This window comes from Mizuhopecten yessoensis, unplaced genomic scaffold, assembly GCF_002113885.1.
Source record: "Mizuhopecten yessoensis strain PY_sf001 unplaced genomic scaffold, ASM211388v2 scaffold431, whole genome shotgun sequence".
NCBI lineage: Eukaryota > Metazoa > Mollusca > Bivalvia > Pectinida > Pectinidae > Mizuhopecten > Mizuhopecten yessoensis.
In genome coordinates this window covers 1,275,343-1,347,431 of record NW_018403543.1, presented here as the reverse complement: position 1 = coordinate 1,347,431, position 72,089 = coordinate 1,275,343, and the positions used below count along the sequence as shown (strand labels likewise).

At 37.5% G+C, this 72,089-nt stretch overlaps 3 protein-coding genes across 4 annotated transcripts in view; 1 reads left to right on the top strand and 2 right to left on the bottom strand.

The window, feature by feature from the left end:
- Window positions 1–45,748: 45,748 nt before the first annotated feature.
- Window positions 45,749–53,838, bottom strand: LOC110448645 (protein SREK1IP1-like). The gene is made up of 5 exons (XM_021495014.1): window positions 53,750–53,838; window positions 53,327–53,395; window positions 52,158–52,289; window positions 47,956–48,022; window positions 45,749–46,830 (listed from the first exon to the last, which is right to left on the bottom strand). Exons 1-5 carry the CDS (start codon window positions 53,763–53,765, stop codon window positions 46,497–46,499), a joined length of 618 nt encoding a protein of 205 aa, XP_021350689.1. The 5' UTR covers window positions 53,766–53,838; the 3' UTR covers window positions 45,749–46,496.
- Window positions 53,839–54,019: 181 nt separating this feature from the next.
- On the top strand, window positions 54,020–67,550 carry LOC110449127 (peptidyl-prolyl cis-trans isomerase CWC27 homolog). The gene is made up of 11 exons (XM_021495769.1): window positions 54,020–54,149; window positions 56,110–56,319; window positions 56,678–56,821; window positions 57,318–57,416; window positions 57,573–57,670; window positions 58,323–58,392; window positions 58,883–59,008; window positions 59,858–59,997; window positions 60,666–60,769; window positions 64,728–64,953; window positions 65,797–67,550. The coding sequence occupies exons 1-11, from the start codon at window positions 54,108–54,110 to the stop codon at window positions 65,954–65,956; spliced, it is 1,419 nt and encodes a 472-aa protein (XP_021351444.1). The 5' UTR covers window positions 54,020–54,107; the 3' UTR covers window positions 65,957–67,550.
- A 1,638-nt stretch (window positions 67,551–69,188) lies between these two features.
- The window catches only part of LOC110448633 (ankyrin repeat domain-containing protein 66-like), a 13,956-nt gene continuing 11,055 nt past the window's right edge, over window positions 69,189–72,089 (bottom strand). For both annotated transcript variants that reach the window (XM_021495003.1, XM_021494994.1), the window contains 2 exons: window positions 71,206–71,434; window positions 69,189–69,745 (listed from right to left, as the gene is read on the bottom strand). In XM_021495003.1, the coding sequence (XP_021350678.1) occupies window positions 69,706–69,745; window positions 71,206–71,434 (269 nt within the window). In that variant the 3' untranslated portion in view covers window positions 69,189–69,705. The remainder of the gene's footprint in view (window positions 69,746–71,205; window positions 71,435–72,089) is intronic.

Below are 72,089 nucleotides of genomic sequence, written 5' to 3'. Positions count from 1 at the left end.
ACACACTGCTGCAGTTATGAATCATAAACATTAAACCATCTGGATTTTATTGAATGAACAACATATATAATTTAAAAACTTGATAGGAAAGAAAATGGGCCTTTCAGAAAGGAATTATAAAAGAAAATCGGCCTCGAAGAACTTTTAAACATAGAATATGTTACAAAAAAAAAGTTCCAACACCGAAATGAACAAACAACCACTGGATCGCTGTTTCTGAAGACAGACACACTGTCATTGGACAGCAATTACAATCATTCAAATGTGTTGTAGATTACCCATCAATAGTTTCATGGGGAAATCCTATTATAATTGACAGCCACCATGACTTTTGACAGATGACTCAAATCAAGGAAACAATTCTGTATAGTTTAATGAAAATATGGCATTAAGAATTATGGCCTCTTGAGTGAATTCAAACAAGGAATGTGGCTGTAAAATTAAACAATGTGTAAAGCTACCTTCATGTTTGACTGACAACGCCCACTACGGCAAACATAACTGTGAAAATGTATCCAGAAATACGGCCAATATAGTTATGACAAACAGTGTGCTAATGGAAATAGTTTTTTTTAGAAACAGTGATCTTGACTTTGACAAATGACGCCGACACCTGATCTTTATCAATGTATTTTCAAACGTAAGCAAAGCTGTTATAAGCTTCATGAAAATTATTCAGAAACTACAGCAGCAAAATATGATGACAAGGAGAGTAATGGTGAAATTTTCAGTAACAATGACACTGACCTGTGACCTATGACGCCGGGTTCATTCACACGATCAGTGACTTTGATATGTTACACCCCTGAACTTTGCGACCAGGCGGTTTGAAGATTGCCTCCATTTCGCTTCGTGCTCTTCCATCCGCCATGTAAATGTAGTACCTTTTGATGCTTTAAAAATGTTACAAGTGGTTGGCTTTACGAACATTAAGCTTCGATTTAAATCGAACAATACCAAATATTTAGAAGTGTTATAAATTATAGGTTAGGAGTATAGCTATGAACATGCCAGTGTGAAACAGTATATGTATATCAATTAGCAACCTTTTCATATCTAAGCATTACTACGCCGTAAGAGTCTCGTTGTCTTTAAAGCATTCAACAATTTTATTAAAATGCAGTAGAAAACAACATGAGACCGTTTTATCATGTTTATTTTTCTGTCGTTAACTAGTTTAAAAGAGAAGCGTTTTCATTTTTTTTACAAATCGAAAGATAACTTATGGGAGAGAGCTTAGTAAATATTGTGCCATATCCCTTTGAATATTCAGTGTGCACAAAATATGTTTGAATGAAAGAAAATGATAATAATAATAGTTCGAGGTTCGTATATATCGCTTTATCACAACCTAGTGCATAGGTCGTCTCAAAGCGGTTCACAAATTATTATCCGTGGTTATAGGGCCTTTGCAACAAGCCAATATCTTTCTCAACTCCCTGGGGAGCATACAGACATTGCTGCCATTTCGGCGCTCACAGCTAGCATTCAACAATTCAAGCACTGCCCAGCCACGTACTCATTTACGGCTGAGTAGACTGGAACAAGTGGATTAAAGTATCCTGCTCAAAGATACAACACAGTGGCTTGCCGTGACGCGAACCCGCGACCATTTGGTCTCGAGCCCGGCGTTCTACCACTAGACTACCATGCAAAAGTTTAATAACTGTACAATTAGTGAGAAGGTTTAGCCAATCAAATTGATTGAGGCAGTGCAAAGGAGAGCAACGAATCATATACCTGGATTCCGGAATTTATCATAACCGGATCGACTGAGGAAACTCAAATCACCAACTCTGCGCTACAAAAGAATAGAACGGGACATGAGTGATGTGTTTAAAACAACAAACAATTATAACAATAATTGTGCAACGGATTGTGGTAAGATGTGGAACGATCAATCAAAAAAACAGGGAATAAGTGGACATATAATGACAATATTTCCACAACTTTCTAGATTAGATATCCGCAAGAACGTTTGGCCTCACGAATTGTAAGATTACGGAACAATCTATTGTAAAATGTGCAATGAGCACCAACTGTTAACATTTTTAAAAATAGACCGGATAAGCATTGGGAGAACCAGAAACTCCTGTGTAGTTATAGATCTAAGATGTGTTAAATATTTCATTGTTATGATGGAAAGCCCGTTAAAGAAGATCTTTAGAGATTCTGTATCGGTAAATAAACTTAACTTAACTTAAATCAGACGCTACCTCAACTACCTCAGTAGAAACAGTGTCTGTGTGTGAACGTTCGTCAGTGCACTGACATGCTCTCGTTTTTAAATGTGTGCGTGTGAATATCTCTGCTAAGCGTCTGTCAGTGTGAACATAAGGTAGATATACATTCTGTACAGCTGAATATGTCAGTCAGTAGGACATGATGTTGTAAGACATAAAAAAAAGTTTGTGTGAGAATTTGTGTCTATCAGTGAGCAAATAATTTAGACATAAAAAGTGTGTGTGTGAAATGTGTCTGTCATTAAACACATAATTTAGATATAAAATGTTTGCATGTGAACACGTGTGTGTGTTTGTCAGGTAGGACAGGACAGGGACAACACGCTGTAGATAAAATCTAAGGAGAAATGCATTTAATGTCTATTGCTGAATAAATAATGTAAATACTCACAATCTTAGACAGACGAAGCGTCGACACATGCCTGTTTCCAGATACAATTTAGAGAAGTTCAATGCGCAAGTTATAAACACAAAAAACCTTTTTTTAGAAAAAGAAAATATTGTTTTCTTATGTAAAAAGGGTAGCAAAAACGGAAAGAATATAGCAAGTGGTGCCTTAAAGCAAAGTAAACATTTCAGAACGTAGACTGTGTGAATCAGTTTCCGGTTTCAGAAATCTTTCTGTTCCAGAGTTAACAGCAATGAGCGCCTTTAGAAAACGCCATTGACGGGCATTAGATATATGATATCCAAATAAAATAAATGTATTCAATCGCGGAATTTAGCTTAAGGATAAGGTTAGGAAAATAAATCGCTTTTCAATTTGTAAGTACGGAGAAGTCTGATGAAGGCATAACTAAGAAAATTCGATTCCATCGACAAAGGAAGTCCTGCAGTAAATTGGATGATATCGTTTGATCAGATGACAATCTATATGACAATTCAGGGAGAATCTTTATGTCCAGTGAGTTTCGGACAATCCAACCCAAATGTAATCTTTGCAACACGAAGGTCACAACTGATTAAACCTCCCACCGGACTATACCGAGGCCAGAAGGCAAATCGAACCAGTATTTGTGTTTCCCCTAAGACTTTCCCTTGTGATATTGAGTCACAACTCTTTGTTCAAAGCTTTTCTGAGAAGACGCTTGATATGTGCACTAAATACGGTACTCGGCTAAAGGCGTCTGTTTAATTCTATCATTATGAAGTTAACCCTGTTGGCAATTATAACAAGATAGATTTGTTTGAAGCTTCAAAAATAATCTGTCTAAACTATTGCCAAAATGTTCGATAGCTCTTCTCAACAAACTTTAGAGATTTTTACGTTTTGCATTGTAAAATTTTTAAAAAAAACCGTCACGAGTTGTGTAGCTTTCTACTGGCACATCTTATTCATTAATAAATAAAAAAAAATGTATATGCTAATTGTATCAGTTGTATGTCTATGTACTGTAAACCGCTTTAGAGTGGCTTATGTTAGCTAGATAGTGCGCTATATCAAATGTTAATGTTAATTAATTATTAATGAGTGAACGACATCGTTGTTTAAACAACAAAGTTTGCTACGTGTGAATTCATTTGTTTGTTGTGAAATGTTTGCTAGTTGAAATGAAACTACATAAACAGGGATATAGAACATTATATTCAAATATATTTCTATGATTCGAATATTTTGGTATTGTTCGATTTAAAACAAAATGTATATCTTACATGAGAGGAGCACGCATTCAACAGGCGCCAATCTTAAAATCACTATGAATTAAGTTCAGGATTGTAGCAAATCAAAGTGATTGAAAGTGTGCTTTGCTAAGGTTTAAATCTATTCAGCAGCTAAGGTTATATAGAGATCGTGGGCACGAAGTTGGAGCAATTCAGGGCTATTTTTAAATGCCACAAAACTAGGAAAGCCGCATCTGGAAACAGTGACGCAAGCATTCCCACTCAGTCACATTTCTCTTACATCGGGCCGACCAATTCTTACCGCCACCATTTAACACTAACGTCAAGACGATGACTGAAGGTATTTCGACTGAATGAGAAACACTCGGTTTAAGCAACTATAGGCAATCATAATCCAATCTCATTATGATCTTCTCTATAAATTTGTCATAAATAAAAATAGAAACTAGAGAATACCCAACAATGCCTTCATTCGAACTTAAAATCGCAGCGATAAACGTAGGACAAAATAGAAAAACAAGAAACGTTTAACATAGATACGCTCGATAAAATACAAGGAGAATAATACAAGAAATTTGTCCGGAAGAGTAAAAGTTTTCTGCTTCATCGACAACATCTGCCATGAAAATCTAGGTCAAATCCAAGGAATGTTACGTACTCAAAGCGAGAACTGGGGCAGTCACAACAAAACAGGGCACACTTATTAGCATCATAAAAAAACATTGACATACAAATCACCAAAACAGTATATTTCCCAATGAGTTCATGATGGCGACAATAAGACTTGTACATGGTCTCATCATCAAACTGTACCTGGCAAAACCCCGCACCCAGAACATGTGTTATGAAAAGGTTCTTCGAGAAAAAAAAACTAGATAGTTTCAGCACTACGCAAAAAAAAACTCATATTCAATCTGTAAACATCTATGCTGTACATGTAAGATCATGAAAGAAGGTATGGTTTGAAATTGGACTCCATATGGTAAAATTGAAAAGATCCACTGTACATGTAGAAGATTAAGTAGATAGGTAAATCAAACGACGCAGGGCGGTTTAATTCCGGATATTTGGTCCATTTTTATCAAACATGAGTAATTTATTATTATATACAGAGCTACATTCAATGCGCAGACTTTCCGACCAAGAACCTGTGTAAGCTATTAATAAAAGGTATAATTCAGACACAAGAACTCCTACTATTGGCAGAAAGACTGAGGTTTATGCTCAAAACTCATAATTATATACATAATGAGTCATATATAATGTTGAAAACACAAGAAATTGACAAAGCGACAGCGTTATTTATAAGCAAAATGATAACTTCGGCTCCAATAATCAGTTTGATATATATGTATGCCGTGTAGGAACCATTTCCTGATCCTATGCATTACTTCATTACGTACTTCCGTGGTACATTAATATTGAGAAATACATTCTTGTCAAACATAGCGGATTCTTATGATATTCGGCCATATGTAGATTTGGAGACAGTAATTTGACTAAGTTTACGAGAAAATGCGTACATCTACTTTTTTTAGAAGGAAAGCAGTGCAGTTTAGTGTAAAATGTATGAAATACTACGTCGAGGTGATACCGAACAGTCATAATTTTCCTCACCTCACAGATATAGATGCGATTTTCACAAACATGCTGATTTTTTTTAATATTTTGTGCTTTCATTTTGAGGTAATCAAGATACTGATGAGGCTGAGAAAGATGAGGAGGATAAAAGCATGCACTAACGAATCTACAGATATCTTAGATATATACATTCTTTAAATTTACTTGCCTAAAGATTTGTATTCATTGAAAGTTCTCATAGACAAGATGTTTAATAGTTCATTATCCGACATATTTAATTTGGTATAATAACACCGAAAATTCCTGAATTTTATATCGGAAATCAATAAGTAGAGCTATTATTCCATGAATATGACCAATTACATGTTTCAGATTTTTTTTTCCACGCACTTTGTATTTGTAAATGAAGATATATATATTTGTTTCCAGACATTCTCAAACCTCACTGGCGACAGTGTTGCAGTATAAGTATGTGATAGACGGCTAACAGCGCCACCCAGGTCAACCATCTGTGCTCAATAACCCGACATAGACAGCATAACTCCAAAGAAATTGTGATGTACATTCGTTTAAAAGCGAATTTAAGTAAAATATAAACCGATTGTCTTGTACATTGTGATTCCCAGTCGGGTCTTTATCGGTCATGCGTACATCACAACGAGGAAGACTCACATATCAAATCAGACGGGCGGTGTTTTTTTTGTTACATTTAAGGCGATTTTCTGTACATGTATGTAATTTTCGAAATTAAAACACTCATTATAAAGTTTTTTTCATTTTTCATTAAAAAAAAACGCTATCAGAAAAAAATACATTATCATGTGTTTCTTTTTCAAAAATCATTTTTTTCTTTTAGATAATTGAGATTATTTGTTTCAGTAAAGTACAGAATTCTGCTAGAGAAACTAAATTTACAATATGGTTATATATTTGTATACTGGTTTGCTTGAGCCGATCAACTAGTGGTGCTTGCCTGTACCTGGCCACAATATGTACTTCTATGTTTAAGTATCGTTGAAAAGGCAGTTGTTTTCGCCATTGATATCGGCTTATGATGCGGTTCTAATCGAGTGATATCATTTATTACGCTCACAAAAGTTAATCTACTTGAGCTAGTCATTGTTTTGCATATATATTTTATTTCCTGGTAGTTTATATAGATGCTGCTGATTGGTCGTAGAGCTTGGATTCCTATACACTGCCTTCTTTTTTAAGGGATGTTGTGTCGATTAGCCTTTGGGTGAGGAAGACATTCTGTATGTTTTACTTAGAAGTGTCTTTGTGGCAGTTTTTGGCCAACTCCACTTAGGCTAGCTGACGATTTTTTTGTTTACATTTTGTGGTAGTTGCTCCTTCGTTTGTAACATTGCAACTGCTCTATGTTTGAATTTCTTTAAAGAAATATGATTTTTATTTCCCGAGTCATTAAAGTGGCTCTATTGGAATAAATTCAAATGTCACCATTTTGGTGGCCATTTTCATTCATTTGGTTGTTCGTGTTGTTTCTTGTTATGAGTATAGAAGCATGACGATTATTTCTAAATACGAGTACCATTATTTACATATGGCGGTAAAGCTATCGCAGGCTCAAAGTATTTGACATCTGTTAAAATTGACATTTTGGACAGCATCATTCATAGCGAGCAAACAAGTATATGCTACAGTGTATTTGTATTCAATTATATAAACCAATATCTCGTTGATTTGTAAAACTTTTATTAGAACAATATGTTGCCGATTGACATTCAAATATCAAACGTTCCTTAACTACGAAAGTTGATGATGACGATCGCGACCAGTCGTTAACGATCAGTGCAAAATCAATCTTCATCACTTTAATGTTTGTCGTATATAGTTTCCTGACAAATACGGTAAAACACCTGAGTGACGATGACTACGAGAGTAAGAGCTATTTAATTCCACAGTCTACCCGATCTAAACAGAAAATGACATTTTATCGCGGGTATATTGACATATACGGCGATTGCCGTTTAGCCATTATAACACTTGATAAAGGTCAGAAGCTAAACCCTGGCGAATATTTTCTGTTATTATCCCCCTGATCTCCTTACGTAACAGAAGGGTAGCTCAAGGTCAGCAGTAAATATTTTGATGTGGTGGTTTCAGAAGAGGTGAAAATTATTTTTAGCGAGGCTTCAGAGACTAACATACATGTATTAGACCTATATGTAAAATACATCAACGTAAGCATCCATTACAATCAGGCGAGGATCCGGAGGTTGTCGAACGGAGTGGTTCACGTATTCCCAACGATAGGAAAATAAACTGAAACGGAGGTGGTGCGCCTGGTTTCTGAAGGTGTGGGGATAATCTGTTTCACAGTTGTAATGAAGGTTTCTTCAATTCTTAACTTATTTAAAGAAAGGGACGGCGCTCCAAAAAAAAAAAGAACTGAATGTTTAAACTTATTCACTTACATTTCTAAAAACCGAATTTTGGATGAGTGTCTATAAGGCCTTTTTTTGGCCCCAGTATATTCGGATTTTGCACACCTTAATTTGTTCAAAGATGTCCTATTGTAATACAAGTGCAAAAACTAAGATAAAGGTTTGACCAAAAGTGAGTTTTTGGGGGTACCAAAAGGGGTAGGACAAATCACAAATATATTTGCTGTTTTCAAAATGAGCTTATAAACCAAAAAAGTTCCATTTCTGTTTTTAAAAACACGTGTAAACTAAACAGGCATATATAAAAGAATGAAGAAAGACAGAAATCAAATCTTCACTTAAAGATCGTTTAATTATAAAAAAAAACACCACAGAGGATTAAGTCAGGGGTGCGTTTAGGTCATTTTCAAATGAAAGGTGGGTTTTTTTCAATAATTTCCGTTCTAATTTATTTTTTGAGTTGAAATTTACAACTCATTTGAGTACACTGCTTAAAATGCATATTTACTACACACTATCCTTTTGTTTTATACTGAATTATGACTTCTTGGTACATCTCAGACTTGGCAATTTCAAATACCTCTCCATCTTGAGTGAATTAAAAGGTGCAGGACGCCCTTTATATGCTATAAGTATATGATAGTAATGGTTAATATTGTATATCATATATATATATATATATATATATATATATATATAGTAGATAATAAATAAATAAGTCCTTGCGGACGATCTGAAAAATTTGTATATATATATATATATATAGTTTGTGTTCAGCACCTGTGGCTGAAGTGAGTTCAAGGTCCTGATTTGTTATTTTATTTATCAAAGTTAACTTACAATTAAAAAATGGCATTTGTCATCACAACTACAGTGAGTTTTTGAATGGTGAGTTTAAACTATGAAGATTGATATGCTGGTAATTTTTAGTCTCCTAGCTTCAAGGAAAGTATCTGTTTTATAAAGTTTACCCGTTACATAGGAAGTAACGGATAGTTATAAACAGCAAGACCTTTGAGTCGATGGTAATTAGGACTGGTGTTCTCCAGGGATCAATATTAGGTCCATCGCTGTTTTTGATTTTTGTAACATAGTTGACGATGTTAACGCTATAATAAAACTATTTGCTGACGACACTTCCCTTTATGCCATAGTCGATACTCCGTCTCAATGTGCAGATTTGTTGAATGACAGTTTAAGGAAAATATATGCATGGTCTGAAAAGTGGTTGGTTAAATGTAACCCTGAAAAAAACTGAATCTCTTTTGATTAGTAGGAAAAATTTTAATCCCTTGGGAATATTTAGCTCGAAGCTGCAAGAATTACAACGGGTGGTACTAAACTAACAAGCCATGCTAAGCTTTATGAGGAAACTGGTTGGGACAGTTTACAGTACCGACGCAACGTAAAGAAAATAGTTCAGATACATAAAATGATTGGCATAACTCCCCCGTACCTTTCACATCTACTCACTCAACGCAGAATCGACGCTCACCAATATAACACACGTGTTGCTGATAACTTCAGCAATGTATTTTGCAAAACTAACGTCTACAAGAAATCGTTTCTTCCTTCTTCTATTGACCTGTGGAATTCACTACCCCCAGATATTAAAAATGAACCCCTTAATAAGTAATCTGAAAAACTACCTACACAGACACTCCCTTACATTTCCCCCTTATTGTAATGATGGAAAACGCCTCGACCAGGTTCATCACGCTAGACTGAGGATGAACAGCAGCTCCTTAAATGCCCACCTATTTAGTCGTTATCTTGTCGATAGTCCTTATTGCTCATGTAGACAGGCACATGAGACTACTGATCACTTTCTTCTGTCTTGTCCTTATTATACAAATATAAGAAATGATTGCTTTATAAATTTACCTGAAAATTACACTCTTGACATGGTCTGTACGGAGATCCAAATTTATCTATTGATCAGAACGAAAGCGTTTTCCGTTATCCAACATTTAACTTACATTGCTGTCACATGAATCCCAGTGAGTCACAAATCCTCTTTGTCATGATTTAAAACCTTTTTTTACCCAAGTTGGGTTCACTTATCTTATAGTATGCGATTGTATGTAACAACTACAGTGTCGTATCACTAAGTCACGATGAAAAACATTTCCCTCCTTTTTACATTTGAGACGCAGATACATGTGATTTGACCTAGATTTACATGTACGTTGATGGAAGCATGGGACGCTTACCCTTCCGGAATACCTGGTCTTCCTCTTGTGTTACTTTGTTATTTTAAGGGTCAATTAAATTTAAATTTAAATTTTGTTTGTTCATAATAAGTCCTGCTTTTCCTCTATCAACATATTTCTTTTCTCTTGATTGAAACATGTAACACATATTCTAACAATATTGTTTTTTGTAATTGGTTTCGCGAAATTCTCTGTGTTAAATATTCATGCACTGAGATAATGGTCGGGTTCTGTACCAATACGGGAAAATACGGTCAACATCATTGTAAAGATGGAGAGACAAAAATAAGTAGCTCATTGAACTATCGAGATAGTTATTAATGTCAAGTTCATTAAATAACCTTACTCCGCATTTTCTCACACGGAAGTAATAATGTAAAATGGCTCATGAACACGACTCTCGCTCATCTATTATTCATTTGTCGTCCCAACTCCGAACTGTTTATAAAACAAGAGGCCCAAGGGCCTTAGCGGTCACCTGAGTTATATCATAGGTACTGGTAGCTTTATTTTATTGTTTAGATGTGATGTGGAAATCAGCATGTAAACTAAGTGAAATACAATACTTGTCATGTCATCAAAGGATAAGAATTTGAAAATATTGGTAAATGTTCCCTTTGGAGCCCCGCCCTAGCCCTGGAGATGGGGCAGGAATCCCAATTTTCCAAAGTAATACACTCATTCACCAAAGATGATTCTGACTAAGTTTGAGTAATTTTCTGCTGAAAATGGATAAAATATATACCCAAAAGTGTTATTTCCCTATATAAACTATAGTAAACTTTACCCCCTCCCCAAGGGAGAACGGATAGCTCGGGGGTCCTGAAATTTACAATTTAAAGAAAGCCCCTGATGATCTTTCCATCCATGCAGAGAAAATGGCTGTAATATAGGACTCTGAGTCTGGGGAAGAACATTTTTGAAATATTTGTCAATTTTCCCTTTTGGGCCCCGCCCTGGCCCCTAGGGTTGGGGTAGGAATCCCAATTTTACAATTTAAAACCATCTTCCTCCTCCAAGGATGATTCTCACAAAGTAAGAATAATTTCCAAAAGAAAATTGTAAAAATATACCCAAAAGTGTTGTTTCCCTATATAAACTATAGTAAACTTTACCCCCTCCCCAAGGGAGAACGGATACCCCGGGGTCCTAAAATTTACAATTGTAATAAAGCCCCTGATGATCTTTCCATCCATGCAGAGGAAATGACTGTAATACCTCTGAGTCTGGAGAAGAAGATTTTTGAAATATTGGTCATTTTTCCCTTTTTGGCCACGCCCTGGCCCCTAGGGTTGGGGTAGGAATCCCAATTTTACAATTTAAAACCATCTTCCTCATCCATGGATGATTTTGACCAAGTAAAAATAATTTCCAACAGAAAATTGTCAAAATATACCCAAAAGTGTTGTTTCCCAATATAAACTATAGTAAACTTTACCCCCTCCCCAAGGGAGAACGGATACCCCGGGGTCCTAAAATTTACAATTGTAATAAAGCCCCTGATGATCTTTCCATCCATGCAGAGAAAATGACTGTTATACCTCTGAGTCTGGAGAAGAAGATTTTTGAAATATTGGTCATTTTTCCCTTTTTGGCCCCGCCCTGGCCCCTAGGGTTGGGGTAGGAATCCCAATTTTACAATTTGGTATCCTCATCTACCAAGGATGATTCTAACCAAGTTTGAAAAAATTCCATCCACTGGTTCTTGAGAAGAAGTTGATTATGTAAAAGTTTACGCACGACGCACGACGCACGACGCACGACGGACGACGACGGACGGAAAGTGATTGGAATAGGTAGTCTGAGCAAAGCTACAGTCCCCTGTGGTAGCTATATACTATATATGAGACAATGATTGTGCTACAGTTTCCTGTGGTAGATATGTACTATATATGAGAATGGATCGTGCTACAGTCCCCTGTGGTAGCTATGTACTATATATGAGACAATGAATGTGATACAGTTTCCTGTGTAGCTATATACTATATATGAGACAATGATCGTGCTACAGTTCCCTGTGGTAGATATGTACTATATATGAGACAATGATCGCGCTACAGTCCCCTGTGGTAGATATACACTATATATGAGACAATGATTGTGCTACAGTGCCCTGTGGTAGATATGTACTATATATGAGGCAATGATCGCGCTACAGGCCCCTGTGGTAGATATGTACTATATATGAGACGATGATTGTGCTACAGTCCCCTGTGGTAGATATGTACTATAAATGAGACAATGATCGTGCTACAGTCCCCTGTGGTAAATATATACTATATATGAGACAATGATCGTGCTACAGATCCCTGTGGTAGATATGTACTATATATGAGAATGGATCGTGCTACAGTCCCCTGTGGTAGCTATGTACTATATATGAGACGATGAATGTGATACAGTTTCCTGTGTAGCTATATACTATATATGAGACAATAATCGTGCTACAGTTCCCTGTGGTAGATATGTACTATATATGATACAATGATCGCGCTACAGTCCCCTGTGGTAGATATGTCCTATATATGAGACAATGATCGCGCTACAGTCCCCTGTGGTAGATATGTAATATAAAGGAGACAGTGATCATGCTACAGTCCCTGTGGTAGATATGTCCTATATATGAGACAATGATCGCGCTACAGTCCCCTGTGGTAGATATATGCTATATATGAGACAATGATTGTGCTACAGTCCACTGTGGTAGATATGTACTATATATGAGACAATGATTGTGCTACAGTCCCCTGTGGTAGATATGTACTATATATGAGGCAATGATCGCGCTACAGTCCCCTGTGGTAGATATGTACTATAAAGGAGACAGTGATCATGCTACAGTCCCTGTGGTAGATATGTACTATATATGAGACAATGATTGTGCTACAGTCCCCTGTGGTAGATATGTACTATATATGAGGCAATGATCGTGCTACAGTTCCCTGTGGTAGATATGTACTATAAAGGAGACAGTGATTGTGCTATATGCGTCGTGGTAGCTATATATATATACTATAGGGGAGGCAAATATAATAGCTACATTTCGATGTGCTATAAGGGATGCGAGTATCATGCATACAGACCCCTGTGGTAGCTTTACACTTATAAGGCAGGAAAAGATCGTGCTACAGTCTCATGTACACATTGTACATATTATGACATATTACACACAGTACAAATTTTACGACAGTTCATACCGTCCTTATTCAACATTCCTCGTCCCAGTAATGCCTCGGAGTGGTCTAGAGGAGTAGGCTTTCTAATATTCATCACCCAGCTTCCCCTTTTTGGTATAATCACCTCAGCCCCCAGTGGAGCCAGATTTACGCTTTTTAAACAAATGATTCCAATGTTCCAATGTGTCTTTATGCCTCTCTTGTCATTATTCAGCATTGTAGGGTTAAACTGTTGAGATCTCAACTGTTTCAAAGACGCGGTGGATAGATTGAACCCCAACGCAAATCTTGGTGGCGTTGAAGTGAAAAGGGGTAGGGTGGGGGCCCAAATTCCATTTACACATAGACTATGCATCAATAAAAAAAATGCATTTTAGGTGATAGTCGGTAGACCGTTGATCTGAGCAGTTATCAATACTGGTAGCGATAATTAGAGGGATTAGTAGAGGTAGTCGGGAGGGATTAACTGTAATTGGTCTACCTGATATAGAATTAAACAATAAAGAGTTACCTACCATCTTACTGAACTTGGAATTAGCCAAAATATATAATATTTTAATGTTTTTCTCTCCCATTTTAAAACATAATTTATATGCAATTGTTCACAACGCGCTCAAATGTCTCCTATAAAAATGACCGAGAGTTAGAATATTGTCGTAGTAATATGTTTAATGTTATTAAAACTGAAAACCTCTCACAGAAAGATATTATTTGATATATAAACTGTACGATTTCCTAACATAGCTATTCTTATTTCAAACACGTGCCTAACTGTGCGCTGATGTGTAATCAAAGCTCCCCTAAACCCTGATTGGCCGCTTAGTTTTGTCGTGAAGCGACTGTAGATTGTTACGTGTACAAATACTACACTTTCATCTACACGAGCAATTTCACGGTCAGCTCTGATAGGACACTGCTACTGTGGCAGGTGTATTCTGTGAAAGGTTACCTCTGATTGGATAATCAAGTGAGCGAGAGAGTAAGTGAGTGTGGATGTGGGAGAATGAGTGTTGGAGAGTAAGTGACAGTGTGGGAGAAAGAGCGAGAGAGTGTGGGAGACTGAGTGTGGGAGAGATTGAGTAAGTGAGTGTGAGCGAGAGTAGGTGAGTGTGAGAGTGAGTGTGGGGACAGTGAGTGAGCGAGAGAGTAAGTGAGTAGGCGTGAGAGTGTGGGTGACAGAGTGAGTGTGGGAGAGAGAGAGAGTGTATGGACGAGAGGGTATGGAGGTGGTTGGGAGAAAGAGAGTTTGGGGGACAGAATGGGCGAGAGGGTTAGGAGTAGGTGAGTGTGGCTGACATCGAAATATTTGGTGTTGAGCAAGGAAATCCTTTTTTTTTTTATTTGTAAGTTAATTTTGATAAATAAGAAATCAAATCAGGACATGCATCTCACTTCAGCCACAGGTGCTGAACACATATTATATGATATACATGACATACAATTTTAGCTATTAGGTATTTGAAACTGCCAAGTTCGAGATGTGTCCAGAAGACATAACTCAATTTAAAACAGGATAGTATGTAGTGAATATGCATTTTAAGTAAGTGTACTCAAAAGAATAAATTTCAACTCAAAATATAGATTAGAAAGGAAATTATTGAGAAAACAAAACACTTTGCATTTGAAAATGACCTAAAAGCACCCCTAATTTAATCCTCTCCACACTGCTACATTCGACACCACACACTGCTACATTTGACACCACACATTGCTACATTATGCAGTGTTTCGATAAGACATTTGACCTAGTACTACGACCGAAAATTGTAATGACTGACAGTGGGAATTCTAACGTATTATTCACCTGTAAGAATACCTTTAGTAATCAGATTCCTTAAAGACGTGTTGAAATCGGGAAAATATTAGGTTGTACAAACAGAGACTTACCAAATACCATTTGAATTTGTCTGTTATTCAGTGAGAATTTCCAATAGCACTTTGCTAAAAGAAGTATAGTAAGCAAAATCGTTAAGCGCTGTAGAAATTGATGATTCCGAAAATCTATTACATCTAATTTCCCGTGGGATGTGCTATTGCTTGAACATTAACTCTCTCGCGTCTAGTAATGGATACTTAACTCATTTTAAACTAAATATTTAATTGTTATTCAGTAAGGCTTTTTTTTTTTTCGTAAATGACATAATATATTTAAATCAATTTGACTCGACCTTTCCATCATTTTATTCTATTATTCTTAATTGTATTACTGCTTTCTTTAAAAGTAGTCAATAAACAAAATCTTTAACAAATTCAGTATCAACGCAAAAACACAAACGACGCTTAAACGTCACCATAGCAACGCTAAAATGACATCAAAGACGCCAAAGCAACGGAAAATATGGTTTGGTTTGTTTGTGTTTCATTTAGGGAAGTGCCAGGTTTTGGTGGTGGAGGAAAGCCGGAGTTCCCGGAGAAAAACCACCGACCTACGGCCAGTACCTGGCGACATCCCCACGTAGACCTCGAACCCGCGACCAAGAGGTGGGGGGCTGTAGTGGTAGCAGAATGTCAGACACCTTAACCACTTGGCCACTGCGGCCCCCATTGCAACGTCAAAGCAAAACCAAACAAACGCCGAAAACAACACCAACAACATCAAAACAACGACATTGCTCCCTAAAGGCCCTGTTGAAAAGAATTACCAGCGCTTTAGAACGCAAACAAATAAAAAGGCGTCGGTTTGTCTCACGAAATAGATTACATAAAATCCCTGGGAATGGAGTTTCAAACCCCATTAATATATTTCATATTTTAGGAGCGTGAAACACGTATACATGTCATATGTGGATTCGATAGATTGATATAATGCTCACCGCTGTCTTGTTAATCTTATATTTATGTTAAAGTATCTCGGTATGATTTTACATTAATTTTATTATAAGTTTACCTTCAGTGACTGTCATCGAATAGCGTTACAAGGCACTTAACAAAATCATCGCCTTGTCGACATCGGCGATATTTATCACATAACTTAATCGGAAAGTGTTAGGGGTAAAAACGAAATGTTCAGTAAAACGATTATACAAATGGTTCTAACATGCCCTTGACTAAGCATTGTGCGTTTACTACATTACTTACATGTCTACAGCGTCATAAACCCTCATCAAAGTCATTTCAACACATGCCGTAACAACCGCATAGTAAAACCGGCTCGTCGATTGTCATGGCGCCATTATCCTACATCACAATTAGGACTCCGGAGTAAATCAAACAAATCGTCTGGCATGTGTCAACTTCAATTCTTATGTTATCCAATGGAGAGTGAAACATACAAGTCACGTGATTAAATGATGTATGCGCGTGCATTAGAAAATTACAGGAACTTCCTGCCCTCGTCCAGTTGTCTAGGAAAATGACTTCCCATCTTCAACAAGCAGTCCGAGTATTTAAGTATATTTCCTTTGTATAGTCCTCAGATAAACTAACCAACCAAAAATGTTGTTATAATCCAATAACAGCAAGAACCATTACACGTGAATGTTTTCCAATCCGGAAACTGTTCGGGTCTTTCCGTCAAACGTTTTGAGTAATCGGGGACCAATCATAACTGAGGTCAAATCCATAAGGACGGAAATTCCCGAATGGTTTCTAGTTGAAATTCGCCACCTTAAAAAAACCTTGTTACCATAGAAGCACGATCTTGTTTTCGCTAAATGTGTTTTATTTAAACGTATTTTGTATCCAACAAGATCACAAAGAACGATAAAATAATATTATCTCTATTGTTTGGAACGTAATATTTTATGCATATCATGGTAATCATTAAATGACGTCCTTCACAGCAACAACACCTCCTTATACTGGACCCCTGTTGGATAAGCAATCCTTTTCAATGGTTCTATATCCAATAATATTATTACATCATTATATGCCAGTTGCTACCTCCTTATTCTGATTGGAGGAACACGGTCATGTGACGAATTTTTTATATAAAAATATAAATATAAATAAACCGTTAATAAAGAAAAGTCAAGGATTTTCAAGTTACCAACCAAGTCCTTACTGGACCCCAATGTAAGACTTGAAATATAGTACAGGATATACTGGACTACGCCATCCTTTAAGATTGATTAGAAATGACATTCGGAATGAATAAGTAAAACTTTTAGAACTAATACGGACTCCACGAGAGTTCTATCTCTGATTTATGGATCTGATCTTAACCATAATCACCTCGGTCTTGATGATGTGGCCGGTGTGTAGTGACTGACCGATGACCACCAGATCTACACTTAACAATACCGGTAGGACATCTGTTGTTTAATCAGTCAAGAAAGACAGCCTCTCAGATGAACAAACAATGAAAAAACCCATACATAAAATAGCTCTAAAAGCAATGGGGAGCGTTAAACTGTAAGACGCACATGTCTCTGCTGAGGTATTGTTAAACCAGACCTGCCTTTGTACTGGTGTAAATACTTGTCAGGTGGGTATGAACGATGTCTTGAGGAAATAATAAGCGTTGTAAAATTGTATAAACATCCCACAGCTGTCGGAATTTTCGTCACAGAGCTACATTCTGATAATCCGGAAGATTTAGGGGAAATCATATGACCGTTTCCTTATCCTACTCCGTGTCAGCCCGATGGTCTCATGTTATTCCGAGGGAACCGAATGCCCGAGGGCTGGTACGGAGTATGATATGGAAATGATATGATAACATTTTTTATTACATACTTACTAATAAATACGAGTTTTTTTAATATGCGATACGACACAATTGCTCTGACCCATATCAGCCCTCGCCGTATCACACCCAAAACCCCGTATCAGCCCCCGCCGTATCACACCCCAAAACCCGTATCAGCCCGCAAAACCCATATCACACCCCTTTTGGAGAAAAAAAATAGTTTTTCAATATTTCAAAAATAAAAATAAATCATAAGATAGTAGTTTTTATTAGTAATAAACAGAATAAAACACGCCTTTTTCCATATCACACCCAGTATCAATCAACCCTCGACCAATATCAGCCCTCGGGCCTTCGGCCCTTGGGCTGATATTGCAGTCTCGGGTTGATACTGGGTGTGATATGGAAAAAGGCATGTATTATTCTCTATTTATTACATACTTACTAATAAATAGGTTTTTTTTGTATATGCGATACGACACAATTTCTCTTACCCATATCAGCCCTCGCCGTACCACACCCCAAAACCCGTATCACCCCCCGCCGTATCACAACCCAAAACCCGTATCAGCCCGCAAAACCTTTATCAAACCCCAAAACCCGTATCAGCCCGCAAACCCCGTAACACACCCTTTTTGGAAATTTTTCTTTTTTCAATATTTTAAAAGAAAAATAGATTATAAGATAGTAGCTTTTATTAGTAAGTATGTAATAAACAGAATAAAACATGCCTTTTTCCCATATCACATCCAGTATCAACCCGAAACTATAATATCAGCACAAGGGCCGAAGGCCCGAGGGCTGATATTTGTCGAGCTGATATTGCAGTCTCGGGTTGATACTGGGTATGATATGGAAAAAGGCATTTATTATTCTCTATGTATTACTCACTTACTAATATATACGGGCTTTTTGCATATACGATACGACACAATTGTTCTAACCCATATCAGCCGTGGCCGTATCACACCCCAAAACCCGTATCAGCCCTCTCCGTATCAGCCCGCAAAACCCGTATCACGCCCCTTTTGAATCGCTTCTTATTTTCCCCATCCACCACCAACAACGTCATACGGAACCCTTGTTTACTAACAGTTCAACAATGGCTGAGGCTGAAAAACGGCAAAGAATTGGGGAGCGAACATTGGAGTCTCTTGACAATAGGATTCTTGAGATAGAATATCTGATTGAGCAGGAGAACAATCAACACACCGTGCCGGAACTGTCTGCCGTTACTGGTACGATTGACGATGTGGCGGCAGAGGAAGCAAAGCCTCAAACTCTCACCGTTACAGCTGCAATAAATAGTAGATATATCAGTATTTAACTAGTAAGTATGTAATAAAAAGAATAAAAAAATGTTTTTTTCCCCATGTGGGCTGATATTGGAGTCTCGGGTTGATACTGGGTGTGATATGGAAAAAGGCATGTATATTTCTCTACTTATAATACTTTTTCTCTATAACCTATGAGTTTTTTACAATAACACATAAAGCACACATCAAAATTATATTTCTCATTCAGTATAATCACATTCAAACTTCAAATGAATACAATGAGCATCATAGCAAATACAGATGAATTTACTCACTGTCTCCGCGATCGAGGTGTTGTTTTTCTAAACAGATATGTGTCGGTCCGGGATATGGTCATTCTCGATACTCCAGGGGTTACGCTCACTTTCACTCTCTGCATCCCTGGAATATGTCATAGAAAAAGGTTTATTTGCGTGCTGAGTCAGTAGCGTACATGTGTTACTAAAAGTAGAAACGAAAAAAACGAAACAAAATATAAACGAAGCGAAATAATGTTCATTTCGTTTCGTTTTGTTTCTACTTCGTTTCTACTTTTCGTAGTACCCAGTAGCGTGCACTTGTCGCGACCTCTACCACAATATATCTTGGGTACCTTGGGACATGGAGACTATGGCTTTGCGTCATATTTCAATATTTCAGTAGGGTACATGTGTTACTAAAAGTAGAAACGAAAAAAACGAAACAAAATATAAACGAAGCGAAATGATGTTCATTTCGTTTCGTTTTGTTTCTACTTCGTTTCTACTTTTCGTAGTACCCATTAGCGTGCACTTGTCGCGACCTCTACCATAATCTGTCTTGGGTACCTTGGGACATGGAGACTTTGGCTTTGCGTCATATTTCAATATTTGCTACTGAGAATTATGCTTTATATGGTAGAGATAACGGACTACTTATTACCAGGAATCAAAGAATGATGGTACATGTATATCTATCACCGTTTTGGGAAGTAACGAAGTAATTAACATGTTTTAGATCGCGTTTATATCATTTTCAAAAAGTGGATCTTAATGGATCCATGCATAAGTCTTATGAAGAAGCAATCAGGTTGGTTATGAAATCACACAATAGAACATTTGCTGAAATAATCAACAAAGAGCAGGTCCGCTTAAACTATTTGTGAGGTGAAATGTATACATTTTTTGTATATGTTAAGTAATTATTAATAGTACTTTTATATTTTTTCCCGAGAAGACTGACTTGTGAATATATACGTTTACTTTAGTTAACACGCTGTCCAGAAAAAAGAAATCTTATAAAAGTAGCTGACCGGACGAAAAACACAATTTGCGACAGAACAAGTCATCACGAACAATTTCCTGTCTAGTGGGGCAATTTTTTCGTCATTTCTGGTCGACATAAATTTTCTTGGTTACACGAAATATATATCAGCATATATAGGGCACAATAAAAAAAAATCGATTATGAAGTTCTTCATAGAATAAATTGTTCAACTCACCAAAACGTTTTGAAAGATTGTCATAACAAGTAACCGTGTTTTATATTTTAATTTACCGCCGAATGAATGAATAAATATTGAATTGACGTTGTATTAGCAGACGTTACCTGGTTTAAGGTTATCCTCGATTGAGATCAGATAAGATACCGGCATGTGGAACACGGGAACCGAGCCGAATGCAGCGCTACAATTTGTATATTGTATTTTTAAAAAGGTGCTACCCGTACGCAATGCATGTATATGCCGATGCGTGTGTTTATGGGCGTAACATTTATTTCGATACATGAATCAATCCTATGTCCACGGCGGATGTGTCCAAATGGGCCCATCTGAGATGTAACATCCTGATAGCGTTTTACAATTATATAAGAAATACAACCCATCTTTCGATATTGATGAATTATGAACGCGTGTTTTATGGAGCCACTGTAGCCGAACGCATATGTCGGCTGATAAGCATCGCCACAGTCTCCAGTGCCCGTGATATTAGTTACTGGTTAAAAGTCTGGTAAATTCCCCTGTCGACACGATACATAGGGGAAATCAGGTTTGGTCCGCACTTCAAACGCCCTGTAATCAATAAGTGTGGGATGCCATTTTACAAGCTGATTCTAAAAGGTTATACATAGCAACAATTCAAAAAGCTACATCGCAGATTCAATCATGTTGTTTCAGCAATTAATAACCTACACCCCCAATTCACTAAGTTAAATCACCAACTCACTAAGTTAAATCACCAATTCACCAAGTTAAATCACCAACTCACTAAGTTAAATCACCAACTCACTAAGGTAAATCACCAATTCACCAAGTTAAATCACCAACTCACTAAGTTAAATCACCAATTCAGTAAGTTATTTCACCAATTCAGTTATAACTACATGCAATTCATGAAATAATATTACCATTTTAATACGTTGTATAGCCAATTCAGGAAATAATATTACCATTTTAATACGTTGCATAACCAATTCATGAAATAATATTACCATTTTAATACGTTGTATAACCAATTCATGAAATAATATTACCATTTTAATACGTTGTATAACCAATTCATGAAATTATATTACCATTTTAATACGTTGTATAACCAATTCAGGAAATTATATTACCATTTCAATACGTTGTATAACCAATTCAGGAAATTGTATTACCATTTTAATACGTTGTAAAACCAATTCAGGAAATTATTTTACCATTTCAATTAGAATAGCCAAAAAATTACTGCCAGGGTTAAAGGATGTATCTTATAGTGAACGCCTCAGAATACTCAAACTACCAACTTTAAAATACCGAAGGATGTGAGACATTATTCATGTATTTAAGATTATAAAAAATGTATTTCACGAGAGAGTCAGCATTGAACTCTTTGTACAAGATATTTTTTCAAGAACTCGCGGTCATTTACAAAAATTAAAGATGAACCATTACAATTTAGATCTCAAAAAGTTCAATTTCAACTTCCTGACAGTAAGAATGTGGAACAACTTCCTGACAGTAAGAATATGGAATAACTTCCAACAGAGAGTTATAGACTCAACTACAGCTAAAGAATTCGAGGTCAATTTAGATAAACACTGGAAAAAATATAGATATGAAATATGATCACTTGGCAAATAAGTTTTTACATGTATGTTTAAAGTGAATGTTATTGTATTATAAGTATGTATATGCATTGTATCTCTATATGCGTCCATCTTTTTTTCCTATTAGATAAGCTATGTAACCAAATTAGTAAGTCATATCACCAATTCAGTGAGATATATATCCTATTCAAGAAATTATATCATCATTTCAATAAGCTACATGTATATGACCAATTCAATAAGATGTATTACCAATTCAGTAAGTTATATATCCAATTCAATACGTTATGTAACCAAATCAATAGGCCGTATCGGCAGTTCAATAAGTTCTATCACAAATTTAGTTAGTCATATCAGCAACCCAGTAATTAGCATCACGAATTTAATATTATATGTCATAAATTTATAAGGTTATATGACCAACGAAGTAAATCAAAATATCAATTCAACACCAATTAATTTACACCAACGATTAAATAAATCATACACTATCACTGATTATAAAGTCTAATTCAATTCACGAATTACGAAACTGTGACATCACGTGTTAAAAAGAGCAATATCGCCTAGTGAGAATCAGGTATACTGCCTTTTTGACGATGATGTCTTCCGTTTTGTTTCGGTGTTGATCATGTTTCTGTTTTGCATGTAATGGTTTCGTGAAAATATTTCACCTCCATTAAGTTATAACATACCAGTAACTGCAGTTTACGTCAATAAACTCATTGGTTAATGGTAAGTGTTTCACTACCTTTTATACTTTTTATGACTGAGGGCAGAAATCTTTGCAGTGTATCGTCTTTCATATGGTTAGGAGTATTCCTCAAAATTGATCGGTCGTGCTTCAGGCAATAACATCGCTTTTATGTCAAGGCTTTGATGAACAATGTCAGACAACACAAATATACGGTCACGAGAAGCAAGGTGACCATTGATTTTCAATTTAAAGGAATTCTGTGATCATTTAAACACCGCTGTTATTCGGCATCTGTTATCAATCCTTTCTGTTTTTCCATATACGACACTACAACACTGTTAATTAGTATATCATCACCCTAAGGTGCTCGGAGCCCATGTTACGGTAAAAGGAGACCACAGCAGATGGATCCGATAAGAGTATGTTATTATTATGAGTTGACTTATAGGTTGTATTGCCTCATCGCTTAAAGAGTTCTATTCTCATTCCGCTATCACTCACGGAATCATAAACGTACTGGTCGTAACAATTATCGGCAAACTTGGCAAAGCACTATAGAAACCAACTTGCAGTACCCTGCTCTGTGATGTTCCTGATCGCTGGCACCACTTATGTAAATTGAGTAGGTGTACATGTATATCTAGATAGGTTTTTGCTCCAAGTGTGACCGTCCCATTATCGTCAGTTGTAAATTTATTCATTCAAGATAGATCATTCTCGTCAATTTAGGCTTTTATCCCAGTTAGGTGTTAACTGTACGATATCTGGAACCGTCAGTTAATTCGTGCCTATACACCAATCGAAAGTCAAGTTGATCTCAAAGCAAGAAATCACATCAAGAATGAACTGCTAATGTGGACTGATATGCAGAACTCGTCGTTATATAATTAACCCTGACATATTTACCTTATCCAACACGAGCATTGTCTCTGAACCGATACAGATTAAATGTATCTCGTTAAAAAAAAGTCCGCAATATATTCGTCCATGACCATCGCGCAACAAAACAGATACCGTTTATCATGGAACACCTGGTTTTGCCCTTACATAACTTTACTCTAAACCCGCTACCCGGTAGTGGAGGGCGAGCGATCGTAGCCGATCAGACGCCTTAACCACTTGGCCACCGCTTCCCCATTAGACGTCATGGAATACATTCTTTTGACCTAAAGTGAAACTGATGAATCAAAAAAGGACAAAATGGCTCTTGACATAAAAACTAAATATACAGGAATCAGGCACGGAAATCAACCTTAACACAAAACCAAGGTGATCCTACTACACAATGTGTGTTTGCTTCAAGGACAACATGGCATACAATACCATACACAAAATATTGATTGAGGAAAGATGAACACGTTTTAAATTATCATCCAGGTTATGCGCACACTGTTAAACCGCCGAGGAAAAGCTATAACATACAACGGAAAAACATCCAAAAAACCGCTTAAACCGTTCCTTAATGTAAGCGATACGACAAATCACGCGAACTAGGATAAAAATTCAAAACTACGAGATACAAGCTCAACATTCTATAAACCTGGTTTACTACAAACTTTTGTTTTTATGTAATTAATATGATGGAAAATTGAGTTATGGAAACAGTTTCATATTTTGGATTGACAAATGAAATGTTTACGCCAGAATGGTACAACAGTTGTAAGGAGACTATAAGACCGACCTACTTATATAATTGCCGAAGCCATTCTTCGAAAATAGAACATAAACATTACTTAGGTGGTGAAACCGTTCAGAAAGTTGAACACAAACATGATGATGAATGACCGTAATAGTATCCTTAACCACATACTAACATCCTACTTACAGAGTTCAGACACAGGTACTCGATCAACAGACTGTCGAAACGCGAATGTGTCAAAATTATTCAGAAAGGGAGATAAGCATTATCGACCAATAACACATCTTCAACTATATGTAAGCAGGCAGAATTCCATCAGATCTGCCACGTTTATTACAACCAATTGTCAGGCACAAGTAACCGATTTTTAAAGCAAGCATTGCATGTAGGAATATTATGTTTGAGCTTTCAAAACTCTATTTTCTTCACTGAGACATCATCTGAATAACAGGACCTTTTTTTCTACACTGAGAAACTTCTGATTTACGGGAACCTTTTCTATACCGAGACATCCCCTGGTTAACAGGAATATTTTCTACACCGAGACATCCCCTGGTTAACAGGATATTTTTCTATACCGAGACATCCCCTTGTTACAGGAACTTTTTCTCTACCGGAACATCCCCTGGTGAACAGGATATTTTTCTACACCGAGACATCCCCTTGTTAACAGGAACTTTTTCTATACTGAGAAATCCCCCGGCTGACAGGATGTTTTCTCTACACCGAGACATCCCCTGGTTAACAGGAATATTTTCTAAACTGAGAAGGCCCCTGGTAAACGGGAACCTTTTCTTCACCGAGACATCACATGGTTTACAGGAACTGTTTCTATACCGAGACATCCCCTGGTTAACAGGATATTTTTCTACACCGAGACATCCCCTTGTTAACAGGAACTTTTTCTTCACTGAGACATCCCCTGGTTAACAGGAACTGTTTCTACATTGAGAAATCCCTTGGTAAACAGGAACATTTTCTACACAGAGAGATCCCCAAGTTAACAGGAACTGTTTCTAAACTGAAAATCCCTTGGTAAACGGGAACTTTTTCTACACCGAAACATTTCCTGGTTAACAGGATATTTTTCTGCACTGAGAAATCCCCTGGTTAACAGGAACTTGTTCACCACAGAGACACCCCCTGGTTAACAGGAACATTTTCTACACTGCGAAATCCCCTGGTTAACGGGAACTTTTTCTACACCGAGATATCCCCTGGTTAACAGGATATTTTTTAGCACTGAGAAATTCCCCGGTTATCAGGATATTTTTCTACACCGAGACATCCCCTGGTTAACAGGATTTTTATACGCCGAGACATCCCCCAGTTTACAGTATCTTCTTCTTCTATACCGAGACAGCCCCTGGTTTGGAACTTTGTATACAACTAGAAATCCACTGGTTTAGATGATCTTCTTCTTCACCGAGACATCCCCTGGTGAACAGGATATTTTTTTACACCACGACATCCCCCTGTTAACAGGAACTTTTTCTACACTGAGAAATCCACCTGCTTACAGGATGTTTTTTTCTACACCGAGACATCCCCTTGTTAACAGGAATATTTTCTACACTGAAAAAAAACCTGGTGAACGGGAACCTTTTCTTCACCGAGACATCACATGGTTAAGAAGAACTTTTTATAAACCGTGACATCCCCTGGTTTACAGGAACTTTTTCTATACCGAGACATCCCATGGTTTACAGGAACTTTTTCTATAGCGAGACATCCCCTGGTTAACAGGATATTTTTCTACACCGAGACATCCCTTTGTTACAGGAACTTTTTATACACTGTGAAATTCCCCGGCTAACAGGATGTTTTTTTCTACACAGAGAGATCCCCTAGTGAACAGGATATTTTTCTGGACCGAAAAATCCCCGGTCAACGGGAACTTTTTTTACGCCGAGACATCCCCTAGTTTACAGGAACTTTTCCGCACTGAGAAGTCCCCTGGTTTACAGGAACTTTTTCTACGGCGAGACATCCCCTGGTTAACAGGAACCTTTTCTACACCGAGACATCCCGTGGTGAACAGGAACTGTGATACCGCCAATTACTCGACTCAATTACACGGTTACGAAGCGGTAGAATCCTTTCGTCAGAGAAGGAAAGAGAAACAGAACAATACCATGTACATACTGCAGTAACAATGTATTTACTTTATTGAGTCAATTACATGTAGAACCGACACATTTCTCTACACGATCTGAGACCTTGTTACGCCGCAACCGCATTAAAATAATTAGAAGGTTCAGAGAAAAAAAAAATGAAGAATTCAATTCGGAATTGCCTATGAGGATAGATACAACAGCATGAAGCTTCAAGCACTCTTATACTAAGTGGAGGCGTGGAAGAAAAGGAACGTCATTCGACTAATTATAAAACAAAATTCTTCAGATTACTTAAGATTCCGTATGAAATACTTAATGTAGCATGTTACAATGTACTTCTGTTAAAACAATTCAATCTTTTTACAAATCTAATTTCTTTATTGAATTTTTTTGCGTGAAAGAAAAACTTATAGGGAATTTACCATTTTTTCGTTTCCTTTCTTTCCTGTTTCCTATCTTATATATCATCTTGCTCTTTCCGGTGGCGTCGTCTTTAAGCACGTACTCAACCTCATTTGATCCTAGCTGTTGCGGGGACATTAAGTCCTAAGCAAGCAAACCAATAGGGAATAACGCCATGAAGAACTCTATCAAGTGAAAAGTTACTTTAACTGTAGTGACATGATCACTGTTTAAATGTCTGTGTTACAATTGCGGCGGTTACACTAGTTACAAAGCTCCGAGTAGTTCATGAAATATTTTGCAATTCAGATGTAAAAGTGTTTTAGTTTCTGTTTTAAGATATAATAACAAATCGAAATTATGTTTAAAAGTTGTATGTTTCGAAAGAAATCACGTGTTATACAGCATGCAATGCAGCTGTAAAGACGAAGAAAAAAAATGTTCCGCTTGGTAAATCATGATTTCTTTTAGACAAAAGGAGTTGTTCCCCTTTGTAAATCAAGTTCATTTGTGAACATTAAAAAGTTGTTCCCCTTTGTATATCATGATGACTTGTTCCCCTTGGTCAATGATGACTACTTGTAGACATGAATAATTGTTCCCCTTGGTCAATCATGATTACTTGTGGAGATGAAGAGTTGCTCCCCTCGGTCAATCATGATCACATGTAGACGTGAAGAGTTGTTCCCCTTGATCAATCATGAATGCTTGTGGAGATGAAGAGTTGTTCCCCTTGGTCAATCATGATCACTTGTAGACGTGAAGAGTTGTTCCCCTTGATCAATCATGATTACTTGTGGAGATGAAGAGTTGTTCCCCTTGGTCAATCATGATCACTTGTAGACATGAAAAGTTATTCCCCTTGGTAAATCATGATCACCTGTAACATTTATTCCTGACGGTAGGAATTTTGAAGTTCACCATGAGACTTTGGCGAATGCATAACTTACAAAATATTCATATCCCAGGGGTTGAGCTTCCTTCTCTTGCATCACGCAGGAGTAATCGATTATTTACTCCATACAGAGACGTATAATACAAAGATCGGCAACTTGCTCTTGGCCTTACCATTGGTCACTGGTAACCGGATGTCATATCGCGAGTTACGCTTCACCTGCGCCATATTGGATATACGGTTCGCTGCATTAAATAATTCTTTCCTGTTCAAAACATAATTATGCCATGAGAAAACATCGAAAATCAACGTAATATTAAACCCGTAGCTAGCTGAGATTTCCATGCGTTTTGGGAGTGCTACATTGAATGTAAACTTATATTATTAAGTTTAGAAAACACCAAACATCGAAAGATTGCACATCGTGGCTGTGTTTACATATCGGTAATGATTCTGGCTTCAGGAGAACACGAACTTCGTTTTTGTTCTTTAGACAATTTCAAAAAAGTTTTCAGAAATTAATTATTGGATAATATTTCTAACCAGGAAATTAAAATGAGGTTGTTACAATACTTGCAAAGTTTCATAATTTAGCTATGAAAATACAGTTTTTCTGAGTAAACAAGTTAAAATGGCGGCTTGGATGTGTGAGGGTTATTTCTATCATGACAAATTAGAACACGAACTCCGTTTTTGTTCTTTAGACAATTTCAAAAAAGTTTTCAGAAATGAATTATTGGATAATATTTCTAACCAGGAAATTAAAATGAGGTTGTTACAATACTTGCAAAGTTTCATAATTTAGCAATGAAAATATAGGTTTTTAAGAATAAACAAGTTAAAATGGCGGCTTTGACGTGTGAGGATTTCTTTCTTTCTTCGTGTTTTAATGTGTTAACATTAAAACAAGAACTCATTTCTTATTCATTATTTAATTTCAAATACATCTTCAGAAATTTATTCAAACATAATATTTCTAGACAGCTCTAGCAAAGTTTGATAATTGAGCTCTGAAAAAACGGCGGCTGTGATGTGCGAGGGAATTCCTTTTATGACACCGGCACTCCTCTCTCGTTCCGACTTCGTTATTTTATTTCAAAAACGTATTCAGATATTAAATTATATTTCTAACAAGCTTCTTTATATGAGCCATATATCTAGGATATGTGACATGTTGACACGAACTAACGAATACACGATCGAATTATCATAGGTAACTCACTGACCAGACTATCGTCACCAGGATCGATAAGCTATCAAAACAAACACTCCTGCCGCAACCCAAGTCTCGCAGCGTTTCTCAGGGATGCGTGTTTTTGCGAGATCTGCGTGAGTTGCCAATCTCTGTATTACCGTTAAAATTTAAGTGTTAACCTAACGCGTCGGGTCATCAATGGCGTTTGAAATATGTGACATAATTGATAACGTGACCCTGGTTACGCTGTAGAATATTAGTGCGTCTGTAAAGTGTGGGAGAAATTGAAGAGGTGTTCCGTATGGGAAATCATGATCCATCTGAATCAAGGACATGTAGAGTTGTTCCCCTTGGTAAATCATGACCGCAATCGCGATCGTTATATGCACTACTGACAGGTTAAAATCGACGGTGCTTATGCACGTCAATAGACGAGACTCAATGATTGTTGACATGTTTTAACAACGTGTTGTGTTTCTTTGTAATAAATCTTTCTTGTGAAACCATTTCTTCACCACTGGCATTCAAATTAGATTTGGAGATCTTCTAGTTATCGCAAGGAACAAAGTATAACACCGGAAAAGTTCAACTAAATAAATATTTCAGAACGAAATGACTAGAAGCAATTTTTTAACATATGGTTTTACAACTAATAAAGGTTACAAAAGAGAAGATAACAACGAAAACAGTTTAACAATAAATAACGATTTTGAAACAAGAAATAACTTATATATAGCCCAACATGTTTCGAACTACTTAAAAAACATAACTAGATTTAAAGAGTGAGGCAGTTGTACCGGCGAATCGAATGACGATCGTGAAGATTTCAGAAAAAAAACAACGATGGATACAACAAATGCGGTTTTAATCTAAACGAATAGCTAAAAATAGCTAACTAAGAAAAAAAGCTTCATACGATAATACTGATATATTATCTATAGAGTATAGGCACCTGCTGTATTTGTTGTACCGAATAAACCCCTGTGTGACGATGTTCCGAATACACCCCTGTGTGATGTTGTACCGAGTAAACCCCTGTGTAATGTTGTACCGAGTAAACCACCGTGTGATGTTGTACCATGTACACCCATGTGTGATGTTGTACCGAGTACACCCCTGTCTTATGTTTCACCGAGTTCACCCCCTGTGTGATGTTGAACCGAGTAAACCCCTATGTGACGTCGTACCGAGTTAACCCCTGTGTGATGTTGTACCGAGAAAACCACTGTGTGATGTTGTACTCAGAACACCCCCTGTGTGATGTTGTATCGAGTACACCCCTGTGTAATGTTGTATTGAGTAAACAACTGTGTGATGTTGTACCGAGTTCACCCAAGTGTGTGATGTTGTACCGAGTACACTCCTGTGTGATGTTGTACCAAGTAAACCACTGTGTGATGTTGTACCGAGTACACCCCTGTGTGTGATGTTGTACCGAGTTCACCCCTGTGTGTGATGTTGTACCGAGTACAACCCTGTGTGATGTTGAACCGAGTAAACCCCTGTGTGATGTTGAACCGAGTAAACCCCTGTGTGATGTTGTACCGAGTAAACAACTGTGTGATGTTGTACCGAGTACACCCATGTGTGTGATGTTGTACCGAGTACAACCCTGTGTGATGTTGTACTGAGTAAACAACTGTGTGATGTTGTACCGAGTACACCCAATGTGTGATGTTGTACCGAGAACATCCCTGTGTACTGTTGTACCGAGTAAACCACTGTGTGATGTTGTACTGAGAACACCCCCTGTGTTTGACGTTGTATCGAGTACACCCCTTTGTTATGGAGTACCGAGTAAACCCATATGAGATGTTGTACCGAGTACACCCTTGTGTGTGATGTTGTACCGAGTACACCCCCTGTGTGATGTTGTACCGTGTCCACCCTTGTGTGTGATGTGTACCGAGTTAACCCCTGTGTGATGTTGTACCGAGTAAACAACTGTGTGATGTTGTACCGAGTACACCCCCTGTTAATGTTGTACCGAGTACACCCCTTTGTTATGGTGTACCGAGTAAACCTATATGTGATGTTATACCGAGTACACCATTGTGTGTGATGTTGTACCGAGTACACCCCTGTGGGAAGTTGTACTGAGAACACCCCTGTGTGATGTTGTACCGAGTACACCCCTGTGTGATGTTGTACCGAGTAAACCACTGTGTGATGTTGTACCGAGTACACCCCTGTGTGAAGTTGTACTGAGAACACCCCTGTGTGATGTTGTACCGAGTTAACCACTGTGTGATGTTGTACTGAGAACACCCCCTGTGTGATGTTGTACCGAGTAAACCCCTGTGTGATGTTGTACCGAGTAAACAACTGTGTGATGTTGTACCGAGTACACCCCCTGTGTGATGTTGTACCGAGTAAACCCCTGTGTGATGTTGTACCGAGTACACCCCTGCGTGAAGTTGTACTGAGAACACCCCTGTGTGATGTTGTACCGAGTTAACCACTGTGTGATGTTGTACTGAGAACACCCCCTGTGTGATGTTGTACAGAGTACACCCCTGTGTGATGTTGTACCGAGTCCCCCCCCTGTGTTTCACGTTGTACCGAGTACACCCCTGTGTGATGTTGTACCAAGTACACCACCTGTGTTTCACGTTGTACCGAGTACACCCCTGTGTGACGTTGTACAGAGTACACCCCAGTGCGACGTAGCACCGAATACACCCCTGTGTGATGGTGTACCGAGTAAACCCATATGTGATGTTATCCCGAGTACACCCCTGTGTGTGATGTTATACCGAGTACACCCCTGTGTGATGTTGTACCGAGTACACCCCTGTGTAATGTTGTATTGAGTAAACAACTGTGTGATGTTGTACCGAGTACACCCCCTGTGTAATGTTTTACCGAGTAAACCACTGTGTGATGTTGTACCAAGTACACCCCCTGTGTTTCACGTTGTACCGAGTACACCCCTGTGTGACGTTGTACAGAGTACACCCCAGTGCGACGTAGCACCGAATACACCCCTGTGTGTGATGTTATACCGAGTACACCCTTGTTTCTGATGATGTACCGAGAACATCCCCTGTGTGATGTTGTACCGAGTAAACCCATGTGTGCTGTTGTACCGAGTACACCCCTGTGTGTGATGTTGTACTGAGAACACCCCTTGTGTGTGATGTTGTACCAAGTACACCTCTGTGTGATGTTGTACCGAGTAAACTCACTGTGTGATGTTGTTCAAGAACATCCCTGTGTGATGTTGTACCGAGTAAACCACTGTGTGATGTTTTACTGAGAACACCCCCTGTGTTTGACGTTGTATCGAGTACACCCCTGTGTGATGTTGTACTGAGAATACCCCCTGTGTGATGTTGTACCAAGTAAACCCCTGTGTGATGTTGTACCGTGTACACCCCTGTGTGATGTTGTACCGAGTACACCCCTGTGTGATGTTTTACCGAGTACACCCCCTGTATTTGACGTTGTACCGAGTACACCCCCCCTGTGTGACGTTGTACCGAGTACACCCCTGTGTGATGTTGTACCGAGTAAACCGCTGTGTTTGACGTTGTACCGAGTAAACCCCTGTGTGATGTTGTACCGAGTACACCCCTGTGTGATGTTTTACCGAGTACACCCCCTGTATTTGACGTTGTACCGAGTACACCCCTGTGTGACGTTGTACCGAGTAAACCCACTGTGTGATGTTGTACCGAGTACACCCCTTTGTGATGTTGTACCGAGTAAACCCAAATGTGATGTTATCCCGAGTACACCCCTGTGTGTGATGTTGTACCGAGTACACCCCTGTGCGTGATGTTGTACTGAGAACACCCCCTGTGTTTGACGTTGTATCGAGTACACCCCTTTGTTATGGTGTACCGAGTACACCCCTGTGTGACGTTGTACCGAGTACACCCCTATGGTATGGTGTACCGAGTACACCCTTGTGTGTGATGTTGTACCGAATACACCCCTGTGTTATGTTGTCCCGAGTACACCCTGTGTTATGTTGTACCGAGTACACCCCTGTGTTATGTTGTACCGAGTACACCCCTGTGTGACGTTGTACCGAGTAAACCCACTGTGTGATGTTGTACCGAGTACACCCCTGTGTGACGTTGTACCGAGTACACCCCTGAATGATGTTGTACTGAGTAAACCCAAATGTGATGTTATCCCGAGTACACCCCTGTGTGTGATGTTGTACCGACTACACCCCTGTGTGTGATGTTGTACCGAGTACACCCCTGTGTGTGATGTTGTACCGACTACACCCCTGTGTGTGATGTTGTACCGAGTACACCCCTGTGTGATGTTGTACTGAGAACACCCCTGTGTGATGTTGTACCGAGTAAACCACTGTGTGATGTTGTACCGAGTACACCCCTGTTTGATGTTGTACTGAGAACACCCACTGTGTGATGTTGTACCGAGTAAACAACTGTGTGATGTTGTACCGTTGTACCGAGTACACTCCTGTGTGATGTTGTACATTGTACCGAGTAAACCCACTGTGTGATGTTTTACCGAGTACACCCCCGTGTGACGTTGTACCGAGTATACCCCTGTGTGATGTTGTCCCTAGTACACCCCCTGTGTGATGGTGTACCGAGTAAACCCACTGTGTGATGTTTTACCAAGAACATCCCTGTGTGATGTTGTATCGCGTACACCCCTGTGTAATGTTGTATTAAGTAAACAACTGTGTGATGTTGTACATTGTACCGAGTAAACCCATATGTGATGTTGTACCGAGTAAACCCCTGTGTGACGTTGTACCGAGTACACCCCCTGTGTTTGACGTTGTACCGAGTATACCCCTGTGTGATGTTGTACTGAGAACAACCCTGTGTGATGTTGTACCGAGTAAACCACTGTGTGATGTTGTACTGAGAACACACCCTGTGTGATGTTGTACATTGTACCGAGTAAACCCAAATGTGATGTTATCCCGAGTACACCCCTGTGTGGGATGTTGTACCGAGTACACCCCTGTGTGATGTTGTACTGAGAACACCCCCTGTGTGATGTTGTACATTGTACCGAGTAAACCCATGTGTGATGTTGTTTTTATTACAGCCCAGTGCGACGTAGCACCGAATACACCCCTGTGTGTGATGTTGTACCGAATACACCCCTGTGTGAAGTTGTACCGAGTACACCCCTGTGTGATGTTGTACCGAGTAAACCCAAATGTGATGTTATCCCGAGTACACCCCTGTGTGTGATGTTGTACCGAGTACACCGGTACCTCTGTGTGATGTTGTACCGAGTAAACCCACTGTGTGATGTTGTACCAAGAACACCCCTGTGTGCTATATTGTACCGACGATAACCTGTGTGCTGGGATGGAATTAAAATATTGGCTTTTGGGTTGTTTGGGGAGTGTGTTTCTATATTTGAGGAGGTCGAGGTTTTGAGTCGTCAGTAGACTGACAGATATGTTCCGATATACCATAATCTATGTTGATAACTTAAAGGGTTGTGTGTGAACACATCGCCCGCCCCTGTATTAGCAGAACGGACAGAACAAAGATATCAGCTCTGATGATTTAGAAAGTTGTTTTAATAACACACAAAAAAATCAGTTTTAAGCGGCTCTATATAACAGTGTCTATGTATCCGTTTTTATCTTTGCTGCTGAGTGATACAAAACCGACTCAATAATAAATAGAATGTTTATAATCCCAGGAGTTCGTGTTCGGTTATGTTTTTTGTTTATGTTAAACATTTTACCATTTCCTCTCCTTCTCCTCACCTTTTTCACACTTATACGTGAACATATTTATGATATGTTAGACATTTTCAGTTTTTGTGACTAAAAGTGTATTAATTGTAAGACTTGTGGTTTAGTTTTATTACATAATTTACTGTGTTATCCAGTGAATATGCTTAATTTGCGTATTAACCCATGCTATATGACCAATCAGCCCTGTGGTTGGTTTTAGGTTTCAATTGTTTCAATTGTGACGTCACGCCTAGGACAAGGACATGGCGTCACAAACGTACGCACTGGAGTCAAAATGGCGGCTTTTTACATTTCAAGGTTGCAAGAAAATTGTCGTTTTACACGAATAAATGCCACAAATCTTGATTTTGTGATAAAAGGATCTTACACTCGTTTTTATTTCATATGAAATTTATGAAACTCGTCACGAATTATTCATTTAGCTCGCCAGAGGCTCGCAAAATTGAAAAATTCTTAAGAGTCGTTTCATAAATCTCATATGAAATGGAAACTCATGTAACATATATATATTTATCTATAGATTATAAGTCTTCTTGATTACATATCATTGTTGAATGACAGGTCACAGTGAAAATAAAACATTGTTATATTGTTTGTCACTTTCCACGTTAGGGAATCATATCCGCTATGTAAAGCTATGTTTTCATGATAAATCATGATCTTTACCGATGAAATTGCAATTGAGAAACATTATATTTACATATATGTAATACAAACACCTCTACATAATGAAGACCATAATCTACTTAATTACTGCACAGCTTAAGGCTGTATCATTGGGTTATCAAAATTCTGCATTGTAACTATTTCCGGGCGTCTTCCTGTCTATCTTATACAGATAGATAACAAAACGAATTTGTCACACAAGTTATTACCAACAAACCGACCAGTACGTATACCCATATGTTAAAATCAATAACACAAACTGACCTATGCACTTTCCCCCATACATTATACTTTTCTAGGAGAATGGAAACTATCAGTTTCTCCAATCAATGAAACATAAATCATTATTCTCTTTAATCTTAATTTTCTAAGACACACCATCGGTATCCCTGTCCGAGTTAACGGTGGGATCTGTCATACCTGTCAGTAGCACGGATCACGCTAGCTCCATACATCCTCACTAATATAAATTACACGACATATTTGTTGCATTATTTCTATATCATAAACACTAATTATGTCATTTTGTTAGAAAATGTTACGAATTAAGTACTTTTTCCTTTTAAGGGGCGTAATAATTTGTCACCCTAATAGTATTACAACGCGGAACGTTACAATCTACAGGACCAACTGACTAACACACAGGAATCTGAGAACGTGTTACAGTTAGTATGTAAGGACCAATCCTGATGGATAGAGAGTAATATTTGACGTTTAAGGGGTTATAAATCAACTCTCGATACAAATACAACCCCCTTAATGGTACAAACACAACCCCCTTAATGATATATACGAGAAGAAGCTTTCGATGTCACCCAACTTCCTCGCATCAAAATTATATTAACGTTGGACAAATCTAGCTATTCTCGTTCCTTAGACATAATCTCTGTTTTCTCCAAAAATACTCGCCTTTGTGTCCGTCTGTTTCACCTTTTTCAGAGCTTTGATGTTATTCGCTGGTAAATAATGCCCCCAAATGTTTGTCGTCTATACAGGGTTTTATATCATTGTCCTTTATTTCGCCTAGTTCTACTTTATTTTATTTTCTTTAATAAAGTAATCAGGGATTTGTTTGGTAGCTGCCCTATTTATAGCTCTCGAAGATAGATATAACATTATAAATAACCTTATGTTCCCTATACAATATGACATGCAAGTAAATGACCGGAAGCATCCGTTGAACCGGAAGTGGTTTATAGGATGATAATCATACTACAATAAAGACATGTGTTGACACCGTCAAATAGATTACTTATACGCCTTTTGTTTTTCAAGCGTTGTGCATTATTTAATTCTAAAATAAGTGTGAAAAGATCTTGTTTTACACTGTGAAAAATATTCATCCGATCATATTAATCGACATGCTATCTTTATATATATATAAATGTTTCATGCTGAGAACTATTGGGCAACGGGGTCGTGTACATAAATTGTGAATTTGGATAAGGCATAAACAAGATCCAGGTTGGACTATATCTATGTTTTCTCTCACGGGCGGATGAATATATGATTCAACCTCACCACCGCCCCTGTAGCGATTTGATATTTTTTTATTCTTAGATGTTTGCTTATAAACAGTCAGGTATTTTTTCTTGTTCACAAACAAGGACATCGTTGTTAAACGTCATACGCTATAAATATTACATAATGTCTAATCTGAGAGGAGAAGGCAATAAATCCCGTCCCTCATGGTCTTGTGTAAATGTTTGTATAATGACGATGCAGAACGAAAGCTGTCAAACAGACGTAATAGATACTATCTCCAGTCAGTTTACACGTCTCGTCAGTATATCACAAAGCAATATGTTTTTAACTCGTTTCTTTCATCCAGGCCTTAAACAAACAGACATGTGTTTGATTTAAAACTATGGAACAGACACAAGGTTTCAACATGACACTTAATACCGTTTCTGTAAACAAACATTTAAGCAATGGACGGTAAATTAGGAGAAACTGTCAAAATCACTCCTAGGGATTCGCGCGGAGGATGTCGTCTTAACTACATATACGCGAGAGTAGCGCTTCCGGAGATTCGGGTACAGTGCAGTCTTACCAAAACGATGGGAGCACTTCCGGAGATTTAAGCACAGTTTAGTCTTAACAACGCGTGAGTAACACTTCCGGGGATTCGGGTACGGTGTTGTCTTACCAAAACGATTGGAGCACTTCCGGAGATTTAAGTACCTAAGAATTTGGATATATTATATTCTTTACGACATGTGTATAATATTCCTGGTAATCCGGATATGGTGTTGTCTTTACGACACGTGGTTCACTCCCAAGAATTGTGTTTCTACTACTGTAAAATCATAAATTTTCGTGGGACATTAAATTTCGTTTATAACGAAAATCCACGAAATTAACCCCACGAAAACATAAATTTGGTATGATAAAGATAGGGGAATATCAGAAATCAGCGAAATATAATGTCCTTGGAACAGGCTAGCATATGAAAACCACGAAATTTCAACCCCACAAAAATAAATGATTATAGTGAGACCTTTATGACACGAGGATACCAACCCAATCGTTTTGTTGATGAAACGAAGGCATTACTACCGGGGATTTGAGTACGAGGAAGCCTTAACCACACGAACCTTAATGTAACATTCCCGGGGATTTACTTTAATGAAACCCGGGTATCTTTCCGAGAAATTCGGGTAACATTGAAGTAGACCTCCACATGTTCTTCCTTACAGGGACGAAGGTAGACTTTTCAAAGATTGTTCTAATAAGATAAAGTTAGACCTCTCATCGATTGTATCAACACTTGACGAACATATAGCACCTATAAGGATTCAAGAACAGCCAAGTCCTAATGATGCGAGAGTGTTATCTTTACGACACAAAAGTAACACTGAAGAATAGCTTTAAGAAACGCAGGTATCCTGAACTACGTGTTTAGGTACAGTGTAGTCTTAACCACTGAGGGCTGCAATCAATTGGATGAGGGTACGATGTAAAATCATATTTCAGTTCCATATCAAAATGTGATTCTACATGTATTATCACGCGTATATTCATGAACAACACGAAGTTACAATTAGCGCTCAAAGAGATTCGGGTACAGTGTAGCCTTATGTTGACGACTCCGTGGATTAGGGCGACATTCATGAGAAAATTCTTAACGACACAACGGTAACGCTTCTAGGGATTACGATAGAGTTTTGTCTTAAAGACACTAAGGTAGCACTCTCAGAACTTCTTAACGACGCGATGGTTGCACATTCAAGGATTAGTTGATCAAGAAAAAAATGACATAATGTAACACACGTGCGAGTAGGCGTGTTGGACTCGAACCTCGCAACTAACGTCAGCGTTTTGCTATGCCTGTTAATATAATATTCGCGAACGCGCGGTCGTCGATGAGAATCCAAACGGATTTGTATGTATGAATATTTAGCGTTGTCCCTCGTGCGTATTTTGATTGGCATTGACCGAAAGCGCGCACAAATGTCCAGCCGTCTGGACAATCTAAAAAAATGGTTACCACAACCAGATAATGTAGTGACTGCGACCAGATGTAGGTGTTGTTATATTATAACAATATCCTTACAACAAAACAAAGGCGTTATTACAACATCCTTTCAACAATAAAAAAAACCCTTCATTACAAAACCCATACCACTATCTAAAAACATAATTTCAAAAGTAATCCAGATACGTCATCAAAACAACGATATCACAATATCTTTCCTGAAAGGGGCTTTAATGGGCGATACCTCTGCCTAATCAATTATATATTTGATGCAATAAAGATGATTTGAAACGAAATCACAACAGCCTTACAACCATCCAAATATGTTATAAAAATAGAATCACAGCAACCCTTATACGTTCAGTTACCAATTGTCTAGGTGTAACTGTTCACGACAACTGTTTAGAGAAAACGGTTTAGAGACAACTGTTTAGAGACAACTGTTTAGGCACAGGTGTTTAAATGTTACTATTTACGACAACTGTTTAGCGACAACTGTTTAGAGATAAGTTTTTAGAGACAACTGTTTAGACACAATTATTTAAAGGCAACTAGTAACGACAACAGTTTAGAGACAACTGTCTACGACAACTGTTTAGAGACAACTATTTAGAGACAATTGTTTAGAGACAACTGTTTGTAACAACTGTTCAGAGACATCTATTTACGACAACTGTTTACGACAACTGCTTAGAGACAACGGTTTACGACAGTGTTTAAGAGACAACTGTTTAGAGACAACTATTTAGAGACAATTGTTTAGAGACAACTGTTTGTAACAACTGTTCAGAGACATCTATTTACGACAACTGTTTACGACAACTGTTAGGAGACAAGTTTTTAGAAAAACTGTTTACGACAACTGTTTAGAGACAAGTCTTTAGAAAAAAAAGATGATTTTAAACGAAATCACAACAGCCTTACAACCATCCAAATATGTTATAAAAATAGAATCACAGCAACCCTTATCCGTTCAGTTTCCAATTGTCTAGTTGTAACTGTTCACGACAACTGTTTAGAGACAACTATTTAGAGGCCATTGTTTAGAGACAACTGTTTGTAACAACTGTTCAGAGACAACTATTTACGCCAACTGTTTACGACAACTGTTAAGAGATAACTGTTTACGACAATGTTTAAGAGACAACTGTTTAGTGACAACTGTTTACGACAACTGTTTAGAGACAAGTTTTTAGAAAAACTGTTTACGACAACTGTTTAGAGACAAGTTTTTAGAAAAAAAAGATGATTTTAAACGAAATCACAACAGCCTTACAACCATCCAAATATGTTATAACAATAGAATCACAGCAACCCTTATACGTTCAGTTACCAATTGTCTAGTTGTAACTGTTCACGACAACTGTTTAGAGACAACTATTTAGAGACAATTGTTTAGAGACAACTGTTTGTAACAACTGTTCAGAGACAACTGTTTACGACAACTGTTTCGAGACAACTGTTAAGAGACAACTGTTTACGACAACTGCTTAGAGACAACGGTTTACGACAGTGTTTAAGAGACAACTGTTTAGAGACAACTGTTTACAACAACTGTTTAGCAACAACTGTTTAGAGACAACTGTTTACGACAACTGTTAGGAGACAAGTTTTTAGAAAAACTGTTTACGACAACTGTTTAGAGACAAGTTTTTAGAAAAACTGTTTACGACAACTGTTTAGAGACAACTGTTTAGGCACAGGTGTTTAAATGTTACTATTTACGACAACTGTTTAGCGACAACTGTTTAGAGATAAGTTTTTAGAGACAACTGTTTAGACACAATTATTTAAAGGCAACTAGTAACGACAACAGTTTAGAGACAACTGTCTACGACAACTGTTTAGAGACAATTATTTAAAGGCAACTATTAACGACAACTGTTTAGAGACAATTGTTTACGACAAGTTTTTAGAGACAACTTTTTACGACACCGTTTAGAGACAACTGTTTAGACACATGTGTTTAAAGGCAACTTTTAACTACAACTGTTTACGACAGCTGTGAACGACAAGTGTTTAGAGACAACTGTTTAGAGACTGCTGTTTTAAGGCAACTGTTTACGACAACCGTTTAGAGACAATTGTTTCCAGCCAGCTGACTACTGGAATTTCATTCCTGACATATGCTTACGCATTGATTTCGTTTTCATTGAACCCATAGGTTGACCTTGACATTGTTCTATTACTGAATTCGTAGCGAATGTTTTATTACGCTTCAAAGTGTCGTAAACTGATGTCCCTGCTCAACTTGTTTCCCTTTTGTTATTTTTTCTGAAGATCGCTCACAAAAAAAACAATAACATCAAAACACTTTAGAAGTCACTGTTCGGAACTCAAGCTGTACATATGACACGCATGCAAATCAAGGTCAAGGAAATCCATTTTAACTATCAAGGGCGCGAAGGAAACTTTGTTATTTGTAGTCACATTTAACCCTTTCACCAATGTAGACCATATTGGACCCCTCCATATCAATGCATGGTAGAGTCTACTAAAGTTACATAGGGGTGAAAGGGTAAACAATCAACCGTCTCCTGACTATTGACAACTGCAAGTACGTACATTGTACTAAAACCTGCTTCCTTATTGAAAGTGTCGGCCATCGAATTGATGGACGGCATTGGTTTCCGTCTTCGGAAAGTGAATATCTTATTATGCTTGAAATGGTCGTAACTTGTTGTCCCTGCTGAATATCTTGGACGGGTTTTTCTTTTACTTCCTGAAAAAATATATGAAAAAAGACTAGCATCAAAGGCGTTTTTTGTCATCGTTCGGTACTTATGCTACACAACACGTGACTCGCATGTGTATTAGAACGGTCAAGGTCATGGCATTTCATTTAACGAACAGTAGCATACATCTTACTGTTCACTGATATCTATTGTCACGTTTACATCCGGCTGGCTCCTGCCAAATATCAACTGCACATCGTCAACTGGCAACTGTATTTAACGCGTTAAAGAAGTAAAGTAATTTAATAAACGATGTTTGATGTGTTAGATACAAAAGCTCATATCGTCGGTCCTTCATTGGTAACCCCCTTAACTAGTGTTTGGGAATCTGGCCATCACTCTTTGCTTGGGTTCAGTGCGATGCATCGATAGAAATCCTCGGGAAATATGTAAGTAACTAAGGGTATCCCCTGTTGGTACAGGTAAGATATAGTTGGGATATTCTTTGATGTATTACTCCCGCAAGGCGGTCTCTGACAAAGGAAATGGTAAACAGCCAAAATAAGGGATGCATTGGCAAGCCAGTAAAAAGCGACGAATCCCGGCCCAGTCAAAAGAAACGACGAATCCCGGCCCAGTCAAAAGAAACGACGAATCCGCATAGTCAGGAGAAACGACGAATTCACATTCAAAACAAACGAATCAACAACGAGAAGTAATGAATCCGATGTTAATCGACGAAGTCATTGTACAATATTTATTGGCTCAAATGTCTAATTTGGAAACATTCTGTATATTCTAGCAAGCACAAAACAAACAAAAAACAAAAAACAAAAATCAAAACATCTGCGCTTGCTAAAAAGACCCCAATGGTTTAATTGGCTCAGAATCCCCACTATGTCCGTTTAGAACAGTTGTATCATTTTTGGAAAAGTGAAACAAAAGGGCAAACAGTTGGCAAGACATGTATGCTCATCATTTGAGCTTGACTCACACATTGAATGGAATTATTGCAAGGACGATAACAAAATGTCTTCATGATAAAAAAAAATCGAAATTAAGTTTACGACAATAATTATGCTTCTTATGCTAAAGCGTATTTTGAGAACAGGTGACTGCGGATTTCTGGCATCTGGTCGAATCTACGTACCGATTGTAATGCGATGGTTACCGTTACTGTATATTTATTTTCAATAACATTTTTAATATATTCAGATATTCCGATAGACAGTTAAAATATAGCATTTTTTTTTTTATATATATATAACAGGTGCATTTTCGCTTGAAGCGAAACTTGCTCATTCTAATATGTTGTGTTTGGGGTGAAACATTTTTGTTAACATAATAAGGAAAAAAAAAAAAGATTGTTTGCTAGGAATTTGTTTTTTGTACATTGTTTGGTATTAAAAATATTGTTGGATTAAACAATATTAATGTGTGTCCCTACTGAGCTTCGAACCCCTTTGTTCAGTCTTAAATCCAATCTAAGATCACGTGTTGTCTGTATATATGTCAGTTTCATATAAACCGTTAACATATATGGTTTAGTGGTCAATCCTATCAATAAAGAACATTATCAATCAGACAAGATTCCGTTAGATACGACTAGATGTATGTCTCTCCTCACGAGATATACTGTAAACGATACTGGGAGACATTATCGGTCACAGCAGACCAGGGGTGAAAAGATCAGTCGGATCGTATGTAATTGATCACACAGTATCGTGTCAAAACGGTCTGTCTTAATGCCTCTCGTTAATCAAGTAACGTGGTCACCCCACACAACACGCTGATGGATACGTGTTCGATTCCAGGAGATTATTTACGTCTGTACCATCGTCCTCAACAACCGGTTTGTCAGCCTTTAAATGTAACATGTTCGGGTAGAAATCCTGGCGGACCTGCAATTGTTTATGCTGGCCTTGCAAGGCCTTGTCAAGGCTCGCCTGAAAGCATCATCAGATAACTAGGTCTGACCTTATTTAATAAACGAACAACTGTGGTCCGAGCGGTTTGACCGTTTAAACGAAAACGGCCCATTGGTAACGAAACTCGTTGCAACCCTACAATAAACCTTTCAGTGCATGTTAGGTCACAAACAATTCCAAATTCCAATTTATTTCATCACTTGGCGTGATTGATAAAGGTTTTGTTAATCAATTTTGAGATTAAGTGTAATTTATTTTCTTGTCATTTTTTAGAATTTGTTATCATTTTTATACATTTTATCCTCAGAATTTCGTATTTACATTGCTTTTAAGGGGATATTTCATATGCATTTATCAATATTCATCTCATAATGAATCTTCGCGAAATTTCGTAAATGTAAAGGTACACGAAACGTAAAGAAAAATCCATAATATAAATGGCTGTTTTAGCATTCCTCATCCTCGATATCCAGGGGTTACGCTCACTTTCGCTCTCTACACCCCTGGACTATGTCTAGCATGCTTTGTCACAGTAGAAGAGTTTGTTGGAATATTTTAGCACATTTGACCCATGTATATTTCAATACTCATTCATGTTCTTCACCCCAACAATGTACAAATTAAACATCGTTACACTAGTCCACATCATGGTTTGCTAGAAGTCGTTGGAATTTTTTTAGCACAAATGACCCGTGACAAGCATGTCCATCATCCCAGTAAAGTACAAACTAGGTCGCATGATTATGTTACTTTTTGCAATGATTTAACAAATTGAATTGGTCATGTAGAATTGATAGACGCCAAAAATCATTCTGGACTTTGCCGAGTGACAAAGTTTTAATGACCTAGCTTTCAGGGTAATTTGGTTTGTTTGTATTTTACGTCCTTTTTATAGACATCGTCATTTAAGGACGTGTCATGGGTCCTTAGGCCATTACCTGGCGATTGCCCCACGTAGGCCTCGAACCTGGGACTAAGCGGTGGAGGGCTAGTGGTAACAGAATGCCAGATGCCTTCACCACTTTACCACTGTGTAAACACTTAGTGGCATCATTATCCACAGACTAGGAGCTTACAGTGTAAATACTAAATCTATGGAAAATGATGCCAATATAAAGACCAAACGAGGAGGGAATACTATTCATGATTTCCCTTGCACGTCTCCCTTACGAACATGGCTTCGGAAGAAAACATTTAAACGTGTTGCTCAGTGTTGCTAACATTCCATCAAGATGTCTTACAAGAGTCCTATTATACTGTGAGATGTGCTGTTTCCTGTTGCTTAGATATTTACACGGACCACGGAATAAAAAAAAAGCAAGTGTACAAACTGTTTAATATGTGTGTTATTAAAAGTAATTCAAGTTTTCCTTTAAACATACTTTACATGTCATTGCTAACAGATCAGTACCCATATGCATATCTACATGTATGTAAAATAAGTGGACTAAGGGCGACAACCGCTGCAAAAATAATGAGCTACTCATGGTATATCAGTTTTTGTCAAACTTTAATTTTCTATATCATATTATTTAACACGGTTCCCATAATGATGTCAAAAGTAACAATACATTGACATCATCTATTTACAGGAAAGGCTAAATGGCGCCGTTGTTTTTCTTAATGACGGAATGAATTGTGTTTACATACAACACACTGAAGGTTGTTTCATAAAAATCCAGTGGAATGGGAAAGTGTTTAAGAACCACTGCATAAAAACGTACCATTCCAAATGTCCCATACATGTAAAATTAAATGTCAAATTACATTCGACATCAATTAAGCCTGAGTTTAATTCAGAGTTTCTCTCCATACCAATCATACAATGTCAATTAGTTTGGTCCTATAGTTGATGGAGACTTACTACCCAAGTACCTACTGGGTTGCCATGGTTACCAGGAACACCAATTATCTGTTAGGTCTACATTGGCATGGTAACCAAGAACACCAGTAGTTACATTTATAGTTTTGGCCATGTTTGTAGTTACTGCACTACAGTATTCTAATAGTGTTCCTCATAACCATACGAGTATATTACTATACATTAACCAGTCGTTAATTTGGTCTTGAATTTGTCAGTGGGGCTACAAAGGACATTTTTATTTGTTTGGTCTAGGATGACATGGCTACTGGGAACATCAGTATCGAGTTTGACCAAAACATACATTATATACATGTATACCCACCCATTTTTTTTATTTTTTTTGTATACAGCAAAGAAAAGGTACCTTGCTCAATCAAATTAAAATCAGACCTCTCTCAAGACCGCTTCATAACCTATGCTGCCTCTCTCAGCGAAGGTAACGAAGCAGTCTTGAGAGGTCTGATTATGATTAGATTGACACCTTACTCTGTCAACACTGTGTTAATCATAATCGATTATTATAGTAACACACATCTTTGCCCTTAACTACGAGTTTGTCCATTCTACCCTCATATTCCGTAAACACTAATGAACACACATAGTCTTGCATTTGACGAACAAATTAAATGTATGCATTTAATTAATTCATTTTGAATTAATGTTTACAATGTGAGCAATGGACACAGCCTTAATTTTACATACATAAGCTGTGAACAATGGACATATATTTTCGTTGTCATGTTCAGTGAACAGTGTGGAAAAAGCTCTGCTTTTACTGACATAAACTCGATATGATTAATGTGAACACACTTTTACACGGTCATGCTCTCTGTATTTTAATGATCACACACATTGCCTCTCAGTTAGTCAAAAATTCAATGAACACACTGTCATGAACTGTGAACTAGTGAACTATGGATTCGACCATTTCCCACTCTATCGGACAGTTATGACTCTTCTGTTTAGATGGTGAATACACTCAATGACTATGAGCTTGACTCACTGCTATCATCTCTATGTCTGTGTTTTTTGTGTTTTGATTTCCGATGCTTTTTGTTCTTTTTGTGTTTTTTCTTCGCTTTTCTGTCATGTTCTGAATCAGAAGAGTCTTCATCATCATCTGAAGAATGTTTTTCTTTCTTCTTCTTTTTCTTCTGTCTTTTCCGCTCCCTATCTAGTGAGGAATCCGACTCAGAATCTGATTTAGTCCTTTGTTTGTGTTTATGTGACCGTCTGTCGTCTTCCGAGTCTGAAGTCTCATCCGAATCGTCCCTGTTTCTATGTTTAGACTTTTTATGTCTTGGAGACCTTGACCTTGACCTGAAAGATCAACAAGAAAAGAAATAAGTTCAGAGATTTAGCGATAAACTAGAACTTGAGCATGGACTAATATAATCTTTCCCCACCTTGAGGGTAAGACAGGAAAAACCCGAGACTTTGCAGATGACATGACTTTCAAGAATCTCGCCCTGAGGGTTGAGATTTTTCTGTCTTTATACTCCTAAAGTGGAAAAAGATATTATTTCTTCCACATCAAATACTAGTAATTTCATACCACACAAAATGTTTTCATAATTTCCAGCAAATTGGAGTTATCTTCCATGATCTGCTATTATTGACTTGACATCAATGCATTGTTGATATGATGTCATACAATTGTTATGGCAGGGGAATGCCCCTGTCTTTACGCTAGGGTAAGACCGGAAGTGTCGATTCTGTCTAACGGAGGAGAATATTTTGATTCAGACATGGACATGTCATCAATCAATTCATAACTAGTGCATATCAAGTAACAAACACACATACAGTGACAAAGAAAAATCACAGATTACCACAAAGTAAAGTTACACAATAACACATTATCAGACCATGTATGTGTACAACGTATGTAGCTAGAAGAAGTTGGTACATATATATGAATATATACAAGAACAATATTGAGTATATAAAAAATATTTATATTCTGTCAATATTTTTAAGAATACATAAGCATGGGTTAAAAACACCACATAAAACTTAATTGTATCAGATAATGTTACTAGCAGCTTAACATTCAAGGGAGGTGACTCTAACATAGAAAACAATATTTTTTAAACAGTATTTTTTTTAAATGCCATGTAAACTTCAACCACTGACTTTTTTTATATAAAGATCAACGGTACCATCTTACCCAATAGGTACTGATGAAGACTCGCTTTAAGAGTCGAAACTAGTCGGCCAATAAAACCCCACTAACTGGTGACGCCTGAGCTGTGTTGTGATTGGAACCCCGCCTGTTATATCTTACCCGATGAGTATAATTCTGATCGTGTATAAGCTTTTGTAGCCTTTTAGACTATCTTGTTTACTCTCATTTCTTTTGAAATTCTTTACAACTTTGAGATAATGAATTAACTGCTACAATGATTGAAAAAAGCAAAAAAACACATGTACTGAAATTTTCACCTTCTGTTGCTTTTTTTCTTTTTCTTCTTCTCAGTTTTGAAAAACTTCTTTTCTTTTGGCTTGTTACCTGTGAAACAAAAGAGTTATAAATATTGATATAAAATGAAGCTTCATGTCAATGAATCTAAACAGAAAACATACACGGGTACATAATTCTATACATTTTCAACACACATATCATGAAGTTTTGATAGAAACATTGCTGAACATTAGAGTGGTGTTTTTTTTATAATAGTCAAATATGATTTATGAACTAATTTTGAATGAAAGAAAATAAAAATGTGTAGTGCAAACTGATCCTGTGGGGACTTCCACCGGAACTGTGAGTCTAGAAACACTTACTCTGTTGGAGCTAAGTGAGAGGGGACACAAACTCCTCACTGGAGTCACACTTACTCTGTTGGATCTAAGTGAGAGGGGACACACACTCCTAAATGGGGACACACTTACTCTGTTGGAGCTAGGTGAGAGGGACACACACTCCTCACTGGAGTCACACTTACTCTGTTGGAGCTTAGATAGAGGGGACACACACTCCTGTGAGAGGGGACACACACTCCTGACTGGAGTCACACTTACTCTGTTGGATCTAAGTGAGAGGGGACACACACTCCTAAATGGGGCCACACTTACTCTGTTGGAGCTAGGTGAGAGGGACACAAACTCCTCACTGGAGTCACACTTACTCTGTTGGAGCTCAGTGAGAGGGGACACAAACTCCTGACTGGAGTCACACTTACTCTGTTGGATCTAAGTGAGAGGGGACACCCACTCCTAAATGGGGCCACACTTACTCTGTTGGATCTAGGTGAGAGGGACACAAACTCCTCACTGGAGTCACACTTATTCTGTTGGAGCGTAGTAAGAGGGGACACAAACTTTTCACACGAGTCACACTTACTCTGTTGGAGCTTATTAGTGAGAGGGGACACACACTCCTGACTGGAGTCACACTTACTCTATTGGAGCTCAGTGAGAGGGGACACAAACTCCTGACTGGAGTCACACTTACTCTGTTGGAGTTTATAGTGAGAGGGGACAAAACCCGTCACTGGGGTCACACTTACTCTGTTTGAGCTTAGTGAGAGGAGACACAACTCCTCACTGGAGTCACACTTACTCTGTTTGAGCTTAGTGAGAGGGGACACACACTCCTGACTGGAGTCACACTTACTCTGTTGGAGCTTAGTGAGAGGGGACAAAAACTCCTCACTGGAGTCACAATTACTCTGTTGGAGCTAAGTGAGAGGGGACACACACTCCTGACTGGAGTCACACTTACTCTGTTTGAGCTTAGTGAGAGGAGACACAACTCCTCACTGGAGTCACACTTACTCTGTTTGAGCTTAGTGAGAGGGGACACACACTCCTCACTGGAGTCACACTTACTCTGTCGGAGCTCATTGAGAGGGGACACACACTCCTGACTAGAGTCACACTTACTCTGTTGGAGCTAAGTGAGAGGGGACAAAAACTCCTCACTGGAGTCACACTTACTCTGTTGGAGCTCATTGAGAGGGGACACACACTCCTGACTGGAGTCACACTTACTCTGTTGGAGCTTAGTGAGAGGGGACAAAAACTCCTCACTGGAGTCACAATTACTCTGTTGGAGCTAAGTGAGAGGGGACACACACTCCTGACTGGAGTCACACTTACTCTGTTAGAGCTTAGAGAGAGGGGACACACACTCCTGACCGGAGTCACACTTACTCTATTGGAGTTTAGTGAAAGGGGACACAAACTCCTCACTAGTCACACTTACTCTGTTGGAGCTAAGGGAGAGGGGACAAAAACTCCTCACTGGAGTAACACTTACTCTGTTGGAGCTCAGTGAGAGGGGACACAAACTCCTCACTGGAGTCACACTTACTCTGTTGGAGCTCATTGAGAGGGGACACAAACTCCTCACTGGAGTCACACTTACTCTGTTCGACCTTAGTGAGAGGGGACACACACTCCTGACTGGAGTCACACTTACTCTATTGGAGTTTAGTGAAAGGGGACACAAACTCCTCACTGGAGTCACACTTTCTCTGTTAGAGCTTAGTGAGAGGGGACACACACTCCTCACTGGAGTCACACTTACTCTGTTGGAGCTTGGTTGGAGGGGACACAAACTCCTCACTAGTCACACTTACTCTGTTGGAGCTAAGTGAGAGGGGACACAAACTCCTTCACTGCAGTCACACTTACTCTGTGCAAGCTTAGTGAGAGGGGAAACAAACTCCTCACTGGAGTCACACTTACTCTGTTGGAGCTAAGTGAGAGGGGACACAAACTCCTTCACTGCAGTCACACTTGCTCTGTTGGAGCTTAGTAAGAGGGGACACAAACTCCTCACTGGGTTCACACTTACTCTGTTGGAGCTTAGTGAGAGGGGACACACACTCCTCACTGGAGCCACACTTACTCTGTCGGAGCTCATTGAGAGGGGACACACACTCCTGACTGGAGTCACACTTACTCTGTTGGAGCTAAGTGAGAGGGGACACAAACTCCTTCACTGCAGTCACACTTACTCTGTTGGAGCTTAGTAAGGGGGGACACAAACTCCTCACTGGAGTTACACTTACTCTGTTGGAGCTTAGTGAGAGGGGACACAAACTCCTCACTGGAGTCACACTTACTCTGTTGGAGCTTAGTTAGAGGGGACACACACTCCTCACTGGAGTCACACTTACTCTATTGGAGCTTAGATAGAGGGGACACACACTCCTCACTGGGGTCACACTTACTCTGTTGGAGCTTAGTAAGAGGGGAAACACACTCCTCACTTGGGTCACACTTACTCTGTTGGAGCTTAGTGAGAGGAGACACAAACTCCTCACTGGAGTCACACTTACTCTGTTGGAGCTTAGATAGAGGGGACACACACTCCTAACTGGAGTCACACTTACTCTGTTGGAGCTTAGTGAGAGGGGACACACACTCCTCACTGGAGTCACACTTACTCTGTTGGAGCTTAGATAGAGGGGACACACACTCCTCACTGGAGTCACACTTACTCTATTGGAGCTTAGTGAGAGGGGACACAAACTCCTTCACTGGGGTCACACTTACTCTGTTGGAGCTTAGTAAGAGGGGACACACACTCCTCACTGGGGTCACACTTACTCTGTTGGAGCTTAGTGAGAGGGACACACACTCCTGACTGGAGTCACACTTACTCTATTGGAGCTTAGTGAGAGGGGACACAAACTCATCACTGGAGTCACACTTACTCTGTTGGAGCTTAGTGAGAGGAGACACAAACTCCTCACTGGAGTCACACTTACTCTGTTGGAGCTTAGTGAGAGGGGACACAAACTCCTTCACTGGGGTCACACTTACTCTGTTGGAGCTTAGTAAAAGGGGACACACACTCCTAAATGGGGTGACACTTACTCTGTTGGAGCTTAGTGAGAGGGGACACACACTCCTCACTGGGGTAACACTTACTCTGTTGGAGCTTGGTAAGAGGGGACACGAACTCCTCACTGGGGTAACACTTACTCTGTTGGAGCTTAGTGAGAGGGGAAACAAACTCCTCACTGGGGTCACGTTTATTCTGTTGGAGCTTAGTAAGAGGGGACACAAACTCCTCACCGGAGTCATGTTTATTCTGATGGAGCTTAGTAAGAGGGGACACAAACTCCTCACCGGAGTCATGTTTATTCTGATGGAGCTTAGTAAGAGGGGACACAAACTCCTCACCGGAGTCATGTTTATTCTGATGGAGCTTAGTAAGAGGGGACACAAACTCCTCACTGGGGTCACACTTACTCTGTTGGAGCTTAGTAAAAGGGGACACACACTCCTAAATGGGGTGACACTTTCTCTGTTGGAGCTTAGTGAGAGGGGACACACACTCCTCACTGGGGTAACACTTACTCTGTTGGAGCTTAGTGAGAGGGGACACAAACGCCTCACTGGAGTCACACTTACTCTGTTAGAGCTTAGTGAGAGGGGACACAAACTCCTCACTGTAGTCACACTTACTCTGTGCGAGCTTAGTGAGAGGGGACACAAACTCCTCACTGGGGTCACGTTTATTCTGTTGGAGCTTAGTAAGAGGGGACACAAACTCCTCACTGGAGTCATGTTTATTCTGATGGAGCTTAGTAAGAGGGGACACAAACTCCTCACTGGGGTTACACTTACTTTGTTGGAGCTTTAACTAGTGAGAGGGGACAAAAACTCCTCACTGGAGTCACACTTACTCTGTGCGAGCTTAGTGAGAGGGGAAACAAACTCCTCACTGGAGTCGGAGCTGGTACTGCTGACATCCAATACCACATCCTTCTCTGGGTCTGATTTGATGAAGTTTCTGCACTGGAATGTTAGATGACCAGCTAGAAAAGATATGAAGATAATTGAAGATAAAGTAAGAAATATTGAAGCAATGCATCACAAACTATTAGCCAATCTGGTCTGAGGATATATGATCAGAACTTGATTGACGTTTATGGTTGATAAAATCCTTTCAGATAGTATATATAGGTGCCAACCTTTTACTGAATTCTTTCTGGTACCAAAGTTCATGAAGTTTGATGAGATTAGAAATAGTGAATTTGTGGAACAAAAATGAAACTGTTGACAAACAGATGACCAGACAGCTGATGTCCATCACAACCATAGCTGTGGATATGTCTGAACTCTCTGCCTTATACCTTCACAATTAATCAAAATGCAACTTTGTACCAACAGTAACCACAGCATGTCCATTCATAGTCTCTTTGGAAAAGTTGCACACTGCGTTTGGTGCATACTTCAATTAACGTTTCCTTGTATACCGGAGCATGTCCACATGCTTACTTTCCATACACAGATGAGAAGGTTATTTAAATTTAACTCTGTCAATGTTCCAGGCAATGATAATTTCAAACCAATTTCGGCAATAGCGGTTATTTCATCAATATGATTCCATTTTTGTGAGTCGAAAATATAGCAAAATCACACAGAACAAAAAAACGTTTTTTCGCAAAGTATGTGTAAAAAGCCATGAGTTCTGTATTTTTTGTTTGACTTTATGGGGAACATCATGTTTAATCATGTGAATTTAAAATCGTTGACAAACCCTATATATGTATACCCTGTTGTGAAAGACTGTTCCTCTTAAGCTACATATACTGTAGCTATAGTGTATCAGTATTAAATCAGCACAATCAGCATTTATATCAGATATACACAAAAAAAATCATATAATTTCGTATCAAAGCTAGTGCCCAATTTTTTCAAAGAGCTTCTGTGGAGGACGTTCTGACTTTCTGACCTCCCGATAAAACTAAAAGAACAAAAATGCTGATCACAGTTAGTTATTTCAGACTATTAGGTTTGACCTGCATAATATCGTATTTTATGAATTATTCAAAGTTGCTAGATTAATTACCATATCCACACTTTCTGCATGCAGCTCTGTTGCCATCATTGGTTTTACTGGTGAGCTTTGAAACCAGGCCTGTCAAACAAAATAACTGTAATTAATATAAGTAATCAAACTCCAACTTATATTACTCCCCATGCCATTACAACCAACATTAAGCCGGATATACCTGTCATAAACTTGTTCATGTAGATGTAGGTGTACAGGCTTAGTCTTGTTAAAGCATATTGCTTTTCCTAAAACAGTGGACATTTTATAACACGAAATTTGTTTTTATGTACCGAAATGTAGGGAAAGAACTGAACTTTACGTACTTACATGTCTAGACATTGAAACAGGTGCAAAAATGTGTTTGAATCAATATTTTTATGGAAAGACCGCGTAGAAAATACTTGATTCGTATCATTATCCAATCAGTTCCATACATACCATGAATATCCTGCATCCTGTACAGTAGCTGTACCACTATTCTGAAGCACGTTTGTGATCAGGACTGTAGTGTCCCCAAAACGTTTCAGGCGAACGTAGCGATAACTTTTCACATATGTGTGGATTTACCGCGTAACAATGAGTCAGGTTGTCACTTACTTTTAACTTTAGTACTTTATAGATATTATCTTTTTAATTTGGTGTAAAATAGTTTTATCTAAAATGCTTTTATTTTTTTATTTGCATCATATTTTCCTGTGTTTATCGGCTATATAAATGAAACTGAAAATAAGAAAGATGGCAGCTTCCATGGTTTGATTTCAGAACGTGTACATTTCGGATCGTGTAAAGAAAAAAAATGAGTAATATTTATATTCAAGAACCACCAACAGATGGAAAGGTAGGTCCATTTTAATAATAAATAGTCTTATATGAAAATAAATAAATAGGACGTTACACAGCAAATGAATTACACTGATATCGTTGATCAGCTGCTTACTTAAATTTTTAAGTGTCCAACGGGTACCTCCAACTTACTTGCTGGTTGTGACATGCGTTACTGCATATGTTTTTGTGCTCTGTTTTGCTATAGGACAGTGGTAACATTAAGTAATAGCGTTTTTGAATATCAGATAAATGGCATATCACAGTGTAGCCATCAGGCCATTGTATTAATATTTAACAGGTTTGGCGCATATATATGAGTAGTCCTGCATTCGGGTAACAGTTACCCATTTCAGTAATTATTTTATTTTATTACCCATATAGTCTTGCTCAAAATAATATATATTATATCAATCCCATGCCTTGTAATTAATTGAGCAAGCTTGGTGTGAATCATACTGCCACTGGGGTGATTTTAGCATTGATTGACACAGCATATGGGTCCACATCCATACACTGGTTTGTAATATAACCTTTTTTTCTGTTGATTTCCTATATTAAACTTGAAGTTAAATTCTGCCAGAAAATGTCCATTAAATCATAAAATTTTCGTAGCCAGGGCATCAAAAACTGGATTGACCACCATGATGGAAACTTTGTCTCCCGTCCAATATAGGTCAGACGTCTATATATGGGTGGCATATGACCCAATATGGTAATTGTAGTAAACATGGAGGCACCAGTATAGTACTATATTTGCCAATGCAGGACTTACATGTATATATATACATGAAGAAACGGTCTTCAGAAGCTATGTTTTTGCAGCTATCAGAAAGTAAGATATTGGGATGACCCATCTTGAAGAGGCCTCAGTTCCCATTAAACTAAAGGACCAAACTTCCGGAGGTAGACTACTGGCCTCGAACCACAGACTCAAAAATCACCTGCCCATCATTAGTAGCCCAACACGCTTTCCACTGCACTACAGACTTCCCAGTTGCATTACATTGTAAGGCTGTTGTCACATGGATCTGGCCTATGAAATACTTGTACAGCATTAGTAAGCTTATAAGGCAATCGACCATCATGTTGACTGGTTAATCGAAGCAGAAGATTTCCTGCTGTATTTTGAAAAATTAATGTATACCAGGAAAACTTTGCCTGGTTAAACTATCGCCCTTGACCAGTAAAATCCATATTTGCTGTGTTTTGATTTTGCCCCTTACATTTGCTTACTGTATATATTTTGTAGTGTACTAATGTTTACGGTAGGATAAATATGACCTCCTTATGGGGGCGAAAATGAAACTTCAGCGAACATTTCCCAGGCTATAGTATAATTACAAGTGTTTTAAGTTAATTAAGCAATATTATCTCACAAAAACTATTGGCATGTTGTAACTGTACTGTACTATATCCTACATTCTTGATATTGGTGGGATGGTTTTGTTTTCGTTATGAACCAAACCGAATCATCTCACCATACATGTATATCCATCAATATTACACAGTATAGGAGGCACATCCTTAGCGGTAAAAGGGATGCTTTACCTAATCATTAAGGGTTTGAATTATATGCAATTAATTGGCACATCCGTTTTATATCGGACTGGAATGTCATGCCAAACATATTTGATAATAGTAACATGTGAATAGCTGCTTCATATACATATGATATATAGCAGTTCATGTGGTTATAAGTATAATTGCAAACAAATATTTGAGAAAAAAGTTTTCCATTTGAACTTTGCAGTTGAGGTCTTGTTGAATTGTATATATACCTGGTCATGATCATCAAGTGATTCTGCTTTAGCACATCTGTAAATGTCGTTCTTAGGTAGTCCTTATGTACATCACATTAAATAAAAACCTTCAATTGCAAAAGCGTATTCAGGAACATGTGCCTGTATATGTAATGTCTATATATGATTTCTAAAGTCTGTTGCCAAATATTGATGTAGCTGATATAATTGTAGGTGTTGTTGGTTACCGGGGTCGGTGAAATTGACATCGAGCTGTGGTCCCGGGAAGCTCCGAAGGCCTGTCGTAATTTTGTACAGCTATGTTTGGAAGGATACTACAACGGTACCATCTTCCATCGTGTGGTGAAGGACTTCATAATACAAGGGGGAGACCCAACGGGGACCGGAGAAGGGGGTGAATCTATCTATGGAGCACCCTTTAAGGTAATCAGATAAATACAGACAGTGGAGAAAGAAAACTTGACAAATATGAAGAAGTACTGATTCTTTTAACTGAGAAAATATCAACACCAATACTAGTCCAATTTTACTCTGACACCAGACTTTAGACCTTTTGACAGATACAAAATGTAGATTTCCGGTGTGGGAAATGTCTAAAGTCTGGTGTCAGGACCAGAGGAAACTCGGGCTACTCCAATACATAAAACATCCCACAGCATCTTACCAGAATTTGCATTAAAACATAAACTTTCAACCTTATTGTTCAAATAGGATGAAATTGTGGAATTTAATTAATTTAAAAATTGCAGAATATGTTTATATATCTGCTGTATAATTACAGGATGAGTTCCACAGCCGACTTCGCTTTGTGCGGCGTGGACTGGTAGCCATGGCAAACGCAGGCCCCAACGACAACGGCAGCCAATTTTTCTTCACCATGGCGTCCACTCCTGAACTGCAGAACAAGCATACCATATTTGGAAAGGTCAGAAAAGTGGAATCACACGGCAACATAATGGTTAAATTCACCAACTTTAATTTGGTCACAAAGTAGCTCTTTATAAAATAGATAAATGCTGTCTACCAGCCTTGGGATTGGTCATTAATTTATGCCTGGAACCAATGAAATAGCTTTATACATGCCATTGATTCTATCAAAAAAAACATACTGGTGCAGGGTCAAGATATGCAAAATATTTCATCAATGGGATCATACTTAATTTAACAGTTTTTGACAATGGATTTATTTGAAAAAAAACCCAATAAGTGTCTTGTTAAAATTATGTAAAAAATAGAACAGTTTGAATGGTTATAATTTATATGCCATGAAGTTCTCTGAAATAAGGCATAATGATATTTGTGGAAGGCAGAGTGATGGCCATTGGGTATTGATGTTGTTTTGAGGCATTTTGCTTCAAATGATGAATAGTAATGTAGAACAGTTCATTGTGACAATTTATTGTGACTGCATTAATTTCCAGGTCGGTGGAGATACCATTTATAATGTGATACGACTTCAGGATGTTGATATTGACAGCAACGATCGCCCCACATACCCACTCAAGATCAAACACACCAAGGTACCATGCATTGACATTTGCATTTACATCAGTAACACCCATTGCACAACAAAACTGTCATTTTAATTTGAAATATTGTAATCTATAGCCATTCTCTCTCACTCTCTCATAGTTGTAAGTTCTGGTACATTTACTTGCCTTATTACCTCCCTTCAGGTGCTCTCTAATCCATTTGATGACATTGTGCCCAGACTGAAGACGATTGAATCTGAGGAAAGTGATTCAAAGTCGAAAAACAAGTCGAAGGGAACAAAGTGAGTAGAAACATACAATTCTAAAGATGCCTTGTTTTTGGGCTAATCTCAGGAATGAGAGCGTAACTGTGGTTTGTACTTTTTATCGTCGCCACGAAGTAGCAGAAGTGAGACTAAGGTGGTGCTTTTCTGGTGGCGGCGTCAACATTAAGTTTTTGCGTTTAGGACTTTATCAGCATCTCCATCAAGATTAAGTTTTTGCATTTTAGTTAGTTTCTCTGATACAAGTATGTGCATTGATGGTCAAAGTGCGGCACAGGCGAGACATATTAATCTGAACGGCTTGTTCCATTTCGAGTTGAGATGATTATTTTAGATTGTAACCAAGAGTTTTTGCCAAGTATCAAAAATCTGCCACAAATCAACAAGATTAGAAAAGTGTTTAATAATAACATACTGTCATAAATGTGATACGCTATTCCTAAAATAACACAAAAAGCTGAAGACGGACTTTACTTTACTTGCACATAATAAAAAACAATTAAGAAAACTAACTCCACTAGTAATTGCTAGAATAAGAAATTCTTTTTGTTGAGATTAAAAATTATTGAAGAAACCTACCAGGTATTTATGTAAGTCATAACCTAGAATAAGGAAAATATTTTGGTTAAGATATTCACAGGATTGATTCCATTGGTGTCTGTCTATCTAGGAACTACAGTCTTTTATCATTTGGTGAGGAAGCTGAGGAGGATGAGGAAGAAGTCTCTATGGCAGTCAAGGTAACACCTTACTACCGGGTTTAACTTTTTTATATATGCCCGTTGAAAGACGAGATGCATTATGTTATCATGTGGGCATGTGGGTGGGTGTGCAGGCACGCACAGTGTCTGCTTGTTATCTCCAGTAAATTTCAGCGGATTAACTTCAAACTTCATATGAAGGTTAATTACCATGAGAGCCCAGAAGAGTTTGATAACCACTGTATCCGATATTAATTTACGGAGTTATGCCCCCTAGAATCAGTGTAGTGAGTACAATAACAATTATCTGACCGTAATTAATAGACTTATTCCCCTTGGTTTCATTAATGCAATACTTCATGCATTCTGTGATGTTTTATTGTACTCATTGATGTACCAGGTATTTTGAATTTTTTCTCCTTTAACATCAATTACTCAAAAATATTTCATATATATTAAGGCTCATTCAATGTGTGACGGGCGTTTTATGTACCGTTTCCCAGTATTCTTGTTTGTTTATATGACACAGGATATGAAAGGCAAAAGTAAGAGTAGCCATGACCTTACAGATGACCCTAAGTTGAGTTCACAGCCTGCTGTATCGTCAGAGGATAAAAAGAGGAAGATGGACAGTGATGATGACAGTGAGGAGGAGGTTAGTACGTGTTCACTAAAATATAATACAAGTCCTTGCTCAAAGATAAGTCATCTTTGTCCCGTCTCTGGAAAGTCAAACCTATTGGGTGCTGAGATTACTAGGTCACGTGGGATTTGTTAGTACTTATTTCTGGGGTTTGTCATCACTTTACATAGCTCGTCATTGAAGACTGTGATATCATTGATGAAGACTGTTGGTGATATCATTGTCACATTGATGAAGACTGTTGGTGATATCATTGATGAAGACTGTTGGTGATATCATTGATGAAGTCTGTTATGATATCATTGATGAAGACTGTTATGATGTCATTGATGAAGACTGTTGATGATATCATTGATGAAGACTGTTATGATATCATTGATGAAGACTGTTATGATATCATTATGAAGACTGTTGATGATATCATTGATGAAGAATGTTATGATATCATTGATGAAGACTGTTATGATATCATTGATGAAGACTGTTGGTGATATCATTGTTGAAGATTTGATGATATCATTGATGAAGATTTGATGATATCATTGCTGAAGACTGTTGATGATATCATTGATAAAGATTTGAGGATATTATTGCTGAAGACTGTTGTTGATGTCATTGATGAAGATTTTTGATGATATCATTGATAAAGACACATTGTTTATCAGATATCTTCGATAAAAAGTATGCATAATGGCTAAGGAAAGAAGTCAAATTGGGAAAAGACATTTGAGCCATTGAGATTTTTTCTCAAAGAACCATTAATAATCCCCGTTCTTATAGGGTATTACTGAATTCATAGTCCCATAGAAATGAGGAGTAATTCATCCATTATAAAACTGTCCTGTTGCAATTCTCTTTCAGTCAGACGATGAAGAAGGTAACATATCTTTAAAGGAATCGATCCAGAAAAAGTTGAAATCCAGTTCTGACATAACGATGAAAGGAAGACATTCGATAGACCTGGGTCCATCTGATGACCAAGCTGAAAAACTATCAAGAAAGTAAGAACACTTAAGTAAAGCTATGTCTTAGGAACTGGGTCGGTGCCTGCAATTAAGTCTCTCCCTAATTTTGTCTCTCACTTCAAAAAATATGTATATTAATTTTTGCCCCTGAACATAAGCAAATTAATAATGTATATTAATCAAAGTGTTGACTGTTGTTTGTAATTACAAGCTTCTATTCTCCAATGTTGTGTGCACTCCATGTGACAGTGAACAAGATTAACTTATCGACGTGCCAAAGGCCTGCGTAGAAGTGACCAATGTGTGGAACCCCTGTAGAGGGGTCCAGTGGAATCCCCTTCCCTCAAATTGAAAAATTATCAAATTTAACCAATTACACTGTAATCAATATACACTTTCAGAAAAAAAATGATGTATTTTTCCTTGTGACTTTTTCATATTTTAACGTATGAGTATACGGCCTGAAATTAAATAAAAAAAAAAAACCACTCAAACCATGATACAAGTGAGAATGATAGTGTTTTTTCGTGGATAGGGGGGAATTTAGGGGTTACATTCGACAGTATTCAACTTCTCTTTTAACCACCTGATTTCATTCACAAGATTTGTATTGTTTTCCTTCACTTCGCTACTTATGAATCATTTTGTGTTCGCTGTAATGTACATGTGTCATGCAAATGTCATAGTGGATATCAATGTTATAGGGAACAGCTGAGGAAAGAAGCTAAACAGCTGGCAAAAGAATTGAAAGGCGGCAAAGAAAAGGATGAGAGTACATCAGAAAAAAAATCTGGGAAAATACAACCAGGTAGGTTGAAAAGTAGAAACAAACTCTAAAGTGTACCCGTCAGCTATGTCTAAGAAACTGATGACAGGAAATAAGTTAACGCTAACAGGCTATTAGTCTACTGATCTGTAAGATATGTCCAGTGAAACCCTTTTTACAGACATCAAAGGGCAGGGATGTTCCTGCACTTAGTTCACTACTGGTTAAATAAAGTGTTCCCCTTTGGAAAGGGAAGTGTTTTTCAGACAAGGGTAGTACCTCTTTTTGACATCTGCTAAAAATAACCCAATTTTAAAGTAAAGTTTTCGTCGTTTCCAACGCAGAGTTCCTGTTTTACACACTTATTTCATTGACAATGTTCAACATTAGTCACTTTCAGTTTTAAGTCATTACTATAGGATTGTTGGTAATTTGTTTTAATTTTCTAGTCTATGTGCTTGACCTATTAGCATGTGATCACCAACATGTCCCTGGTCTCAATTTGCTGTTAGATCGATCTCAATTGACCTTGCACCATTTTTACCTCATCATTTTTGTTTTTTCACCTAATTAATTAATAAGGATAGTTAACATTTTCTCTCGAGAAAAGCCCTGAAGGTATAGAGTGGATCATTTGGTCACATAAGACAGGACGTGAAGCTAGCCTTTGTTCGAAGTGGATTCATTTAGGAGCGGGCCCAGGTCAGGGCTTTGGTTTTAGGGACAAGGGGGAACAACAAGGAATGTTTTTGTTTTCTTTTGTTTTTCTGTTCGAAAATTTGATGGATTCACCTGCATACCAGTGTATAGGTAGCTACACACCTGTATGATTGTCACTGAAGATAATGTTAAAAACAAAACCAGTGTTTTGGGTAAATAAATCATGTAATATTAACTGTATTACTGGCTGTCCTTAGGTGTCATTAATCAGTGTTTTGGGTAAATAAATCATGTAATATTAACTCTATTACTGGCTGTCCTTAGGTGTCATTAATCAGTGTTTTGGGTAAATAAATCATGTAATATTAACTCTATTACTGGCTGTCCTTAGGTGTCATTAATCAGTGTTTTGGGTAAATAAATCATGTAATATTAACTCTATTACTGGCTGTCCTTAGGTGTCATTAATCAGTGTTTTGGGTAAATAAATCATGTAATATTAACTCTATTACTGGCTGTCCTTAGGTGTCATTAATCAGTGTTTTGGGTAAATAAATCATGTAATATTAACTCTATTACTGGCTGTCCTTAGGTGTCATTAATCAGTGTTTTGGGTAAATAAATCATGTAATATTAACTCTATTACTGGCTGTCCTTAGGTGTCATTAATCAGTGTTTTGGGTAAATAAATCATGTAATATTAACTCTATTACTGGCTGTCCTTAGGTGTCATTAATCAGTGTTTTGGGTAAATAAATCATGTAATATTAACTCTATTACTGGCTGTCCTTAGGTGTCATTAATCAGTGTTTTGGGTAAATAAATCATGTAATATTAACTCTATTACTGGCTGTCCTTAGGTGTCATTAATCAGTGTTTTGGGTAAATAAATCATGTAATATTAACTCTATTACTGGCTGTCCTTAGGTGTCATTAATCAGTGTTTTGGGTAAATAAATCATGTAATATTAACTCTATTACTGGCTGTCCTTAGGTGTCATTAATCAGTGTTTTGGGTAAATAAATCATGTAATATTAACTCTATTACTGGCTGTCCTTAGGTGTCATTAATCAGTGTTTTGGGTAAATAAATCATGTAATATTAACTCTATTACTGGCTGTCCTTAGGTGTCATTAATCAGTGTTTTGGGTAAATAAATCATGTAATATTAACTCTATTACTGGCTGTCCTTAGGTGTCATTAATCAGTGTTTTGGGTAAATAAATCATGTAATATTAACTCTATTACTGGCTGTCCTTAGGTGTCATTAATCAGTGTTTTGGGTAAATAAATCATGTAATATTAACTCTATTACTGGCTGTCCTTAGGTGTCATTAATCAGTGTTTTGGGTAAATAAATCATGTAATATTAACTCTATTACTGGCTGTCCTTAGGTGTCATTAATCAGTGTTTTGGGTAAATAAATCATGTAATATTAACTCTATTACTGGCTGTCCTTAGGTGTCATTAATCAGTGTTTTGGGTAAATAAATCATGTAATATTAACTCTATTACTGGCTGTCCTTAGGTGTCATTAATCAGTGTTTTGGGTAAATAAATCATGTAATATTAACTCTATTACTGGCTGTCCTTAGGTGTCATTAATCAGTGTTTTGGGTAAATAAATCATGTAATATTAACTCTATTACTGGCTGTCCTTAGGTGTCATTAATCAGTGTTTTGGGTAAATAAATCATGTAATATTAACTCTATTACTGGCTGTCCTTAGGTGTCATTAATCAGTGTTTTGGGTAAATAAATCATGTAATATTAACTCTATTACTGGCTGTCCTTAGGTGTCATTAATCAGTGTTTTGGGTAAATAAATCATGTAATATTAACTCTATTACTGGCTGTCCTTAGGTGTCATTAATCAGTGTTTTGGGTAAATAAATCATGTAATATTAACTCTATTACTGGCTGTCCTTAGGTGTCATTAATCAGTGTTTTGGGTAAATAAATCATGTAATATTAACTCTATTACTGGCTGTCCTTAGGTGTCATTAATCAGTGTTTTGGGTAAATAAATCATGTAATATTAACTCTATTACTGGCTGTCCTTAGGTGTCATTAATCAGTGTTTTGGGTAAATAAATCATGTAATATTAACTCTATTACTGGCTGTCCTTAGGTGTCATTAATCAGTGTTTTGGGTAAATAAATCATGTAATATTAACTCTATTACTGGCTGTCCTTAGGTGTCATTAATCAGTGTTTTGGGTAAATAAATCATGTAATATTAACTCTATTACTGGCTGTCCTTAGGTGTCATTAATCAGTGTTTTGGGTAAATAAATCATGTAATATTAACTCTATTACTGGCTGTCCTTAGGTGTCATTAATCAGTGTTTTGGGTAAATAAATCATGTAATATTAACTCTATTACTGGCTGTCCTTAGGTGTCATTAATCAGTGTTTTGGGTAAATAAATCATGTAATATTAACTATATTACTGGCTGTCCTTAGGTGTCATTAATCAGTGTTTTGGGTAAATAAATCATGTAATATTAACTATATTACTGGCTGTCCTTAGGTGTCATTAATCAGTGTTTTCATTGTACATGCATATGTAATAGGAGTGGAAAAATGCAAGGCCAGACCGGGTTCGAATCCGGGACCCTCCGAACTCTAGAAGGACGCTCTACCAATTGAGCTACCTCGTCGCCGACGATCGACCCAGTCCAGTTCCACTATACATTCCTCCCTCTTTTTTCTAAGTCTTCACCCACAAAGACACAACTGTTTACAACCCAAGTTCGGGTATCCACTTGTCAAGTATTCACTTAGTTCTTTAAACAAGGGTTGGTCAACGGCACCAAATGTAATAGGAGCAGAAAAATGTACGACCAGACTGGGATTTGAACCCGGGGCCCTCTGAACAGTTCAACTCAAGACTGACGCTCTACCAACTGAGCTTCCTGGTCGCCGACTGTTGACCCAATCGTGTTCCGCTACATTTATATATTTTTACCTGTCTTGTACAGGTACAAAATCTCCAGTTTAAAGATGTGTCCTCCTTTATGGTACATCTTTACATTGTGAAAGAGTTGTCTCTCTTACAATTATTTTTATTATAACTACTCATTATTATAAATGCATGTATTCTTGAATTTGGTATCATTGAAAGGGCAGTTAAGTCTTTATTACCATTCACTATCGATATGTCATAGGTTTTTCGGACTCTTTTTGATAGGAGATACATTGTTACAGCTAGGTAGCTTATATCCTTAAGTTAAGACTGTGAATATGTGTTGTCCAGTACAATTAATGTGATCAAACAATAACAGGTGATATTATGTGTGCATTATATTTTTCTTCCTTTTTACATTAAACCTAAGAACCTGCCAATGATGTTGTGGCTAGCTATCTGAAGGAAAAACAGAAGTACCAAAATATAAAGAAACAACAGAACAAGAAGGGCTCCAGTCGAGAGAAAGATACAATGGAACTTCTAGCCAAGTTCCAGAACAAACTGAAGTCTGCCAAAGTGGTTGGAGGAGATTATGAGGAGGAAGAGGAGGAGGAGGAGGGAGAGGAGAAAGAGGACTCCGGTGACATGTCCTGGTAAGTCCAGGGTCACATTCTCGTATCTTGGTTAAAACGGTTCAGGTGGCACAGAAATAAAGGAGGCACAGAAATATTCCACTATAAACGAACGCACTTGGACCAAACTGTAGGCAGTGCTACAAAATGCACAGTTTCGGAGAATGTATAACAATATATCAAGAATAGTATGTCGTTCTTTTATGCTACCACTAAATAATATAATGTATCTAAAAATCTACATGTGGATTGACCTTGTTTTATAAAGATTTCTTCTGACAACTTTATTGCACAATTTTTTAAAAGTGCCATTTTTGCATATTCAAAAATCAATTTCCAACAGTTCATCAAATTTTTACCACAAAACTTGATATAGTGATGTATACCTGTGTCAGTTCAAAACTGTATTGTTTGATCTGAATGACAACCATTTAAACTGGTTTGAACCAGATTCTTGAAAGGGGCCCAGATGACTTTCGTACGCAAACATTTGTAATTTTCGTTATTTTTTTACAGCTTCGGTTTGTGAACAAATCAAGAAAATGATGCCCTTTAGTTTTAGCCTTCATCACTATTAAGAAATAAGTGGCTTCAGCCTATTGATGTTCAAAGTAAAATAGGCCTGCTGCACCCATGGTATGCCTTGGGAAGTGAGGTGTAATTGGGAACTTAACTTTTTCTTTCTCATTAAAAGTAATGCCTAAAAAATTGCCGCAAGGCTTGAAAACATTAACAATAATCCACTAGTTAGTCTATTAGCCTTTTTGATTATGTAAGTGCACATATATCTCAATGTAGTAAATGATAACCCAAAGCCCCTGTGATATTGAACCATACATGTATCATATCTTTTATGTTTTTTAGGATGAGACATACCCTGAAGTTTGAATCGGAGGAAAGTAAGAGGAAAGTCATTGATGCCAATGTACAAGAGCTGGACAGATATGACTACTTTGACCCGCGAAATCCTCTCACCCAGCGGCGACGAGAAGCCAGCAAACAGGCAATGAAGGCGAAAAAATGAGACGATATATTGTTGGTAAACCATGTAGCATACGAGAGGCATACGTCTCTGGTGGATAAGTAATTAACCAACAAATTAGTACCTCACTATTCGATACCTCACCAATTTGTCATATCAAGAAGTCCCGGGAAACTCGCAACCACTGATTTTTTGTCAATAATTCATTCAGTTTTTGTTAGTTATATTTTTCATTCAGAACTTTTGCTTACTGAAGAAGCATAAATCAAGATATATACATGTTTAAATATATCCGATGATAAGAATATTATTTATTGATGACAGTTGTGAGTTGTGGGAGACTATCTTATATGTTATACCTCTGACATCTTTTGACCTCTAAGTTGTTTATTCCGGAGGTATTTAAGGGGACGAGGAAGGAGTTGTGACATACGTATACCCTACCTGTCTTGCAGATCAAACAACCCAGTTTTGAACTGAGAAGGTTTACATCACTTATCAAGTTTTGTGGTAAAAAACATCACTATATCAAGTTTTGTGGTAAAAAATATCACTATATCAAGTTTTGTGATAAAAATTGACAAATAGTTGGAAATTGATTTTTATAAATGCAGATATGCCACGTATACTTCTAAAATTGTTTTATATCGTTTTCATAGTTTCTGCTTCTTGTTAAATAGGACGCAAAACCCAGTAAACTAAACACACCTGACACCAGAGGTATTATAATGCTGGGAAGTATATACATTTTCGTATCTATGTATATTTGTGTATGTTGAAAGGAAACCTCATAGCGGTTGAAAGAATCCTCAAGAGAATATCTGTAAAAATCATACAATTTCTGACAATACGTATGTAACAGGAGCAGAAAAATGCACGGCCAGGCCGGGATTCGAACCTGGGACCCTCCAAACTCTAGACGGACGCTCTCAACAATTGAGCTAACTGTACCTGGTCGCCGGCGATCGGCCCAGTCCAGTTCCGCTACGCATATAATTCAGGGTATTGTTTTAGAGGGTTGACATGTCTAACACACCATTTAAAGTTGTAAACAAGTTAACACACGATCTAGGTTTGACACTAAACAAGTGTAACAAAGGATCTCAGTTTGAAATTTCACAGGTCAAAAACGTTAACAATGCCATATATAGTTTGACAACTAACAAGTTTAACAGAGGGTCATTGTTTGACACTGATCAAGGCTAACACACGGTTTCTGTCTGTCATTTAGGTCCAGTGACTCTGATTTCAGTGAGAGTGGATTATCATTATAATACACTGATCCAGTCTTTAATGAGAAAGTTGTCCCATCAGTAATATTGTTGTTCAGATATAGAGAAGATTTATCATTTAAGTCCAGTGACTCTGATTTCAGTGAGAGAGTGGATTATCATGATTTCTGTGAGATATTGGTTTTATGACAATTTCTGTGAGCGGATTTATCGTGATTTCAGAGAGAGAGAGAGAGAGAGAGAGAGTGTTTTTATCACGAATGCAGCAAGAGATGAGATTTTTAATGATTTTGGTGAGAGAGTGGATTAATCAATATCAAATTCGGTATTCGTGGACTTGTGAGCATTTATGTATTGTTTGTTTAACAGAAAGTATTAAAAGTGACTTTTTATACTAAAATGAACATGCCTCAGCATTATCTTATTATTGTGACAACTTGAAATTTTCTTGGAATTAACAACTTAATAATACAAAAGGGCAGTCACTGTCACTGTGGTTGTGGGAAGTTTAAAGATAAAATATGTAATGGGTTTTGAGATATGCTCCGGAACAGTTGGGAAGTGACTGATCTATGACACACAAACACACAGAATCCCTTCAGTTACAGCTATAGAACCCACGTTAAAACCAAAAGGTCAATCCAACATAAACACATAACTGTCATTCAAATTAAAGTTGACTGCATTAGTTCAGAATCACCTGATTTGAGTTTGAAACCAAAATTCCAACACACAAAATATGAATTGCAAACACTTAACACCTCGCAAAGTTATTATCTGTGTCCTCAACTTCTGGGTATACAACATTGTCATTTGGCAAACTGCTACCATGCTGAATGGCTTGTTAAAAACTATATGTGTAGTTGTCAGACACAGCCGTTGATAGAAATTATTTGATCTATGGAATGAAACAATCCAGGAAAAAGTGTGAACAACAGGCAACAGGGCGAATCTCTACCAAACATCAGAATTTATAAATAAATTCCAATGTATGGAAGATACATTGAACATTGACATGTCAATGTTGCTCCAATAAGTTTCGATGTTTGGAAGAGATTTGCCATGTTGTTCGCACTTTTTCCTGGATTTTTACTTACACCAGTGTGGACTCTGTATACCTTCTTGGTATCCACGGTATAATCGACCCAAGATATTGAATAAACTTTACTTATCTAGGACGTTGTGTTTCCCCCCCCATTCTATGGAATGTCAGATGAAAGGTATTAGATAATTAAGACATACAAATGTAGAGCTCTCTCTTTAATGTTTAATGAAAGCAATCTATGAAAACAATTAACAGCCTTTTTCAAAGTTTTCAATTATATTATATATAACAACCCAAACAACATGATTCCATGAGTACAGACCAATTAAGTACCATTGTAACGATAAACCTGCATATTTTGAACATAAAGCTTAACAGGCATAAATAACATTACTCTCATACATTTGTATGTAACATAAGAGACGTTGATCCAGTACCTGGTATAAGAATGCAGACAGGCAGTTATGCAAGAAAATTCATTCCATTACAATCGGACATTCATTTTCTCATAGCCAATCATGATGAGAGTTTGAAGAGAATCACATTTTTGATTTATGTCATTTAACTCCTTATATATGTCAACAGACAAATCTTTTTAAATGTTACAAAAAAAAAAATCCCTTCTGACGCCTTTTTTTTTATATATATATAATTTCATTAAACACGTTATAATCTGTGTTCTAAAATCTGACATTTTCCCTTTCTGGAGCAAAAGTGATTTTTGGTATTTCATAAATGTTGAAGACATGATTGTACATCAAACAGAAGCCCTTAATCAAAGTAAAAATAATGATATGGTTGTTTTGATTGATTTATTGTTTGATCACATCAGCATGACTTGTGAACATTTGCCTTATATACATGTAATACATGAGTTGATCAATATTTATATGTTATACATATAGGATCTTACACGAGTTTCCAATTCATATGAGATTGATGAAACGAGTCTGAAGATTTTTTTCAATTTAGCAAGCTAAAATGAAAAACATTTGTGACGAGTTTCATCAATTTCATATGAAATGAAACGAGTGTAAGATCATTTTTATCACATAATCAAGATTTGTGGAATTTATTCGTGTTATGGTAAATGTATAAATCTGAATAACTCATTCACCCCTGAATTTCATAATGAACTATTCCAACTATTGAATGGGAAGAGTTCAAATCTGTCTTCAGGGGTGAATGAGTTAAAGTTTTGTCTCTATGTTGTTTTAAACTTATACTTGGTTTTGTGAAGTATACTACATCTTTATTATTGAATCAATGCATATTATCATTTTCTTCTTTTTTTCAAGAATCTCCGATTGTACAATAAAAAACACTTGGTTGAGATTCTTAAGCAATGTACGATACTATCAGATTATTCACATCCTAAGATGTTCTGAAACCCTGTATTATATGATAAGAGTTTTCACATCCTATGATACTTTTGAAACTATGTACATTATTCATGACAAAGTTTTTTTACATCCTACGATCTTCTGAAATGATGTACGATGTGATGAGATTGTTCATGTCTGACAATCCTCCTTTTCTTTTTCTTGAGCAAGACTGGAATCAAACGAGAAGCATCATATATATCTCTTCAAGTAACCGTCTGAAGCTATAGCCTCAAAAGACATGTTATAGTCTAACTGTATACCCTTAAAATGTATAGACTAAATTTATACCCTGGAAATACATGTTATAGTCTAAATGTATCCCCTTAAAATGTATAGTCTAAATTTATACCCTCAACACACATGTTATAGTCTAAATTTATCCCCTCAAAAGACATGTTATAGTCTAAACTTATACCCTCAAAAGACATGTTATAGTCTAACTGTATACCCTTAAAATGTATAGTCTAAATTTATCCCCTCAAAAGACATGTTATAGTCTAAATTTATACCCTGGAAAGACATGTTATAGTCTAGATTTATACCCTAAAAATTTATAGTCTAAATTTATACCCTGGAAAGACATGTTATAGTCTAAATGTATACCCTTAAAATGTATAGTCTTAATTTATACCCTGGAAAGACATGTTATAGTCTAAATGTATACCCTTAAAATGTATAGTCTTAATTTATACCCTGGAAAGACATGTTATAGTCTAGATTTATACCCTTAAAATGTATAGTCTAAATTTATGCCCTGGAAAGACATGTTATAGTCTAGATTTATACCCTAAAAATTTATAGTCTAAATTTATACCCTGGAAAGACATGTTATACTCTAGATTTATACCCTAAAAATTTATAGTCTAAATTTATACCCTGGAAAGACATGTTATACTCTAGATTTATACCCTAAAAATTTATAGTCTAAATTTATACCCTGGAAAGACATGTTATAGTCTAGATTTATACCCTAAAAATTTATAGTCTAAATTTATACCCTGGAAAGACATGTTATAGTCTAGATTTATACCCTTAAAATGTATAGTCTAAATTTATACCCTCAAAAACATGTTATAGTCGAAATTTATACCCTCAAAAGACATGTTGTAGTCGAAATTTATACCCTCAAAAGACATGTAGTCGAAATTTATACCCTGGAAAGACATGTAATAGTCTAAATTGATACCCTGGAAAGACATGTTATAGTCTAAATGTATACCCTTAAAATGTATAGTCTAAATTTATACCCTGGAAAGACATGTTATAGTCTAAATTTATGCCCTCAAAAGACATGTTATAGTCTAAATTTATACCCTCAAAAGACATGTTATAGTCTAAATTTATACCCTTAAAAGACATGTTATAGTCTAAATGTATAACCTTAAAATGTATAGTCTAAATTTATACCCTCAAAAACATGTTATAGTCGAAATTTATACCCTGGAAAGACATGTAATAGTCTAAATTTATACCCTCAAAAGACATGTTGTAGTCGAAATTTATACCCTCAAAATGTATAGTCTAAATTTATACCCTGGAAAGACATGTAATAGTCTAAATTTATACCCTCAAAAGACATGTTATAGTCTAAATGTATACCCTCAAAAGTTACTTATTCTGAATCCTTACTGATTAAGGAACTGAACACAGTCATGATGACCATATATGGCTGCAATGTCCCTAGGGGTGTCGCCATATTTATCGGTGAGGTCTAGGGGAACACCAGCGTTGTGGAGAGCTCTCAGCACTGTCAGCTTGCCTGTTTCTCCGGCACAATGAGCCGGAGTCCATCCTGAGTCTGTTCGGATCATTCCGTCTGCTCCATGTTCCAGAAGGATGCGTATACACTCTACGAAACCTACAGTGGAAATGTTCTCTACGTCAGACATATGACTTGATACTTCGTAAAATGGATCCGATTCACTGATCCTATCACCAGTTTAAAAATACTTCTTTAGCTAAACCTTAACCTTACTATTGTAGGTATCCTTTCATTATATTACATACAGTCAAACCTACAGTGGACTACATAGAGTGACAAGTTGGAGTGGACAAGTTGGAGTGGACAACATGGAGTGACAGTTGAAGTGGACAACATAGAGTGACAAGTTGGAGTGGACAACATGGAGTGACAAGTTGGAGTGGACAACATGGAGTAATGAGTTGGAGTGGACAGCATTGAGTGACAAGTTGGAGTGGACAAAATGGAGTGACAAGTTGGAGTGGACAACATGGAGTGACAAGTTGGAGTGGACAACATGGAGTGACAGTTGAAGTGGACAACATAGAGTGACAAGTTGGAGTGGACAACATAGAGTGACAAGTTGGAGTGGACAACATAGAGTGACAAGTTGGAGTGGACAACATGGAGTGACAAGTTGGAGTGGACAACATGGAGTGATGAGTTGGAGTGGACAACATTTGAGTGACAAGTTGAAGTGGACAACATGGAGTGACAAGTTGGAGTGGACAACATGGAGTAACAAGTTGGAGTGGACCACATGGAGTGACAA

Excerpts from the sequence above, each read along its gene's own strand:
- LOC110448645 (XM_021495014.1), bottom strand. Across the intron at positions 52,290-53,326 it reads ATGCAGAAAGTGTGGATATG|CTGGTCATCTAACATTCCAG; the intron begins GTAATTAATCTA and ends TATCTTTTCTAG. Across the intron at positions 46,831-47,955 it reads AAGAAAAAAAGCAACAGAAG|GTCAAGGTCAAGGTCTCCAA; the intron begins GTGAAAATTTCA and ends TTGATCTTTCAG.
- LOC110449127 (XM_021495769.1), top strand. The coding sequence starts at position 54,108 with ATGAGTAATATTTATATTCAAGAACCACCAACAGATGGAAAG. Across the intron at positions 57,417-57,572 it reads TCAAGATCAAACACACCAAG|GTGCTCTCTAATCCATTTGA; the intron begins GTACCATGCATT and ends ACCTCCCTTCAG. Across the intron at positions 59,009-59,857 it reads ATGATGACAGTGAGGAGGAG|TCAGACGATGAAGAAGGTAA; the intron begins GTTAGTACGTGT and ends ATTCTCTTTCAG.